This window comes from Scomber scombrus, chromosome 1, assembly GCF_963691925.1.
Source record: "Scomber scombrus chromosome 1, fScoSco1.1, whole genome shotgun sequence".
In the NCBI taxonomy this organism is placed as follows: domain Eukaryota; kingdom Metazoa; phylum Chordata; class Actinopteri; order Scombriformes; family Scombridae; genus Scomber; species Scomber scombrus.
In genome coordinates, this window is record NC_084970.1 from 36,250,031 (window position 1) to 36,322,119 (window position 72,089).

The window sequence follows — 72,089 nt, forward strand, 5'->3', positions numbered from 1 at the left end:
CCTCCATCGGAATAAGCCCCACAAGTTCTTCTCTAAAGCGCCCTCCATCATGAAATCTGACATAAATGCATAGCTGAGCCATGTCAGTACAGTCGGTTGATTCATCCACAGCGATGCTCATAACATCAGTTTTTTTTAGGTTATCCAAAAGCTGCCTTGATACATCCTTTGCGAGTAATTCCACTCTGCGAAGAGTTGATGTATCCGAGAGAGGCACTTTTTAAATGGATGAGGTGACGCTTTCCCTCACTTTTTCATCAACAACCACTTCATCAATGACAGCCAGCATACAATCTTTAACCGTCTCCGCCTCGGTAAAAGGCCTGTTCTGTCTGGTTAGTGTCCAGGCTACACGAAGGGATGCTATCATAGCCCTCTCCTGCTCCATGCAAAAGCGACCAAGGGCGGCCTGACCGTGTTGAAATGATGTTAGCAGACGCTGTATTTTGCTTTCGCCGTTCATCCGAGCCCTCCGGGAAACGAGCCGAAAACGAGCCTTGGTTTGACTTGTAGTGCCGCTTCAAGTATTCTTTCATCACAGACATGCATTCGTTGCACAGTAAACAGACCGGTTTCGTACTGGTCACGGCAGGCAAAATAAATAAATATTTGTCCGTCCATTCGCTCTGGAACTGGCGGTTTTCCGAGTCAATTTTCCGTTTCTTCGGTTTAGAGAGCGCCATGCTGGTTGGCTGCGTGATTGGCTACGCATCACACACCTAGTTCACGTGCGTGACATAGATATTTATGAGTTAGATCCGGTTAGATCCAGATCAGAGCCGTTGTTGATGTAATAATTTTCATCACTGTTATTTACTGGCAGTCTCGCGGGCCAGAAAAAATTTCAAACGGGCCGTATCCTGCCCGCTAGTCGAATAGGCCTGCTGTAGGCCTTCATCATCATCATCATCATCATCATCATTATTATTCATCATGTTCATCAGATCAAATGATGTCACACTATTCACTGTCAGCAGCTGGTTTAGTCTGTATTTGAGTTGAAACCACAAAGTCACATTTAAAATAAAACATGAAAACATATTTTAGGTAATGTTAATATTTCAGTGAGTTGATATTTTTTAAACAGCATTGATCTGATCTGCTGAAAGCTCTGAAGTGTTTAGTCATCATGTCCTTTTGTTCAGTTTTGGTTAAAAACATCTTGAATAGTTTCAAACTAAAACACATTTTTACATTGTTCACTTTATGTTGAAGGCAACTTTTAACCCCTTCAGTGCTTCTTCCTTTGTGATTCTCCTCCAGGCCTCTGGAACATCAGCTGGTTTGGCCTTGTATTGTTGAGCAAATCTGTCATTGTATCGTACCAGTACATACTTCCAGTAGTCAGATGACTCTATGCTGGGATCTGGAGGAATGAGCCAGTCCGGATAGTAGTTGGTGTACTCTTTGAAAGGATGAAACTCTCCTTTAGTATCTGAGTTATTGAATCTACCTTCACCTTGCACATCAGTTGTACACAGTGTTGGAGCCAGCTTCTCTGTGCTTTCATACCTATATCCACCGAGACCTTTTGGTCGATGAACAGCTGCATGATGCTGATCGTGTCCTTTGCCTCCAGCCTCACAGGGAACTTTACAAAATGGACATTGCTTTCCACAACCAAACACTCTCTTGAAAAGCTCATCCTGTGGTTTGATTGGAAGTTTGTTCAGAGTCTCAGTGATGTTTTCAGACTTTGAGAATTCCTCCTGAAGCTGTTTGTTCAAGTCTTTTATTGACATTTTGAGGCCGTTGATAAATGGATGACATGTGCTTTTGATTTGAAACAAGGTGGTTTCTTTATCCTCCACTGAGATTGAGATGTCTTTAATCAAATACTTCCGCATGTTGCTGATGAGCTTTGTGATGCTTTCATTGTTGTCTGGCAGTTGAACACCACCTGGTCCTTTTGAGGCCTTCTCTAATGCTGCTGTGATTTTATCAACTATGACTTGAAGGTTCTTCTTCTTCAGTTTGCACAAAGTTATGTTCTTTGACATTTGTTTCTGGATTTGCTGAAATATCCAATCCTTAACATATATTTCATAATTACTAATGTACCTGACAAAACTGTTAAAGTCATCCTTTTGCAGCAACTCTTCCTGAATGTTGTACTGGAAAAAGGAGCGGGAGCTGTACTCTGCTGAATGGGAACCTGTCACTATTTCATCCACAATGTCTATTCCCAAAGCTCTATCGATGAACTCTTCAACAGCAGGTTTGATGCAACATCTGACAAAATCATTTGCTTTGCGTTGACAATCATCTCTATCTTTGTAAAGATCAAGAAAATCTGTCAAGTACTGCCTCTTGTGTTTCTCCAGCTGAATTTTAGGATCATTATCAGACAAGTACTTTCTGTGCATTTTGAGGAATTCCCTTGAAGCAATGCCACAAATGTGAAGTTTCAGGTCAATCTCAAACTTTGCATTGGTTTTGTGATGCTTGTAGCTTTGTTGAAGGGTTTCATCTATTTTTTCAAGAAGATCTCTTGTAAAAGAGTCGTGGTAATCTGTGTTTGACTTTGCTTTATCAAGCACAAACCGTGTGCAAGACTCAATGACTCTGTCAGAGAAGTTCTGCAGATCTCCTAATCCCCAAAACACAGGCACAACCTTCTTCAACAAGGAGTCTACATGGTCATGGGTGGTTTTAAATGGATCCTTCCCAAACTCCTTTAGATCTTTAATCTTTTGGAAGTTTTCATTTACATTCCAGTTTGAGACATTTTTTCTCAACTGCTGCAGGACACATGCTGCGATATCTCGTTCTTTCAGGCCAGACACATTTTTAGTGGCTTCAGTCCACATCTTTTCAAACTCATCTATCAGCTGTTCATCAGACAGTTTGGTTTTGTCTTTACAGACACTCAGGAGCCTCATGACCTCGTCTTCAATCCTGCTTCTGTATTTTCTCTGAATGTCCAGAGCCTGGACACAACTTTTTTTTAGCTCAAGGACATAATCCAGTTTATTATTTGCTGAATGTCTGATTTTCTCAGCAAGACTACTGATACTTCTGAAAAAGTCAGTTTTGTATTTTTCTATCAGATTTACATTCTGGTCTTTCTTTTTGTAGTAGTTTGTAAGTTTTTCCTTCATTTTTCTTTCCTCTTCTATTATTTTTTGGGACACCTCTGTTTTTTTTGGTTCAACCAATGTGCTCCAATCCTGGACATCAGATCCAATGTCGGAATTTAAGATTTCCAACTCTGCTTCTTGTTGCCAGGAGAGGATTTCTTTTCTGAACTGCCATTCCCATTGATTGAACTCTTTGCAAAGGTTGTTGTAGGCCTGAGCCACAAGAGTGTTTCTGAAGCTAAAGATGAAATTCTCATATTTCACAGCTTTCCAGAGACTTCTGATCCATTCTAGAAACTCTGGGATCTGTGAGACTTGATTGTTTCTGTCTTCTGTCTCCAAAAGATGTTTCTTTAAATCTGCTACAGCTTCACTGTAACCAGTGCTCACTGGTGCCATCGGAGGGATTCCATGCCAGAGTCCTGGGATGTTCCAGTTGTTTTTGTCCATGTCATAGTCCAGCACATCTGTGAATGCTTTAATGGAGGGCTGCCTTTCCATTTCAGCAGCAATTTGTGTCATTTGATTGAGCTGATCCAAGAGATGCTTTCTATCTGTTATGTTTTTTGCATGAGCTGAAACTTCAGAAACATTTTGATGCACAAAATGACAAATTGGCTTTTTCCCAATTTCCTTCATTCTCAAGAAAGCGTGAGCTGCAATTTGCAGGATGTCTTTCATTTCTGTTGAGTTCTCCATTGCAACGTTAATAATAGTAACATCACTTAGGCCAATGACAAAAGTTGCCAGCTGGTTGTCATGCGCATAACTCTCCTCTAGTTCTGCCAGATCAGGAGACTTTAGACCCTCTGTGTCAATGAGAACTATAAAATCACAGTTCAACTCACATTTCATATGTTCACCAACTCTGAGGAAGAGCATATAAGCTCCTCTTGTGCATCTGCCGCTGCTGACAGGAAACTGCACACCAAACATGGTGTTGAGGAGTGTTGACTTCCCTGTACTTTGAACACCCAGCACAGTCAGTACTAACAGTCTGCTCTGTTCTCCAACCTTCTTGTGAAGCTCCATCAGCACATCTGTCACCCATCTCTCTGGGATGTTGGAAGCATCTCCATCCAAGAGCTCTAAAGGAAATCCATCCAACAGCATTTCAGCAGCCAAACCAGGGAGACGAGTTATTTCATCAGCAGTGAGTTTTGAACCATTAATTGAGAACTCATAGATGAGTCCCATCTCTCTCATGTAATGCTCTACTCCTAACAAGCTTTCCAGAAAATCTTTATCTAACTTTGCAATGAGTTTTATGTCTTTTTTCTTGCATTGCTCTTTGAACTTGTTGCGCAGATCAGACAGTTTTGTCCGTGAATGTGCGTTAAGTTTGAGTTTCATCCACTTAAGAAAAAAATCTCTTTTCTCTTTGTCACTTGTAGATAAGTTTTGAATAAAACTCTTCATTCCTTTGGAACGATTTTGTTTGCTTTGCTCCTTCCTAATTTTTTCTTTTACTTCCTGTAGCTGGCATTTATATTCTTCAACGTTTGAGTCACCAGATTTCAGTCTACACTCCTCCTTCTCTAACTGTGATAATCTTTTCCAGTTTTCTCCCTGCAGAGGAAGTTGTTGTTTCTTGTAGTCAGGTATACTCTGCCCCTCAATGTCGACCATGATCTCCTCAACTGCTTTCTTCTGTTTGTCACTTGTCATTTCATCCACAGATAGACCAAGCTCAACAGCTTTTCCAACCATATTAACAATGTTCAGTGTGGCTGATACATCTGGCAGTGAGCTCTTGATGGCGGCACAAAGTTTCTCTGTAAGCGCTGAAACATTTACTCTTGAGTCTTTGATTTTCACTCTGCTGTTTGGTAGCTGTAACTCTTCCTGTGTTTTCTTAACAGACATCATGTCCTCTTTAGAGTTGTCCTTGTGATTAAAAACCAAGAAGAGTTTGGATTTCACATCTTGAAGAGAAGTCAGAATCTTGTGTTCATTTTCTTCAATTTTGTCCAGGAACACAAAGGTAGCAGTTGACTCTTGAAAAAGAAAATTGAATTGTTCCAGTGACTCAAAAATGTCTCCTCTTAAATTGGCAAAGGCAACTGGTTCTGGAAATATGTCAAGATTTTCTCTGCCACAGGGAAGGAACCAGCAAACCTCAACCAAACCATTTGCTATTCTTCTTTTAAGTTCTCCTCCTTTCATATCTCTGTGTATGAAGATGTTGTGATTCTGTTGGCCACGACTGAGAACATGATTCAAAACCTGTGACTTGGAGAGACTACAGTTTTTCAGCCTGACAAAGGTGAAGAATGGTATGTTTGCTTGAACAATGCTGTCTTCAACAAATCCTCTTGATTCAGACAAATCCTGTGGACGCCATTCTTTGACGATGTCTCTCAGAGCCCACAGCATCAGAGTAGACTGACTGTTATTGCCATGAGGCAACAGCAGTGGGACAGAAAACTGACACATTGACATCTTGAGGGCCATTTCCTGTTGCAAGAAGCTGTCAGCACAAAGAAAGAGTGCAACTATGAGGTCCAGAGGGTTAACCTTGTTGTCTGCAGAGTCATCTGTGTTTTTGTCAAAGTCATTGTTTCCCTCATCACCATCATCATCATCATCATCATCATCATCAACATCATTATCATCATCATCATCATCATCATCTTTTGATACTTGTGTACAGTTTCTGCATTCTGCGTTGATTTGAAAGAGTTTCCTGAGAAAGCACCATGGTATTTTCTCCAGTGATTCAACAGTTTCATCATAAATGCTGCTTTTGTTGATTTCCAAGAGAGAGCGAAGAGTGAGCTTGTTGGGATAAAATGTCTGCAGTCCAAGTTTGGAGAGAAAGTTGAAAAGGGCTGGGGAAGAGAAACGAAACATAACTTTAAAAACCATCAACTGTTTATGATGTCATATGTTTCAATCTGTGTGTACTACTGTGTTTTTGTGTGTGTGTGAGAGAGAAAGAGAGAGAGAGAGAGAGAGAGAGAGAAAGAGAGAGAGAGAGAGAGAGAGAGAGAGAGAGAGAGAGAGAGGTGCATACCAGGCCACATTTAATTTGGCTTTTCACCTGTTTGTCAAATGCAGAGGTGAAGCATTTTGGCTGAAACATATTTATAAAACAGTGAAATAATAGGAGACGCTGACAGATATTGATTATGTTCTCTGCTGGATTTAAGGTCATGGAATATGTGACTGTCAGTTTTGTGGGGAAATTTCTCACCTCTGAATATCCAGCATAAACACAACACAAATATTTAATTAAATATAGACTTGTATATCTAAAAAGAGATTAAATTGCTTAAAATAAGCACGTAGGCTTTTATTGATAAACAGTCTTGTTTGTTCAACAGGCTACACTACACTACGGTTTGCAGCTAAACCTGAGACACTAAGACTCAAGTGGATGTTTGGCTTCATTTAGCTCAGTATTAACATCCATATCAACACCATCTTCACCTCCACCTTCTCCATTCTAAACTGATGCTCCATCTCTGGCACTCTTTCCACATGTTGCATTGTTTATTTTTTTAAGAATGTCAAGACAAACTTTGATTTGTCACTTCTTCTCCTTTTTGTTTCCTGTGAACATGTTTATTTGGTCTGAATGTAATAATTAGAATATACTAAAGATAATGATATAATCATTTTAAAGAGTTCATATTTTGAGTTGACCTCTTCATTGTACCTGTCATTGGACCAGATGCAACAATATGTTCGTATTTTTCTTCTTAAATCTGTTGTACTTTTTTCGTGAGGTGGAATTTACGAGTGAGCTATGTCGGATTCACCAAACACTCATATCACCAGGAAACAGTCGTAAATGACCTTCGTAAACATGATGAATCCCACCTGTTCTAAATGGACGCGCGTTCCCGAGAATAGTAAATGAACATGAATGACGCCCCCAAAATACCATATAAGGTCAGACGACCGGCAGGTTGTGGAGAAGCTCCATTCATGAAAATGGCACTAAAGACTAAGAATAAGAACTTTACAAGCTCTCAGACTGAGGCCCCGCTCTCAGAAATAGATCAACAGAAACACATATTATTATTTAGTGTTAGTGGAATTAAAGGTCCTGAGAAAGACAAAGAATGAGGAAAAATGACCCGTGCTGTGAACGCTGTCTCAGCTGTTGCACCGTCACAGAAATAAAAACAAAAATGACTGAGCATGAATTATGCCAGAGGATGTCATCAGCCAGGGAGTTAAACTATTACTTCAATAAGCAATATTTCAATTACATGAATAAAAGTTATTAATAAATAGTCAGTTTATATTGTGGAAAAGTAACTGTTGACAAGTCGCTTTGTAGTTTCGGCCGCTAATATTTATATTGTAAGCTTGCATTATATCATAGTTTCAATTGTCAATTTAAATGACTGATATATCTACCTAAATTGTTAAATAGCCTGCTTCTTTATACTAAATAGCCTAATAATTTTACAAACAGAGTAATGTCATCATGATTATGGATTCAGAAGTGCAATTTAATGAACGGGACACTTGCCTTCATCCCCTGTAGTTCACACCCATTACACAGGAGTCTCTAAAATACTGACAATATAATATACACTCAGCCTGCGGATCGACATTATTCATTTCTCTGTTAAGTGGTAGTCAGCATACAGTGATGTTAAAAAGAAAATCCAAGTCAGTTGATTCTGAAGCTCAACTGCTGATGTTACACCTGCTGCCGGACTGCTGTCAGCACAGACCTGCTAACACCCTGGATACTTGTGTACAGTTTCTGCATTCTGAGTTGATTTGAAAGAGTTTCCTGAGAAAGCGCCATGGTATTTTCTCCAATGATTCAACAGTTTCATCATAAATACTGTTTTTGTTGATTTACAAGAGAGAGCAAAGAGTGAGCTTGTTGGGATAAAATTCCTGCAGTCCAAGTTTGGAAAGAAAGTTGAAAAGGGCTGGGGAAGAGAAATAGACAAGCCGGCAGAAGAAGTTGGAGATGAGGGTAACAGTTCATTGTCTTTTGTGCTGATAAACTACAGCAGGTTACAGCACTCGTATCGTGCTTGGCTGTTTTGTATCATATAGTGATGTCTTAATACCCATGTGGAGGTGTTATGTGTTCATACCTATCTTGCTTATATAGTATATGATGTCACCCCCCCCCCCCCCCCGGAAAAATGTTAGTTCCCCCAAAAGACATGATATCGTTGGCACACTGCCATCAGACAATTAGACAGATAGATTGCTTTGGAGGACTGCAGGTTGGTTGTGCGTGACAGATACGACAGATCTGCACCACTCGTAAATTCCGTTCGTACCTAAGAGAAAATCCAAAAATACGAGGAAATTGGTGAATGCGGCAAATCCTCGTATATTACTCTTACGAATGGTTTAAGAACGAATCTGTGCGTACTTGCATCTGGCCCATTAACTGACTGTCATTGTTTACAGTTGGATTGTGAACTGGAACCAATTTGTTTCCTTTTTTTTTTTACACAAATTAAACATTTCTCCAAAAAACGCACAAACATCCATATTTTCTGTAGGTGTTTTAGGTCCAGACAACAGTCCAATTAGCATTTTGCTAAAGCAAATTGAAAGCAATTTGTTTCTTTTATAACAGCAGTTTAAGATCCAGGCAACATTTCAGCCAATGCATTCCAACTCTTTCACTTCCTACAAGCACTATTTACAGTAAACCAGAAACATGAAAAGAAATCAGAATGATTCTGATATCAAGATCTTGTCCCTTGCCAACAGATTCTGTATTCATATGCAGACGTCTGTTTATAGAGATGAATAGTTTGCTTACCTGCTGACCCCAGTATCACTCCCACTTCAGGGCCAAATTCCTGAGCAATGATCTAGAATAAGTAGAGGACAAATATTTTGTAACTGAACACAGTCTGTTTTATGTGAATTCAGAGTTTATCAGAGACAACTAGTTGTGTTCTCCACCTGTGATGTGAGGAACTTCTGTATCCTGCAGGAGAGGAAAGGTCTGTTCAGTATGCTGCTGACTGAGGGTCTCTCTTCAGGGTCATGTTTCAACAGCTGAGCCAAGAGAGAGCGCAGTTCTTGGGAGTAGTGATCAGACACAGGAGGGTATGAGCCACGGATAATCTTCAGAACTAGTTCCCTCATATTATCAGCCTCAAACTGAAAGGAAACACATTAAGTACACAGTTATAACCACTGCAGGGAACATGAGGAAAGGAAAAATGAGCCATTGTTGTGTGTTAGCCAAATATAAAGAGAAGAGATCTAAATCATTATTTGGGAGAACATTGCAGTGCTGTATAAAATACATTAAATCTACATAAAGTAATAAACAGCTCACACATAGAATACTTACTGCAGGCTTAAGAGTGCACATTTCATTCAGGACACAACCTAGGGCCCAAATATCACTGCAGAGGGAGAGAAAGTCAGAGGAGAGAGCAGACAAACAGCCTGGGATCAGTTATGAAGGCAGCTTCATTGCTGACAAAACCATAAAGTGGACATTAAGATTGAGAGGTTACGTTTATTGACAAAACTCCAACATATTTCATTGTCCTCTACACTCATCTTGTCAATGTCAGTCTTGTTACCTCTCTCTGTGTTGTGTGTCTTGTTTTTTTATTATAATGCTTCTGCTTGCCTTGTCTGTCAAAGCAATTTGTAAACTCTGTTTTTAAAAGGTGCTATATAAATAAAAAGTCATTATTAAAAAAAAGTTATGTGGACTTCCGGTTGCAGCAACATGGAGTAGACGTGAGTTAGGGAGCTCCGCCAAACATTGAATTTTACAATTACTTTAAAACTTCTTTTACGGAGGTGGCTGTCCTCTGCTTAGATGCAGAGAAAGCTTTTGATCAGATTGAGTGGGCATATATGTTGAGGGTGTTGGAGGACTTTGGATTTGGTAGCCGTTTTGTCTCATGGATTAAAATTCTATATGCCCATCCTTCGTCTTCCATTCTAACAAATCAAGAAAGGTCAGCGCCATTTCCATTACATCGTGGGACACGCCAGGGCTGCCCCCTCAGCCCTCTCCTGTTTGCGATTGGTATTGAACCTCTTGCTATTAGTATCAGGCAACAAAGCTCTCTCAAACCTATTCGTCTAGGTGATGTGGACCACCATTTATCTTTATATGCAGATGATGTTGCAATCTTTATGTCACAGCCTGAACAGTCTATCCCCATTCTGTTAGACCTCATAAAGTCATTTGGTGAGGTTTCTGGGTACACAATTAACTGGCAAAAAAGTGAATTTTTGCCTCTTGGAGAAAACCATAAAGCGGAATTTCTGCATAAACTTCCATTTAAAGTTACAGACAAATTGAAGTATCTTGGTGTAACTTTACCAAAAGATCCTAAACTAATTTTCAAACTGAATTTTAATGAAAAGGTGGAAAGATTAAAAGGAGATATTGGCAAGTGGCGCATGCTCCCACTTTCTATGGTGGGTCGTATAAATGCTATCAAGATGGTCTCACTGGCAAGATTCTTATACCTCTTTCAAAATCTTCCTATTTTCCTGACAAAATCATTTTTTAAACTACTAGACTCAATAGTCATGCCTTTTGTCTGGGGTTTTAAAGCTCATAGAATATCAAAATCTCATTTACAAAAACCAAGAGAGAAGGGGGGGGTTTGGGTTACCATGCTTTCAGCATTACTATTGGGCAGCAAATCTTAGAGCTCTTGCCTATTGGCGTGAAGGCTATAGCCTGGAAATTTCAACAACAACCCCTGCGTGGGTAGCCATTGAAAAGAAAGATGTCAAAGACAGTTCACTTCCAGCTCTACTTTTCTCAACACCTGTACTGTCTGTAAAGACTAAAGTAAATAACCGAATAGTTCTTAATTGTTTGAAAATTTGGCAGCAAATTAACAGGTGCTGCAAGTTGCCTAGCACATCTGTCTATGCTCCAGTGTGTCATAACCATGCATTTCCCCCTTCACTCTCAGATGCAACTTTTTGTAGTTGGAGGCTAAAAGGCATAGTAGTTTTGAAAGATCTGTACATTGACAAACATTTTGCCTCATTTACTCAGTTAAAAGACAAGTTTTCCTTTCCATCAACACACTTCTTTAGATATCTTCAAGTTAGGAACTATGTCCGCCAAAACCTGCCTAACTTTGAATCCCTCCCTGAGGAAAGTAGGGTTTATAGTCTTTTGCTTGGTCCACCAGATTCAAAACACTTGATCTCAGACTTTGTCAAGGTATTTTCTGAACAGGTGAACTATGCCACCCACTCTTTGAAGAAAGCTTGGGAAGAGGAACTGGGTTTCCAGATTGATGATATTGTTTGGGAGGAGAGTCTTGGTAGAATCCAATACTGTTCTATTAATGCCAGACATCACTTAATCCAGTTTAAGGTCATGCACAGACTTCATTATTCAAAAACTAAATTACATAGAATATACCCTACTGTTTCCCCTTTGTGTGATCGATGTAAGTCAGCAGATGGTTCCTTAACCCACCTCTTCTGGACATGTCCAAAATTGTATGACTTCTGGTGTGGAGTATTTCATTGGTTTTCTGAAATGTACGGCTGTGTGCTCAAGCCCGAGCCAGAGGTGGCACTGTTTGGCTACTCCCTGTCTCTATTGACTCACAGCCCCCCTGTACAGCACACCATTATGTATGGAATTTTAATTGCAAAGAGATTGATTTTAAGACTTTGGAAGTCAGAAGCAGTGCCACTCTTCAAGACGTGGCTAACAGATCTTGCCTCTGTATTACACATGGAGAAAATCCGATATGGCATGACGGACAATCTTAAAAAATTCTACAAGATTTGGCAGCCATTCTTGGACCATCTTGCTCAATTTGATGGAGACCTTGAACAATTCTGAGACTCACAATACGCCATTCACCTCTTCTTTGATAAACTCTGTTTTTAATTTACAGTACCAGTGATGCAACAGTATATGTCTTTATCTTGAGTTATACGCCCTGTACTTCTTTGTTTTTGTTTTGTCTTGTTTTGTTTTGGGTCTGTTTGTTTATTTTATTTATTTATTTTTTCATATAGACATGTTTTACTCCTAATTTCTGTTCCATTGTACTAAACTACTTGGAAAACACTTAATAAACATTATTGTTAAAAAAAAAAAAACTTCTTTTACAAAACCTTCACGAACAGAGGTAAATGCATCTGTGAGCCAGATGACGAAGCCAGGCAGAGGTAAAAGGCCTGAAAAAGACTCGGCGAACGACGAACACACCGGCGAACCCTAGCCAAGAGTCTACTTGAGGAAAAAGCTAGCACTAGCGGTGCCTCTGCTACAAATGAAGACGTTTAAGTAGCTATCACCATGCTGAGCTCCACAGTAGACAAACGATTTGCTGAAATCAGCGTGACCCTCTCAGGTCTGAAATCTGCTTTCTCGTAGATCACCGTCCGTTTAATTTCAACTGAGGAGGCCATACAGTCGCATGAGAAATGGATCGACGGGATGGAAAGACGGTATGCTAACCTAGCCTCCAAAGCTGCACAGCAGCAGGGGAAAATTGACGACCTGGAGGCGTGTAGCCGACGACAAAACATCCGTATCGTGGGCATAAAGGAGAAAGCCGAGGAAGGTAATCCATCTGACTTCGTGGCTAAACTTTTACCCGAGTTACTGGGAAAGGAGCATTTCAATAAAACGATAAAGGTGGACAGAGCCCACAGAAGCCTTAAGCCTGCCCAGGAGAAAAAGTCAAGACCTATTATAGCAAGGCTGCATGACTACAAGGTAAAAGAGTTTGTTATGCATCTGGCAAGGCAAAACTCCCATTTCACATACAACGGTACAAGTGTGTTCATCTTTCCGGACCTGACTTCGGCAACTCTCCAAAAGCGACGCCAGTTTGACGAGCTTTAAGTGAAGTGCTAGTAGAGGAAGATCAGATATGGATTTCGACACCCCGCCAGGTTCATCGTCACCGTCGGCAATACATCCGACACCTTTGACACGCCAGCCGAAGCGGAGCCGTTCCTGAAGCAGAAGGCGCCCAACTGGTAGCTAATTTCAAGCTTTTGACATTGCAGTAAACATGCAGAGTCAGTCGGTTGCTGGCTGTTCACATAAACTGTGGACTTTCTAGTCACCTTTTGCAAACTTTCATCAAACTCCTGTTAAAAACTCCTAGAAAAAGGGACGTTTTCATTTGTTATAAATGGTTCTTAGGGCCCGAGCACTGACCAGTGCGAGGCCCTATTGTATTTGTCCTGATTCTTATTAGGGCCCGAGCACTGACCAGTGCGAGGCCCTATTGTATCTGTAAGGATTTTTCTCTTCTGTCACAATGATGGCCTTTTTGACAGCCTAAAACTGTCTGAAGAAGCTGCTAAAGCAATGGATGAAAACATTACCCCAAAAGAGATAAGTAGTGCTATCTCCTCCTTTCCATCCAATAAGGCCCCAGGCCCTGATGGTTTTGGCATTGAATTCTTTAAGAAATATAATTCTACAGTTACACCTTTGCTTCTCCGTATGTTCAACCACTCAAAAGACACTTCTGTACTCCCTTCATCTTTGTATAAAGCAAGTGTTTCTCAAATCTTAAAGCTGGGCCGGGATGCGATGGAAGTTTCATCGTATCGTCCTATTTCACTGCTGCCAACATAAACTAAGATCATCGGTAAGATACTAGCCACAGACTCAAAGCATTTATATGCGCAATTCGATTTTATACTTATTTATCATAGGTAACACACTGATGGCTCCTAACACAGCAGCTACTGGGTTAGGTTCCCAGTTTTTCGATCGATCTAATAAGCACGCGCTGCATTTATAGTTACACAAACACACACGCGCTGTCACTTTAGTGCGCGCTCTTGCTCGTTCATTCAGATTCCGGGAGAATACGTCTAATTTGCGGGCCTCATAGAAACGCTATCAATATGCGGGAGACTGCCGCGCACGGGGGGGCGGGGCGGCACAGCACATCAGCGATCTAATAAGCGGCAACACAGAGCTTTGCTCTCGCACGCGCTGCATTTATAGTCACACAAACACACACGCACTGTCACTCTAGTGCGCGCTCTTGCTCGTTCATTCAGATTCCGGGAGAATACGTCTAATTTGCGGGCGTCATGGAGACGCTATCAATATGCGGGAGACTGCTGCGCACGCGGGGGGGAGGGGGGGGCGGCGGCACATCGCCGGCACAACGCTGATGTGGTGTCCATCGGACCAACCCTAATCAATTAGACAAAATCCAGAAATAACCCCAATAGTCTTACAAGGAACGCCAAAACAACGTTCTCTTTATGCTGACAACAGCCTCGTATACCTATCAAACCCAGAGACATCAACACCTCCGCTCCTCTCGCTAATTAACCATTTCAGCTCGTTTTCAGGATTTACAATCAATTGGGAGAAAAGTGAGTTAATGCCCATTTCCACACATGTCAGCAAGTATTCTGTCCTGGATAACACGTATATTGTAGACAGATAGCTAACAACAAAGACCCCATAGACTTGATTCCAGGTTGAGAGCTGTTTACTGAAATCTTCTGAGGCCTTTCTTTATTGTAAAACTGCAACACAATGAAATATACAGAATGTTACAATTGAAATTAAATATATGCAACAATTCTGGTCACACTTTCTTTTTCCTTTTTCAGGTTACAAATCAGGTAAGTAACACAATATTAACTAAGGTAAACACATCTTTTTTTTTTTTTTTTTTACAGTATCCTCTCACAGGTAAATAACAGCATAAACACAGTAAACCGGCAATGATTCACATATAAACATAAAATACAACATGAATGAGGCTTGACAATGAAACAAATTTGCTATGCTACTAGCTACGATCCTGTTAGCTTTAGCATTGTAAGCATTGTTTATCAACTAAAGGATAAAGGGGTTTTCAACCTCAATGCACTTAAACTTAACTTAACTGAGCTAAAATCAGCCATACTTACTGATGGATCTACTCCAAGATTCAGACAACAACCACTGAGGTGTAGCACAGTCTGCGTCTGTTATGCTGGTCACTTCTCAAGTCAGACCTTTTTTGGTGTAAAACCCTGATGTGCCACTAGGGGGCCACTAACATTATTCAGACACTGACAGGAGTCAGAACAGCAAGCAATTTTTACAAGCTTCCCCCTTCAAAAAAGCTTACAACAGTTTTACATATCTTGGAATCACGATAACTAAAAAGGCAGAAGATCTTCTTCAAGTCAACTGGAAGAAGAGAATCAATCAACTGAAGCAAAATATAGAATTTTGGAAAACGCTCTGTATCTCCATGGCTGGGAGAATCAATGCCATCAAAATGGTTATTCTCCCTCGCTTTCTTTTCCCTTTTCAGGCCATTCCCTCTTTCATTCCACCCTCATACTTTGAACAGCTTGACTCAATTATTGTGCCCTTCCTATGGTGCTATAAAGCTGTCCGAATCACCAAAAAACATTTGATCAAGCCATAAACGACTGGCGGCTTCGGTCTTCCTCACTTTAAAACTGGGCAGCTCACTTAAACATCATAGCGTGGTGGAAACATGGCCTAGCCAATGACTCAGATGACTGTCCGGCCTGGACTCAGATGACTGTCCGGCCTGGCTGTCTTTAGAGAGGACACTTTGTAATAAGACTTCTCTGCTTGCCCTTCTTAACAGTCCAACCAATACAGGTAAACCTCACTACAACAATAGTTTTGTTATCAGAAATACACTTAAAATTTGGAAGCAAATTAAAACATACACAAAAGCACCAAATACATATATTGATAGTCCCATATGTGAAAACCATGCATTTATTCCTGGCTTGAGTGACAATGTCTTCACAGAATGGAAATTTAAGGGGATCAAAGATATTAGGGCCTTGTATCTGGACGGGCACATTATGTCATTTGAGCAGCTGCATAGATCGTATAATATCCCAACTTCTAACTTCTTCAGCTACTTGCAAATTCGTGACTATGTAAGGAAGAATATAACTAACTATGAAAGGGTCAGCTCCCATAACTTTCTTGACAAGATTAGTAAATTTGATGCATACAGCAAAGGGGCAGTATCTTACTTTTATCAAACCATACAAGAATACACAGATGTTCCTACAGGTGTTTTTAAGCACAATTGGGAGGCTGAACTAGGTGAGGTGATGGATGAGGAGACCTGGGAGGAATGTCTTGAAAGCGTACATAAATGTTCAATTAACTCCAAACACAATCTGATACAGTTCAAAACAATACATTGATTGTACTATTCCAAAGACAGATACACAGGATTTTCCCTGAGGTGTTTCTTTAGCGAAGCGTCTGATGTCAGCTGGCAGTGATGATGATGCTACTCGAAGCTGGTTTTCCAAATTTGAGTCAGTCAGTCTTGAGCGGAAGCGAGTCTTTGCAAGAGTCAGTTTTGAAAAAAACTGCTCACAGCGATACGTTGTCCCAAACAGAGATGCAAACTTCAGGGCATGTCTCCTCAGGATGGGAAAATCCTCAGCACGAACATACAGTTTGTAAAAGTCTAGCAGAGAGAGGTTGTTGTACTTGGCTTTGAGCTCGTTGTTGTTTTGCAGCTCAATTATTTCCATTTTGAGGTTGTCTCGCACATCAGATGGTTGCACATTAAATGGCGTCGCAAACATGTCAAGTTCCTTTTGTATATTTTTCACATCATGAAACCGCTCATCAAATGCCTGGATGAGTTTTGCACACTCACCAGCATATTCAGTCATAACATCAGGCGTTTGTTCTTGTAGGGTGGGAAAGTGCACAGTGTTTCCCCTTTCCAGTTGTCCTTGCCACAACCTTAACTTCACTTCAAATGATTTCACATTTGAAAGCAGAGAGCTGATGAGCTGGTTGGGACCTTGCAGCTTGATGTTTACCTCTGACAGGTGCTTGCTGATGTCCACCATGAAGGCTAGATCACGGAGGAACTTGCCATCACTGAGCTCCATGATGAGGTTTCCCCTTCATCTCCATGAAGCATCTGACTTCTTCCCGCAGCGTATAAAACCGCGCCAACCATTGCATCATCCTTCAGCATGAGGTTTCAGCTTCATAGCTATTAATTCACTCACCACAAAACTTGCACGCGTAATATTCTCTCTGTCAGTATGTGGTCGTGTGAAAGCTGCTTTTTGAGCACCCAAACTCCGACGAAGAGCGTTAATTTTATCCAATCGCATTTTTCCTCTCAACTCCTCGAGTTTAGCATGTTTTGTGCTTTAGTGCCGCTCGAAATTTGCCCTTTTCATCACGTCAACAAAGAAAAATAAATTTGTCCATTTTTCCTGGAATACGCGGCACTCTGCATCCACCTTCCTTTTCTTGGCAGTAGCCATGATTCATCACTTGTCTTTTTTAATTTTTTTTAAATGATGCATCGCTTGTCATCCGTGTCAATCACTCCGGCCCAATGCAATGACACGTACATCACATGCTGTATTAACTGACCCTGACAGTGACTCGGACATAAGACATAGCCGTCTGTTTTTTCCAGATTTTTTATTTATTCACATATATGCATGTATGAAGATATAAAATATAAAAATTGTATTGCATTGCGGGCCAGATGAAATGGTCTCACGGGCCGTATACGGCTTGGAGGCCGGACGTTCCCCGCCCCTGCTCTAAACCCTTTAATAAAAACTGGGGAACCTAACCCAGTAGCTGCTGTGTTAGGAGCCATCAGTGTGTTACCTATGATAAATAAGTATAAAAGTCAGGCTATTGCATATGGCAGGGATCCTAAAACGGTGGACTCCGGTCCGCATCCGGACCGCGGGACCGCTATCTGCGGACCCTGGTCTAATCTTAAAAAAAGAAAAATCTTTTGAATAGCTTACAATATTATTATTATTAAATGCGAGTGTTGGTGCGAGTCGGAATGATCCGTTTTGTTGCTGGTATGGATGTGTGACTCCAGTCTTTCACCGTGTGTATTTTGGTCTCCATGCCAACAATGCGCTGATAGGCTGTGACTTGTTGGGCATGTGCATTTGCAGCGCGATGGATGGTGGTGGTGGATACATTGATTTGTTCTGGCTTGACCGACTAATAAACAGACCTTTGACTCATTGAAAAAAAATGTTGTGGACCTTTAAGATTTGTATGTGAGGAACACTGGCATATGGTACGGTTGTAGCGAGAAAACTTATTCTACTTATGTGGAAGTCAGATAACGCACCAACATATGTTATGTGGAAAAGAGAGCTGATTAATGTGCTGCACTTAGAAAGGATGAGGTTCTCTAGCAAGTCCTGTACTTAAATACCTTGAGAAGGATGAACTGAAGGCATAACTGTGTATTCCCTGTACTGTATGTTTGTTTATACTGAAAATCAATAATAAATGTAAAAAAAAAAAAAAGTTATGTTAACAGTAGGTCTACTAATTTACCCTCAAATGAGAAACAAAAGCATAATGTTTGTACCTTTTGTTGTTGTATTGTTTGTTCTCCCAGATCTCTGGTGACAGGTAAAGAAATGTTCCTGTAATTGTTGTTGCCAGTTCTTCAGTGCTGGAAATGAGAAGAGAATAGAAAGCAGACTGTATTATTATTCATAATTTCCATTTTAATCTTGGCTCTATAGGGATCTGCAGTCAGATGACATTTTACAAACCTGTTCAGCACTCTTGCAACTCCAAAGTCCCCAAGCTGTACAGTCCCATCTTTAGTCAAAAATATGTTCTATGTAGAAATCATAAAAGACATAATATCATTATCATGAGGCTATACAATACAAATCAAAACCAGCATCACTGAGGAAAGATCATGTGATGTATGAAATAATACCTGTGGTTTTATGTCCCTGTGGAAGATTTTTTTACCATGGATGTGTTTTAGTGCCAAACAAATCTGCACAAACCAGTCCAGGATCTAAGAAAGACAAAGGAATGTAAAGTTTAAAAGTATCAACTTGAACTATAAACATCATTTGTAATTCTAATGACCAAAAAAGCCAGGAATATAAAAACAAGTCCAAATACATTTGAAAAACAAAACAGCAAAATGAAATAGAAAGTGTTACATGATGAATTGTATCCACATGTTGTAAAGTTTCATCCTAAAGATTAACAGACAGATCCTAAACATTCATCATTATCTCAAAGACACAATAGCTTACTTGCTGTTCTGAGAAATGTTCTTCTTTCTGAGATTTGATCTTCTTGGAGAGGTCTCCACCTTCACAGTAGTCCATCACAATATACAGACAGCCCCCCTCTAAAAGATTTTATACAGCATAAGGAACATCAATCAATCAATCAATCAATCTTTATTTGTATAGCGCCAAATCACAACAAAGTTATCTCAAGGCACTTTACACATAGAGCAGGTTCTAAACTGTACTCTTCAAGTTTTAATTTTAAAGAGACCCAACATTCCCACATGAGCAAGCATTTAGCGACAATGGCAAGAAAAAACTCCCTTTTAACAGGAAGAAACCTCAGGCAGAACCAGGCTCAAAGTGGGCGGCCATCTGACAACATGCATGCAGACATGTGTGCATCAGGATATTTTTGCAGTTAATGACCTCTGTGATACCTTGAGGTTACAGCTAAGAACATGGATCATTTTTACCTTCAAAAGATTCCTTATAATGGACAATGAAGGGATGACTCATGTTGGAAAGAACTTCAACTTCTTGTTGAGCTTTCTGCCTCTCTTCAGTCGACATCTGTCAAAGTGAGAGGAACAGATAATGATGTGAAAGAGCAAAGTAGTAAAGGAGAGCTCATATGAACATTGAAATAGTGGAATATTATACATATGGTGCTTACTTCTGATATGCCATGAATCTTCTTGATTACATATTGTTGTCCATCCTCTTTGGATTTGACAAGGATGGTTGTTCCAAATGTACCTTTCCCAATTTTCTCCACAGTTTCATACTTATCCATGTTAGTGGAATGACTGTCACCACGTGTTTGTTCTACAGAGGCACAGATAGCTGATTACAGACAAATACAGAAAAAGGAGCAGAAGCAATGTAGTTGTTGAGGTATTTTTATACATTTCTTGAGAATCACTTAAAAGTTTATAGAAGCACAAGATACTAAATTCTGGTGCTTTTTTGGCGCTACAGTAACACTGCCACGATTTTGGTCTAAACACACCATCACTTTCATTCAAATCCATCTCATGTTGCACACCCACAATCAGCAAATCAACAGAAAATGTCTCAAAATAAGTCGTCAGTACATTGTATGACACTTACGGTATACTAGTTACCATAGTAGAAATACCACTACTACATTTACATTACTCTCAATACCTGATTTAATATCATGGCAGAAATCCAATTCAGGACACACTCCTCTATTTAAAGACTTTTTATAAACGGGTCAATGACGTATAAGGATTTTCAACAACTCAATTTTAGAATAATAAAAACAAGCATATCTAATGCAGTAGTTCAAACATTCAGAATGTTGTGTACCTGAAAATTCATATTACAATTTGAAAGTGATTTTAGTGGGTTTTTCAAGATTAATTGGCACTGGCCTGAAAAAAAGTCATTTGGTGCGACCATGATTCATCTTGAAATATCTTATCTAAATAAAAGATCATTTACAAAAAATGTTTAAAAAAAAGCAAATACTTTGTTTCCAAACACTTTATATTACTGAAAACTTGTAAAAAAAAAAAAAGATGTGAAGCGTGTTAAGTAAATTAATTTATTTCAAGATGAATCATGGTCGCACCACATGACTTTTTTAAGGCCAGTGCCAATTAATCTTGACAAACCCACTAAAATCACTTCATTTCAAATGTATAATATGGATCTTCAGGTACACAACATTCTGAATGTTTGAACTACTGCATTAGATATGCTTGTTTTTTATTATTCTACAATTGAGTTGTTCTAAATCCTTATACGTCATTGACCCAAACATCAACAACTGAACATCAACTTTGGGTGTTTCATTGTTTAAACATACAGGTTACATTAGAATAATAGTTATGAATTAAATATTAAACGGTATATACGTAATAGGCATTACGGTATAACGGAAATAGGCATTTCAAATTAGAGGAACTATCATGCACAATAATAATGTGCTCTAGGGATGCAACGACTAGTCAATTGCGGGTAATTAGTCAATTATGGGATCGAGCGTGTTTCTTGTGTTATAAAGCAGAACTAACATAGTTTTTCCTGAGCTGAGTACCTGAGGAGAGAACCATCTCACTTCCTTCATATTTCTGAGGAGAGTTGCACATGCACAATATCGACCGGGAAGCAAGAGGTCAACAAAAAAAGTAAAGTAGTTGCCTGCTGGCTTTGTATAGACGGAGCTGTCTTGGCTGATTAATAGTTTTTTGTTCATTAAACTTGTATTTGACCATCCAGGAGCTAAAATCACTACAAACTACTTCTTTTTCTCTTTCTTTTAGTTAAAAAATGTACACTAAAGTGGGTTTGTCTGAATTTAGCTCATATTTAACATCCATATCACACCATCTTCACTCTGAACTGATACTGAAGAAAAGTTTAACTCACCAGCAGATTGTCCATCTTTAAATAATATACCAAGTTCCATAGAATCATCCTTCATGGACTCACAGCTGGGTAAAGGATAAGTTGGTCTCTGCTTCTGCTGCTCTGAGCTTCAACACAACACAAACAGAGATTTGAGTATAAATAATGATGAAGGGATGATTTGTGTCATGGACAGTTAAAGATCTTCATCTCACCTTTGAGCTTTTGTCTTACTGTCATGTTTCCCACACAGATCGGTTTTGGAGGAAGTGTTTCCTTCCTTTGTGTCCAAACATGGATTCATAGCACAGCTGACACCTTCACACAAACACAACAACATGCTGTCAGAGCTGCACTCACTCATTTCAACTAATGATGCTTAGTGAAAGACAGGAAGACCATGTTTTTGTATGCTCATGTCTATAGTTTTATTTTTCATCTTTCTCAAAGCTCATAACTTCCCTGATGTCATTTCTGGGGCATCAATTAACACATCACCTGTTCACATCTAACCAATAGCACGGTGACACACCTTCATTGTCAGCCTATCATATTGCAGCTGCTTTTTAAAATGTTCTCCTTCTCTGCTCAGGTGCTTTCTTGGTGTTGTTTTGAGCGACCCACCACCTCCCCATCACTGCCCATACATCAGCTGATCAGTCCTTCAATTCAAAAATGTTAGTACATTCACTATATTATATTATATTATATTATATTAACTATTATATTATATATTATATATTATGTATTATATTAAAGCATATAGTCCATTCACTATTATATATTATATAATATTATATATATACACTGCCTGACCAAAAAAAAAGTCGCCACCAAAGAAAAGGTCACACACTCTAATATTTTGTTGGACCGCCTTTAGCTTTGATTACAGCAGCATTCACTGTGGCTTTGTTTCAATAAGCTTCTGCAATGTCACAAGATTTATTTCCGTCCAGTGTTGCATTAATTTTTCATCAAGATCTTGTATTGATGATGGGAGAGTCTGACCACTGCGCAAAGCCTTCTTCAGCACATCCCAAAGATTCTCAATGGGGTTCAGGTCTGGACTCAGACGTCTCATGCTCCCTGAACCACTCTTTCACTATTCGAGCCCGATGAATCCTGGCATTGTCATCTTAGAATATGCCCGTGCCATCAGGGAAGAAAAAATCCATTGATGGAATAACCTGGTTATTCAGTATATTCAGGTAGTCAGCTGTCATAATGTTGCTGAACCTAGACCTGACCAACTGCAGCAGATCATAGCACTGCTCCCACGGGTTTGTACAGTAGGCACTAGGCATGATGGGTGCATCACTTCATCTGCCTCTCTTCTTACCCTGATGCTTCCATCACTCTGGAACAGGGTCAATCTGGACTCATCAGACCACATGACCTTCTTCCATTGCTCCAGAGTCCAATCTTTATGCTCCCTTGCAAATTGAAGCCATTTTTTTCTGATTAGCCTCACTAATTAGTGGTTTTCTTAAGGCTACACAGCTGTTCAGTCCCAATCCCTTGAGCTCCCTTCGCATTGTGCGTGTGGAAATGCTCTTACTTTCACTATTAAACATATCCCTGAGTTCTTACTGTTGTTTTATGTGAGACCTGAGCCTGCTTTGCCTTGCAAAGATTTTTTTGTGCAAAACGTAGCCTCAAATCATCCTCGATTTGTGCACGATTGCGGCATTTCGTTTTGAGTGCTTGAGTCTGGAGGTGGAGTGGTGTAGGTCTCCTCTCTGCTCTGACTGTAGCTGGGACTGCTGCGTGAGGCTACTGTGAACCTGACCGCCTGTGTGTGCCTTGGGACGGGGGAGGGGCTCACGCCAGCACCCGCTGCTCGTTGAGGACAGTAACTGCAACTCAGAAACTAATGTTAGCGGAGCGATGAACTCCAGCAGTAACAAACGAGACCTGCTGACCAACACACACTGCAGTATTAAACAACTTAAACCAACTCTGAGAGGAAGAAAATAACTCAGTGTTCAGTCTGTCTCATCTCAACAACCCTGCGACCGCTCAGCATGTTGAACAATGATGTCTTTAAAGGAGCTAAAGAAGCTAACAGTGCAGCAGAGAGGCTGCTCTCCACTGCTGGAGAGAAGACTGGACACAAACATTTACTAAATTAAGCAATAACTCTTTTATTAATGAACACAGTCTGATTAATAGTTTTTTGTTCATTAAACTTGTATTTGACCATCCAGGAGCTAAAATCACTACAGACTACTTCTTTTTCTCTTTCTTTTAGTTAAAAAATGTACACTAAAGTGGGTTTGTCTGAATTTAGCTCATATTTAACATCCATATCACACCATCTTCACTCTGAACTGATACTGAAGAAAAGTTTAACTCACCAGCAGATTGTCCATCTTTAAAGAATAAACCGTGTTCCATAGAATTATCCTTCATGGACTCACAGCTGGGTAAAGGATACGTTGGTCTCTGCTTCTGCTGCTCTGAGCTTCAACACAAACAGAGAGTTGAGTATAAATAATGATGAAGGGATGATTTGTGTCATGAACAGTTAAAGATCTTCATCTCACCTTTGAGCTTTTGTCTCGTTGTCATGTTTCCCACACAGATCGGTTCTGGAGGAAGTGTTTCCTTCCTTTGTGTCCAAACATGGATTCATAGCACAGCTGACACCTTCACACAAACACAACAACATGCTGTCAGAGCTGCACTCACTCATTTCAACTAATGATGCTTAGTGAAAGACAGGAAGACCATGTTTTTTATATGCTCATGGCTATAGTTTTATTTTTCATCTTTCTCAAAGCTCATAACTTCCTTGATGTCATTTCTGGGGCATCAATTAAGACGTCAGCGGTTCACATCTAACCAATAGTACGATGATACTCCTTCACTGTCAGCCTATCATATTGCAGCTGCTTTTTAAAATGTTCTCCTTCTCTGCTCAGGTGCTTTCTTGGTGCTGTTTTGAGCGACCCACCGACTCCCCATCACTGCCCAGACATCAGCTGATCAGTCCTTCAATTCAAAAATGTTAGTACTGTACATTCACTATATTATATTATATTATATAATATATTATATATTATATTATATAGTCCATTCACTATTATCTATTATATTATATTGTATTATATATTATATTAACTATTATATTATATATTATATATTATGTATTATATTAAAGCATATAGTCCATTCACTATTATATATTATATAATATTATATATATACACTGCCTGACCAAAAAAAAAGTCGCCACCAAAGAAAAGGTCACACACTCTAATATTTTGTTGGACCGCCTTTAGCTTTGATTACAGCAGCATTCGCTGTGGCATTGTTTCAATAAGCTTCTGCAATGTCACAAGATTTATTTCCGTCCAGTGTTGCATTAATTTTTCATCAAGATCTTGTATTGATGATGGGAGAGTCTGACCACTGCGCAAAGCCTTCTTCAGCACATCCCAAAGATTCTCAATGGGGTTCAGGTCTGGACTCAGACGTCTCATGCTCCCTGAACCACTCTTTCACTATTTGAGCCCGATGAATCCTGGCATTGTCATCTTAGAATATGCCCGTGCCATCAGGGAAGAAACAATCCATTGATGGAATGACCTGGTTATTCAGTATATTCAGGTAGTCAGCTGACCTCATTCTTTCATAATGTTGCTGAACCTAGACCTGACCAACTGCAGCAACCCCCGATCATTGCACTGCCTCCACAGGCTTGTACAGTAGGCACTACGCATGATGGGTGCATCACTTCATCTGCCTCTCTTCTTACCCTGATGCGCCCATCACTCTGGAACAGGGTCAATCTGGACTCATCAGACCACATGACCTTCTTCCATTGCTCCAGAGTCCAATCTTCATGCTCCCTTGCAAATTGAAGCCATTTTTTTCTGATTAGCCTCACCGATTAGTGGTTTTCTTAAGGCTACACAGCTGTTCAGTCCCAATCCCTTGAGCTCCCTTCGCATTGTGCGTGTGGAAATGCTCTTACTTTCACTATTAAACATATCCCTGAGTTCTTACTGTTGTTTTATGTGAGACCTGAGCCTGCTTTGCCTTGCAAAGATTTTTGGTGCAAAACGTAGCCTCAAATCATCCTCGATTTGTGCACGATTGCGGCATTTCGTTTTGAGTGCTTGAGTCTGGAGGTGGAGTGGTGTAGGTCTCCTCTCTGCTCTGACTGTAGCTGGGACTGCTGTGTGAGGCTACTGTGAACCTGACCGCCTGTGTGTGCCTTGGGACGGGGGAGGGACTGACGCCAGCACCCGCTGCTCGTTGAGGACAGTAACTGCAACTCAGAAACTAATGTTAGCGGAGCGATGAACTCCAGCAGTAACAAACGAGACCTGCTGACCAACACACACTGCAGTATTAAACAACTTAAACCAACTCTGAGAGGAAGAAAATAACTCAGTGTTCAGTCTGTCTCATCTCAACAACCCTGCGACCGCTCAGCATGTTGAACAATGATGTCTTTAAAGCAGCTAACAGTGCAGCAGAGAGGCTGCTCTCCACTGCTGGAGAGAAGACTGGACACAAACATTTACTAAATTAAGCAATAACTCTTTTATTAATGAACAGTCTGATTAATAGTTTTTTGTTCATTAAACTTGTATTTGACCATCCAGGAGCTAAAATCACTACAGACTACTTCTTTTTCTCTTTCTTTTAGTTAAAAAATGTACACTAAAGTGGGTTTGTCTGAATTTAGCTCATATTTAACATCCATATCACACCATCTTCACTCTGAACTGATACTGAAGAAAAGTTTAACTCACCAGCAGATTGTCCATCTTTAAAAAATACACCGTGTTCCATAGAATCATCCTTCCCGGACTCACAGCTGGGTAAAGGAGAAGTTGGTCTCTGCTTCTGCTGCTCTGAGCTTCAACACAAACAGAGAGTTGAGTTTAAAACAATGATGAAGGGATGATTTGTGTCATGAACAGTTAAAGATCTTCATCTCACCTTTGAGCTTTTGTCTCGTTGTCATGTTTCCCACACAGATCGGTTCTGGAGGAAGTGTTTTTCTCCTTTTTCTCCATACATGGATTCATAGCACAGCTGACACCTTCACACAAACACAACAACATGCTGTCAGAACTGCACTCACTCATTTCAACTAATGATGCTTAGTGAAAGACAGGAAGACCATGTTTTTTATATGCTCATGGCTATAGTTTTATTTTTCATCTTTCTCAAAGCTCATAACTTCCTTGATGTCATTTCTGGGGCATCAATTAAGACGTCAGCGGTTCACATCTAACCAATAGTACGATGACACTCCTTCATTGTCAGCCTATCATATTGCAGCTGCTTTTTAAAATGTTCTCCTTCTCTGCTCAGGTGCTTTCTTGGTGTTGTTTTGAGCGACCCACCGACTCCCCATCACTGCCCAGACATCAGCTGATCAGTCCTTCAATTCAAAAATGTTAGTACATTCACTATATTATATTATATTATATTATATAATATATTATATTATATAATATATATTATATTATATTATATTATATAGTCCATTCACTATTATCTATTATATTATATATTATATAGTCCATTCACTATTATCTATTATATATGATATAGTCCATTCACTATTATATATTATATAATATATTATACGGAGTGTCTATTTGCACCTCTGGTACAAATAGCCTCGGCCACACAGCTGAGCTATTTGCACCCTACACGTATAACAACGTGAAAACATGGTGGACATTCATCTTCCACGCCAGCAGAAAATAGCGAATTTAGAAAGGTTTCATCTCTAACGTTTGTTCTAAAGACATTTCTGGCGGGAAAGTTGTATTATATTTACATAATCTTTCCTCAGTGCATTCATTCAAGCGTCGGTTTATCAGTCAGAAATTATTTGACACCAATATCTATCTTCTGTATTAGCGAACATATTGGGCTGTCACATTACTTTGTAGGAATGAAGCGGTGGCGTAACGGGCAGCGTGTCCGTCATTAGTTCAGGAGACTCTGGTTCGAGTCTTTGCAGCAGCAGTTATATATTGATGTTTTCAGCGGAAAAACTGTGGTACATTTTCACTTGTTAAGTAAATGCATACAACCCGAAAATCTCTGAATTTACAACCTTCAGTTTGTTATATGATGGGAATCAAATTTTGACAGATCTATGGTTGCCATGGTTACAAATACATTTCAGACCTCTGAAGTCTCAGGCCGTGAGACTCATGCATTTCAAGCTGCTCTCACGCTCACACGCCACACCTGACATTTCTCACGCCAAGAAGTGATAGATCTCACCGGATAGAAATGATTATATGATATACAGAAGAGAACAGCGACGTATATTTCTCCTGCTGTCCCGGTGGGATACGGGAATCTTCCGCATATCTCCAGACTCTCCTCCGACAGCATGCACTCCTGTACTGGGGTGCAAATAGAATACTTTGCTATATATACCAGGGTACAAATAGCATCCACTTCTAATTGTACTGGGTGCAAATAGCATTCATTGATATTTGCACCAGGGGTGCAAATAGCCTTTGCCTATTTATATTAACTATTATATTATATTATATATTATATATTATGTATTATATTAAAGCATATAGTCCATTCACTATTATATATTATATAATATTATAGATATACACTGCCTGACCAAAAAAAAAGTCGCCACCAAAGAAAAGGTCACACACTCTAATATTTTGTTGGACCGCCTTTAGCTTTGATTACAGCAGCATTCGCTGCGGCATTGTTTCAATAAGCTTCTGCAATGTCACAAGATTTATTTCCGTCCAGTGTTGCATTAATTTTTCATCAAGATCTTGTATTGATGATGGGAGAGTCTGACCACTGCGCAAAGCCTTCTTCAGCACATTCCAAAGATTCTCAATGGGGTTCAGGTCTGGACTCAGACGTCTCATGCTCCCTGAACCACTCTTTCACTATTTGAGCCCGATGAATCCTGGCATTGTCATCTTAGAATATGCCCGTGCCATCAGGGAAGAAACAATCCATTGATGGAATAACCTGGTCATTCAGTATATTCAGGTAGTCAGCTGACCTCATTCTTTCATAATGTTGCTGAACCTAGACCTGACCAACTGCAGCAGATCATAGCACTGCTCCCACGGGTTTGTACAGTAGGCACTAGGCATGATGGGTGCATCACTTCATCTGCCTCTCTTCTTACCCTGATGCTTCCATCACTCTGGAACAGGGTCAATACGGACTCATCAGACCACATGACCTTCTTCCATTGCTCCAGAGTCCAATCTTCATGCTCCCTTGCAAATTGAAGCCATTTTTTTCTGATTAGCCTCACTAATTAGTGGTTTTCTTAAGGCTACACAGCTGTTCAGTCCCAATCCCTTGAGCTCCCTTCGCATTGTGCGTGTGGAAATGCTCTTACTTTCACTATTAAACATATCTCTGAGTTCTTACTGTTGTTTTATGTGAGACCTGAGCCTGCTTTGCCTTGCAAAGATTTTTGGTGCAAAACGTAGCCTCAAATCATCCTCGATTTGTGCACGATTGCGGCATTTCGTTTTGAGTGCTTGAGTCTGGAGGTGGAGTGGTGTAGGTCTCCTCTCTGCTCTGACTGTAGCTGGGACTGCTGTGTGAGGCTACTGTGAACCTGACCGCCTGTGTGTGCCTTGGGACGGGGGAGGGGCTCACGCCAGCACCCGCTGCTCGTTGAGGACAGTAACTGCAGTGTGATACATGCTTTCATGTCAGAGTCTCCAAAACATCAGAAAACTCTCCAATAACACCAGAAAATGTCGCTAAATTTGCCGCTAGTCGCTTTTCAGGAAAAAAGTCGCTAAGAGTTGGCAACACTACGTCTGTGTGCGGACGCTTAAGCCTGATTTAGGCTTCTGCGTATTACTTTCGAAGTTCTGCGTCGAGGGAACGCGTTGCTCAGCAATTCACCGCCATGCCGCTAGAGGGTGTGACTGTTAGTGTGGTTTCAGAGGAGTCATATCCGTATCCTTGTTTACTTCCGGTCACAGTAGCATGTAGCATTGCGCTATGTTTTTTTTTTTTATTATTGCAAAATGCAAAATAAGCATTGCGCTATGCGCGCTAATAACAGAAAACACATACCTTTTGTTCATTATTAATAATAATGGCGGTGTTGCAGGAAGAAAGACCGGAAAAAGCAACTGCCGGAGGAGCTGACGTTTTGAGCAGACCAATCAAAGTCCTTGCAGTCCGCGTTGACGTGACGCGTAGTTAGGATTGTTTGGAGGTGCACGTCAGGCTACGGCGTAGGGGTCTGCCTCTACGCAGAGAGCTTTGCGTAGGTAGCTACTCCGTCGTTCTGATGCAGAAGCATAAATCAGGCTTTATAGTAGCACTGACGTCGTGTCACAGGTTCAAAATACTACCCTCTGTTGTAATTGGTAGACATTTCGACATGGGGGGAATCTTCTGCATCTCTCTCTGTCAGTGAGTCCGTGATCTTTTGTGATTTTTTCCTCCTATCGTCCTGTGCTCACGCCCGCCCGGGAGAGTGTCCCCCCCGGTTGAGAACCACTGGTTTAAGTGATCGCTGATCACGATCAATCAGGATTTTTGTTGTACCACAAGCGTGCATGAAAAGCTCCTTTGACAATTTTTTTATCTGCCCAATTTATACATAATAATGAAGAACTAATGTAACGCAATGTAATGCCACATTTCTTTGTTTAGTAACTGTAATGTGATTACTGACTGTAGACACTGTAACGCGTTACAGGTAAATGTAATGTGATTACAAAATGTCCTTCTCCAGCCTCCGATGTCACAAACTCACAAAAAAACCTAATTCACAGGAGAGATCATTCGAACTGATGGCCTGAACATTAATGAATTAATTACAACAATCTTATTGCTGAGTTATCACAGTTAACACTCTTGTGTTTTAGTTAAAGAAAACATTAACATGGTAACAGAGGAAAATACTTCTGAGCAGGTTCTCCGGTCAGCCAATCACAAAGATTTTGTTGGCATAGCCGCCTTTATTTAGCAGTAGACCGACAGGAAACAGAGAGAGAGGGGGGGGGGGGGGGGGGGGGGGGGGGGGGGTGACATCCAGCAAAGGACCTCCGATCGGGATTCGAACCAGGGTCGGCTGCGTATATGACATGCGCTCTAACCAGTCGACCACCTGCGCACCATCTTATTCTTTTTTAAGGCCCAAGCACTGACAAGTCAGTGAGGGACCTATTGCTTTTGCCAGGATTCCTATTATTATTATTTTTCACGTTCTTATGCCGCCACTTCAAGCGCATTTTTGGCAGCCTGAACTTGCATGAAAACTCATGAAATTCTGCACACACGTCGCAGCTGGTAAAAATTTATTTAATTTAACGTGATTGGACGCAAGCGTGGTAAGGGGACTCGCTAGCGCCCCCACACGTCGGGTCATGTGACCACAAATCCTCTCGGATCGGCTTGAAATTTCTATATGTCATAGGTCTCATCGGATCATTGGGAAATTAATTTTGTGGAATTTTTTTACCAAACAGGAAGTTGACCACGCGGCGTGGCGTGCACCGATTTTAATTTTTCGAGGACTGTTTTGAGGACTTTATGATGTTCACAGAATCATGAAACCTGCCACATAGGTTTCAAATCATGAGCTCTTTCATCTGATACCACAAAAGCCCAACATTTTGCCCCAACAGCTCAGTAGCGCCCCCTAATGCCTTTTCCCACTTAGTATGTACTGACAAACTCTAAAACTCACCAAATTGGACACACTCGTCAAGACTCACGAATATTATTTTTTGGTATAAGCCCAACCTTTTCAGTGCCACGATGACTCTACAGCGCCCCCTAGAACATTAAAAGTTGAAGCCCCGTCTTCTAAATGCACGTACATGAACGAAATTTAGGATTCTTATATATCATGACCAGGCGCACAATAAAGCCTCTTGGACCCATACCCTAAGTCCAACAGGAAGTCGGCCATGTTGGATCACAGGTGCATTTTTTCCGCCGTTTTCCCCATTTTCAGGCCTCGTACTTTTACGCACTCCTCCTACAGTTTTGACTCCAGAGACTTCAGATTGGAACTGTATCATCCTCATACCTTGATCATTTAAACTTGATGACAGATTTTACCTACGTTATACCATGTGGGCGTGGCAGTCGTTTGTTTGTATAAACAAACAACTCCTTATAACTCCTCCATACATTGTCGGATGTTTATACAGGCAGTGCGTGAAATGTCACTCTTGGTGAAGACGTTTCAATTTCAACATCATTGGGGGTGGGGATGGCAAGGGGTCTCCATAGCGCCCCCTAACAGCAGGTCATGTGACCAAAAACTTTGCCTGATCTTCGTGAAACTCACAGTACTCATAGCACTCATGGGTAAACCCCCAAATTAATTTTTTCAAAATTTTCGCTCTAACAGGAAGTGAGTTATTGTGCATTTCCTGCGTCAATTTTCCGTTTTTCCCTCTGCGTTTAGAGGACTTTCCAGTCTTCACAGAATCACCAAACTGCCCACATAGGTTCACACTCAGGAGCACTTTAATTTGAGACCATAACCGCCCCTGGGCGTGGCACAACAGCTCAATAGCGCCCCCCTAGTGCCTTTATCCATTTTGTACATTTTCACAAACTCCTACACTCACCAAATTGTACACATACGTCAACAGTCACACATATTGACTACTGACAAAGTTTGGGATTTTTAAGTGAGAAGATGACTCCACAGCGCCCCCTGGAAGATTTCAAAGTTTAAGCCCCGCCTTCCACATTGACATAAAAAAATGAAATCGATAATGCCTATGTATCATGTCCAGACGCACAAAAAAGCCTCTTGGACCCATACCTTAACTCCAACAGAAAGTCGACCATTATATGAATAACTTATCCAGTTTCATTTCTGCTCTTGGTTTGCCATCTAGTGGAGACATTAACCCCATCACACAATGTTCCATTGAAGCAGCAGGAGCAAAGATCTTTACATGGCTGCTGTCAATGCCCTGCGACTGCGACAAGCACTGACGTTCCTGCGTATGAAGACCTCTACCTGCGCGCCCTCCGACTGCGCCACAGCCCGACGTGCATGGGATGTGCGAGGGCCCTTCGACACTGCTTGCAGTTTTAATTTATTCTTATTTTTTTTAATTTTATTATTTATTTGAATCCCACCAGTTGAGTGTAAATACTAATAAATGAATTCTACTGTATTTATTTGACTGTCTACAATCTGCCCACTAGACATAGATACTAATGGAACTACAATGAAAATTAACACAGACATGATGATGTTCTGGACCTTCATTTGAGATACATTTTCACAAATTGCATCTCAGTGACTTTTAATTGAATACCCCTGTTAAACATTCATTTTAATGCTGAGAAATACTTTAAAATATTGAAATCTCCACTGTGAATAAAAGGATATATATATATATATTAGGGCCGGGACTCGATAAAAAAAACAACTAATTAATTAGAGGCTTTGTAATTAATTAATCGAAATTAATCGCATTTTAATAGCATATAAATATTTGACCTGAGAACAGTGAGAAGTAATTTCTTTTACATGGATTTTTAGTATGCGATTGAATAATGACTGAATACATAAGCTTCAGCAACAAAAATATTGTTTATTTTTGTTCAAGTCCAACAGACCAGTGCAATTTTTGCCATTAAGTGTAGCAATAGCATATTTAGAAATATAGTACATTTCAGAAATTAGCTAGCTACCACACTAGCGTCCATGCTAGCTGCTATATGTTTTGCATTGAGGTGATACTTGAGGCTCGATGTGCTGTGGTGATATGCGAATTCCTTGTTGCATAGCTTGCACACAACCATGCTCTTATCCACACTCCCATCCACGGGGCCAACCAAAGCGGTCTCATCAGCTACTTTGTTCATGTTCACTGTGGTTTGTTGTTGTCTGAACTACGCTAGTTGGTGCTCCAGTTTAATCGGTCCGCCTGAAACTCATCCAGTGAGAAACGTTCCGCGGTGCAAAAATAAGTGTGATTAAAATGCGTACATTTTTTTAACGTGTCAATTATTGTGTAATTAATTAATCTTAATTAACGCGTTAAAGTCCCGGCCCTAATATATATATATATATATATATATATATATATATATATATATATATATATATATATATATATATATCATATATTTAACGCTGTGGACAAATTTAGCGGATTTCGTCATTAGACTGCGTTGGCTGCACACTTACACTGGAATGTGAAGGGAAAAAACAGCATTTTAGAGTCGGACGTGTTTTATGACAAACAGGTTTTTCTAGTTTTATGTTTGTTTCTCAAATGTGTGGTGAGTTGCATAAGGAATCTGTACAACAAAGCAAGCTGAGTGAACTACTGTATGAAAACAGGGGAAGGACACTTGGCAATTTTTTTATTTAATCAATGGGCCAGATGCAAGAACCACTCGTACGCACAGATTCGTTCTTCAACCATTTGCCACATTCACCAATTTCCTCGTATTTTGGATTTTCTCTTAGGTACGAACAAAATGTACGAATGGTGCAGACCTGTCGTACCTCTCACGCACAACCAACCTGCAGTCCTCCAAAGCTTATATATACTATATAAGCAAGATATGATAACGGAGTGTCTATTTGCACCCCTGGTACAAATAGCCTTTGCCGGGGGAACTAACATTTTTTGGGGGGGGTGACATCATATACTAGATAAGCAAGATATGATGATGACAACACTGTATGATACAATACAGCGAAGCACGATACGGTAGCTATACTCTACAGAGTGATGTAACCTGCTGTAGTTTATCAGCACAAAACTCACAGAGAGGTCGAGCTGTTGAACTGTTACCCTCATCTCCAACTTCTTCTACCGGCTTGTCCTGCGTTGTCATCCCGGGTGTTAGCAGGTCTGTGCTGACAGCAATCCGGCAGCAGGTGTAACATCAGCAGTTGAGCTTCGGAGTCAACTGACTTGGATTTTCTTTTTAACATCACTGTATGCTGACTACCACTTAACAGAGGAATGAATAATGTCGATCCGCAGGCTGAGTGTATATTATATTGTCAGTATTTTAGAGACCCCTGAGTAATGGGTGTGAACTACAGGGGATGAAGAGAAGGGGGGGAAAGTGTATACTATGTCCCATTAATTAAATTGAACTTCTGAATCCATAATCATGATGACATTACTCTGTTTGTAAAATTATTAGGCTATTTAGTATAAAGAAGCAGGCTATTTAACAATTTAGGTAGATATATCAGTCATTTGAATTGACAATTGAAACTATGATATAATGCAAGCTTACAATATAAATATTAGCGGCCGAAACTACAAAGCGACTTGTCAACAGTTACTTTCCCACAATATAAACTGACTATTTATTAATAACTTTTATTCATGTAATTGAAATAGTGCTTATTGAAGTAATAGTTTAACTCCCTGGCTGATGACATCCTCTGGCATAATTCATGCTCAGTCATTTTTGTTTTTATTTCTGTGACGGTGCAACAGCTGAGACAGCGTTCACAGCACGGGTCATTTTTCCTCATTCTTTGTCTTTCTCAGGACCTTTAATTCCACTAACACTAAATAATAATCTGTGTTTCTGTTGATCTATTTCTGAGAGCGGGGCCTCAGTCTGAGAGCTTGTAAAGTTCTTATTCTTAGTCTTTAGTGCCATTTTCATGAATGGAGCTTCTCCACAACCTGCCGGTCGTCTGACCTTATATGGTATTTTGGGGGCGTCATTCATGTTCATTTACTATTCTCGGGAACGCGCGTTCATTTAGAACAGCTGGGATTCATCATGTTTATGAAGGTCATTTACGACTGTTTCCTGGTGATACGAGTGTTTGGTGAATCCGACGTGGCACACTCGTAAATTCCACCTCATGAAAAAAGTACGACAGATTTAAGAAGAAAAATACGAACATATTGTTGCATCTGGCCCAATGTTTGGATATCAGTTTGTTTACATTTCCAAAGAAAGTGTTTGAGGTTTAATGTAGTCCAATCAAATCTATTTTCAACAAATCCTTTTTTGGAACTAGACTCCATCTATACATCCTGTCTCACTCTACATCACGTTATGAAAGCTAACTGTGATTTCACTGTGACATTTAAGCCCCTGAATTTTATTATTTTAAATTCTGGCCTGGTGACTCCTGGTCAGAGCCGATCTTAAAGCTTTGGGGGCCCTAATCAAAATCTGCTGTGGGGCCCCTCAAACTGTCGTGTGCTCTGAGTGATTTATGAGCACTGAAAGTAGGAAATGTAGCTATCTTCTCTTTAGGTTTAACTAAAACACATAACTTACTTTCTTGGGTGCCATAACCAGATTCTGCACCAGAAGTAGAGGTGGTTGATGGACCTGCAATGTAATAAAGATATTAATTAAACATTTACTTACATTTTAAAACACATCATTTCACCCCCCCTTTATACTCATTAACAATAGGAACTGTGTTTTCTGCCACCTGTGACTCTTTTCCAACTATGTACTTAAATAGTTCTCCTGGAGAGGAGAATGAAAGAGTAAGTTATTAATGTTAGGCCTTTACAGGGATTAAAGTTCTCCATTGATACAACTTTTTGTCAATTGGACCACCGAAAGGCCATATATGAGATCAATGCAGATCCGATGAAAATAACAAAGGCATACAGTAATAATAATATATAACGTGATACTCTACATTATTATCACAACAAACACACAGAGCAGACATGGGCAGCCCGCAAGTCAATTTCCAAATATCAATAAATTGTTAAAATGGGGTTGGAAGCAAGCAGATCATTACTGCATCTAAATGACTGAGTTAAGTTATGACAACTCTCCACAGCTGTTTCTGCTGCATGGAGGTTCAGCTCTGCCCTGCTGAGACAGAGGAGAGGAGCAGCTAACGTTAGCCTATGCTGCTATTTGTCATTGCCCTGCTCTCCTCTGAGAGTCTGTTCAATGCAGGAATACTGCTATTTTATTCCTCCTCTCTGTTCTGTATGAAGGTCTGGACACTGAATGGAGGACAGAGTTAATCTGTCAGTAAGCGGCTACAGGACGCTGTTGTGTTAGTTGTGCTTGAGCGAGCTAGAGAGTGAATGAATAAAGGGAGCGCTGACAGTAAGAAAGCTGGTGAATCAGATCAATACAACGTTATTTTCTGATAGTTTCACAGCAGTTATGTTCAACAGCACAAATAAACTTCCCCACACACCTCCACTCAACCCTGCAGCTAAGCCTCAAACCTCTGAATGTGAAACGCCTGCGTGTATAGCCGTACCCAGCATTGAGGTCACCTCTGTATTTTTCCTAAGGTACACAGAGCTGTCAACTCTGACGCAATCAGTGAGTTCACGCAATTGGCCGTTTTCACATGCACTCTCGCCACACTGCTATTTCTCACGCTGAAATAATAATGTAAAGGTTTTTTGTTTTTTATTATTAGTTTTAGTTATCACTTCTATTATGACAAAAATCAGTACATCAGTCTATCCGCTGTTTTCAGAGCGCTGTGTCAGTGCTTCATTATTAAATCCATTCCGCTTGTTTATTGAAAGAAAACCCAAATCAGTGAAACTCCATGATCCATGACACACTTGCTACGTCAGTGAAAAGATGAGGAGAGTGGTTAGTTTTTATTATTTGATAGTTACTGTAGAGGACTGGTCTGTTTTTAGCTGACAGGCTCTTGGTTTGATGTTTGGACATAAAGAAGAGTAAATTAAGTCATCACTGTTAGTAATCAGTTAACTTCAGCTAACTACACCTGAGTCTCTTATTGACAGGAGCTGCTTAATTTATAAACTGGCTCATAAAACTGACAAATATTCTAGTTTTTGAGGAGCAATCTTTGGCCTGCTGCTGAGGGCTTTGGGTAAATTTCTAGTTTCACAGACTGGTACTTTACAGTCAGTTATACAGGGTGTCCAAAAGTCTCTTTACAATTTAAAAAAATCATTACAAAAGCAATTGATGAGATTTGTTCTATGTAGGTTATCAAAGTTTTAAATCACATTGCATTTGTGTATTTCAGGTACTCTGTTGATAAAATAGGTTTTGTTAAATAAACCCCTAAAAAATGGCTTCTCCTCAAGAAAAGGCACAATGTGTATCATGGTTTATTGAAAAAAAATACGCAGACTATGGGGTTATGTTAAAGATATCGTGTATTGAACAAAGATACGGGACATCAACAACCTGAAGTTAAACATCACTAATGCCATTAATGAGTCTGCTACAGCCAACATGGCAAGAAATCGAGTACCGTTTTGATGCTTCGTGCAACTAATGTGCAACTCATTTTCTAATGATTTCTACAGATGTATCTATTCATTTGCTTTTGTAATAAATGTGTTAAATTTTAAAGAGACTTTATGGACACCCTGTATTTATATTCAGTATAATTTGTTCTGATTATAAACATGAAAGAATAGCTACTGCTCACTAAATAATTATTACTCCACCACCTCTGCTGACATCTAGGTGTATGAGAGTGAGTCAGAGACAGTTGCAGGATGCAGGGACAGAGCATAGATCCTTTGCTGTGGTGAGTGATGAAAGAGATTTAACAGTTTAGAATAATTTGTCAAAGGGATTATTGAATGTTAAACATTTCAGTCAAGGTGTCCTGTATGACCAATAAAGTCAGGAGAGCAACATTTATTTGAAAATGTGATATCTTAATATCATACTGTTCCCAGGTGAACCATCTTATGCTATGCTCATTTTCAAACTGTAAATCAATAATGGACCACCCAAAAAAAATCTGAATTTGCAAATGACTATATCACCTGTATATTACTCTAATTATTAAATTAATCTCTATGTCACAGCTGTGACATATATTCACACATATATATATCCTGATAGTCAACCAACCCAAAACCAATGTGCTCATTTTTCAGAAAAGATCTAGACTACAGAAAAATGAAAACAGTTTCATAATTTGAAACAACCCTGTTAAACAAATCAATATATATATTAAGGACTAAACATTTTCAAAAACAGGAACCTTTTTTTTGGCTGTGAATGAACTAAAAGACAAAGCAAAAATGGCTTAATAACTACCAATTACAACCTGAGTGAGCAAAACCTGCAGTGGAAGTACACCAGTCCAGAGAAACCCTAACCCTAACCCTTCCTCTCTACTTTCTACCCCAACCGAGGCAGATGTTCTCCCACTCTGAGCCTGGTTCTGGTTCTGAGGTTTCTTCCTGTTAAAAGGGAGTTTTTTCTCTCCATTGTCACTAAGTGCTGCTCATGTGTGAATGTTGGGTCTCTTTAAAATTAAACCTGAAGAGTTCGGTTTAGAACCTGCTCTATGTGTAAAGTGCCTTGAGATAACTTTGTTGTGATTTGGCGCTATACAAATAAAGATTGATTGATTGATTGATTGATTGATTGATTGATTGAGAAACCTGGCTGACAAAATAGGAGAGGATGTTCTGAAACCATATACAGTATCAGTCTCCAACAGCCACTGTCATTACTAATGGACGATGATCTGAACACTTTCACACACACACACACACACACACACACTTTCGCCAGGGGTGTCCACTTACCCCACTCCTTTTTGCTTTGGTCTTAGAACAGTTCACTGAAAATATTCGACTACACACTGGTGTTAAATGTATAGTGATATCCTCTACCGGCTTTTATATAACACTTGCGGATGCTTACTCTGCACCTACCTAGGAAAATAAGCCAGGATTTAGTAAAGGCATTGTCAAAATGTATTTGGCATGGCAAAAAACCTAGACAGAGACTCTAAGCATAGCAGTTACCTACAGATATGGGTTGTCATTTCTGGCTATGGTTACATGAGTATTACATATCTTAGGAGAGAGACTCCTGGGCTTGTGCCCCACATTCTCTATGGAGTCTGCTTATAATATACCTGCAGATAAGGTATTTTATATCTTCTCAGGTTGCCTTTTCTTCTGATGACCTCCGTTGTAGTGACATAGAGAGATTTATTTTGGAACATATATCATCCTTTTACTTGACTCTCAGCTCCTGTGACACATACAATTTGCCAAATATTTCTCGTAAATAAGAAAGATTTAGGTAGTAAATATATTGGAAATGACTGGCAGATGGCTTTATACCCGATCAGAGCTACATTTACATGTAAGAGAGTGAGGGAGACCCAATACCCAAAGGTTCTCCATAGGCTATGTATCACTCCTGTTACCTTGCATAAAATTATCTCGCTTTCTCCTTTATGCATCAAATGCCATTCTGATAGGGAGACATATTTCCATTGCTTCTGGGAGTGCAAACTAATTTCCAGATTCTGGACATTTATTTTTCAGATGATTAGTGGGATATTTAAGAGAAAAATTAAAAAGAACCCCAGTATTTTTGTCTTAGGCCTGCTTTCTGGGAAATTACATCACCCTGCATCACAATACAAATTGCTTTATAAGCTCCTTTTAATTACTTGTAAGTGCTTCTTGCACAAATGGATCAAAACCACCCTGCCAAGTGTTACCCTGTGCTACAGGGAGATTTTTAACACCCTCCTCCATGAGAGGTTGCAGGCTGTTTTAAGGAGAAAAGATGAGTTGTTCATGAATTTATAGTCACCTTCCCTTGATTATCTACCAGCAGACTTGAAAGACTTAAGGGGAGGCTCCTGTCTGAGTGGAAGACACCTCTCATCCCCAATCATGGGACACACATGATAAGGTTACTGATGACTGGTTGCTCCAAACTGTCATGAATAGAGAGGACCGGAGACAGTGTTCTGTTTAACCTCATTCGATTAGTCACTATATCTAATATGGTAATTTTTTTTATTTTTTTCCCCTTTATTTTTGTTATTTAATCTTATTCGATGATTGTCATTATTCTTATGATGACGACGTCGACGATGATTATTATTTATTTTTATTTTATTCTATTTTCTTTATTTCTTTACTTGTTTCTTTTTTTCTCCCTCTCTCTTCTGGTGGGTGTGCTGTACAGCTGTCTGGATTTGGGGTATTGCATGTTGTTCTGTTTGTTTAAACTCAATAAAAGTCTTTAAAAAAATCTAAAAAAAAATATTAGAAGAAGAGAAGAAGTACTTTATTAATCCCTTGGAGGGGAAATTAAATGTCACCTCACAAAAACAGCCAACATACAGGAAGGAAACATACAGACTCAGGCAGTACAAGTTAAGTGCAAAGCACCACATCAACATCCATCAAACAATGCAACAATCCACAACACTCAGCAGTCAACAGCAATGTTCATTAAAAAACTTCACTGCACCAGGTATAAAGGAGCCTCTAAAACTCTCCGTAGAGCACCTTGGCATCACTAGTCTGGCACTAAAGCAGCTCTTCAGTTCACTGAAAACACCAAACAATGGGTGGTCTTTATTGTGCAGGATGCTACTGAGTTTCCTGCCTGCTCTCTTCTCCATGACTTCCTCTAGGAAATCAGGAGACAAACCATTGATGGATCCTGACTTTTTTATTAACTTGTTGATCCTATTTCTGTCCTCTGACTTCAACCCCCGACCCCCAGCAGACAACAGCATAAAAAAGCACACTAGCAAAAATACTTTGATAAAACACATTTAAAAGTGACTGGACTGGGCTTTTGTAAAAATGGCTCGGGTTTTCTCTTTCCAGTCCAGCCTGTTATCCACAAGGACGCCAAGATACTTGTAGTAGGGGACCACCTCAACAGCCACATCACTGATGAGTACAGGAGTCACTGGTGTCTTTTTCTTTGTAAAATCAATAATAAGTTATTTTGTCTTATTTAGGTTTAAAATTAGGTGTTTTTTATTACACCACTTGACAAAGCTGTTGATTTCCTTTAAGTAGGATAAATGGTTGTCACCCGTGATGCAACCAACAAGTGCCGAAAATTTCTGTAAGTGGCAGTTAGAGACCAAACTTGACCTCCAGTCCGAGGTATACAGGGTGAATAAAAACACTGTACCCTGTGGTGCTCCAGTATTGGTTAAAATAGTTTTGGATACCACGTCACCAATTATCACCAACTGAGGTCTGGATGTGAGGTATTCCATTACCCATGCAATTGTGTTATTATTTATTTTCCAATCCTGCAGTTTCTTTACTAAAATATGTGGCTGAGTTGTATTAAAAGCATTTGAGAAATTGAAAAAAAAGATTCTCGCAGATGCACCGGCTGACTCCAAGGGGCTATAGACTCTGTGTAGCATATAAAGTAGAGCATCATCCACACCAACACCCCTCCTATATGCAAACTGGAGTGGATCCTGGTATGCAGAAACCTGCCTTCTAAAATGCCCAAGGACCACTCTATCAAAAGATTTCATGATCTGGGAAGTCAGGGCTATGGGCCTAAAATCTTTAAGATCACGAGCATTTGCTTGTTTAGGCACTGGCACAATACATGAGGTTTTCAAACTCTTAGAGACCAATATTTTGGAAAAATAATAAAAAATAATCCCAAAGTTCTTAGTTCTTAGTGACTTGGAGAGACTTCCAGTCCTACTGGGAGAGAGTAAGAACAGGTGTAGACTGTAGCAGCCCACCATGAGCTCTACAGCTCTGTGAGCCTCCTGTGCCATATAGGTAATAATTAATGTTTACTAATTAAAAGCTCATGTCTTATATGTTTATATCTTATGTTACTCTTAACTACCTTCCAAAGCCTCTCCTGTTCTCTAAGTTGTCTTGTATTGTTATTGTTTATTTTATTCATGTTTATTATGATTGCATTAATATGCTTTTACAACATTGCATAGTATGCAGTCATGTCAATAATTTGAATTAAAATAGGTTCTCTTTAAAACCAATTATCCAAATATATTGTTCTTACAACTGCATTTATAACCCTGTTATTATTTACTCATAGCTTAACCATGTCATGTTACTAAACTACCTTTAAGAAAAAATATCACTGATAGCACTACACAACATTTCAGATACGCCTTTAATATCCAGGAATTCCCATTATAGACAAAACCACTGACTTGGGATCTTCAACAAACTGGCCATTCACACTTAGACAGTTCAGTCATATACTAGCTTTTGACCTGCCTAGTCTTGTTAGTCTTGTTAGCTGCAGGATAACAGCATGACAGGATATTAACTTTTACAAACTTGTGTCAAAGTTACCTAACTACAACACTAATGGTAATGGAAATAGAGATTGTTGTTAGGTGTTTACATCACAGATGATCAAAAGGTTGGAAAATTTGAGTCTTTCCAGTTAAACATAATACTTGACATGTAGGCTGTTTATGGGAGGTGAGTGTAGATCAACTGCTCTGTAGGTACACTGGATTGTACTGTAATCTGGTTTGAGTGTAGCTCTACTCAACAAAGTAGTGAGTCATAAATAGGGTCTGTTCCACAAAGCATCACGCTTTTTTATTTTATTTTTTTAAAATGTTTTTATTTTTTTAGTTTATATCAGTTTGCAAACAATTTGTCTACATTTCCAAAGAATGTTTTTGGGGTGTAACGTATTCATCCACCTGCTGATCTGAACACACAGGTGAGGAATGTGTTTAAGTTTCTTTTTTAAATGTATTTATAATTTTTTTAAATGGTCCCATTGTTTTGAATCTCTGCACAGTTAGATATACATGGTTGCCTATAAAGTTGCAATAAAATATTTTTTACCTCTTTATATGAAATTATTGTGACAATGTGATTTATTCTTGATAGATAAAGTGTATATATTCTCAAAATTGTATTGATCAATCTCATTATACCTGGTCAAAGGTGATTACTGATGTGTATAAATACAAAATAAAAAAAGGTATGTGTCTGAAAACTAAATTATTCCAACTTTATGGGCGACCGTGTATATATATACACATACATACTTATATATGTGGCCAGCAGCTACACTGTATATCCAGGCCAAAACCTGGCCACCTGTAATTGTTTACGGTACGTTTTTCTACTTGGTAGATGGTAAGGACAAGTTACAAGGGTCGAACGTCCACACAATACATTTTGCTGATTTAGGTCCGGATGACACTTGGTCCAATGAGTTCTGCCCCTTTTACTCCCATCAAACATTATTTACAGTAAACCCAACACGTACATGGAAACCTAAATGCTTTCAATATTGAAATATTGTTCCTTGCCAACAGATTCTCCATTTCTATGCAGATATGTGATTATAGAGATTAAGAGTTTCCTTACCTGCCCTGTGAAGAAAATCAGGGCCAAAATCCTGAACAATGATCTGGAATGAGTAGAGAATAAATGATTTGTGACTGAATACGATTTCCTTTATGTAAATTCAGACTGCATCAAACCGACCGTGCTCTTCACCTGTGGTGTGAGGAACTTCTGTATCCTACAGCAGAGGAAAGGTCTGTCCAGTATGCTGCTGACTGAGGGTCTCTCTTCAGGGTCACAATTCAACAGCTGAGCCCAGAGAGAACGCAGTTCTTGAGAGTAGTGATCAGACACAGGAGAGTATGAGCCACTGATGATTTTCTGATACAGTTCCTCCCTACTGCAAGCCTTAAACTGGAAAAAGGAAGAAAGAAAAGATGACCCATTTTTGTTTGTCAACCATTAGACATACAGGGAACAGATCTAAATCAGTATGTGAGAGAGCATTTCAATGCTGTTTATGAGTCGATGGTATCTAGGGGGTGAACCTGGGACGCTGGGATTCACTGCTGAACCCTCTGGAGGTGTCGTGGGTCTATCAGCGAAACACCCAAGAAGGAGGGCGCCCACTTAATAACCCAGGGATGCCATCACTCACTTGACCTTCCCACAGAGTCTCAGTGGTGCCTCAAGTATGTATGTAATAAGGGATATCAACATCTAGTCCTATACAACAGATCTGATCATCTGGTGAACCAATGACTGCTGTGAAAGGGCAGCTGACAACAAGGGAAAGACCTTGCGACAGCTTGGAAAGACAGCTGGCAGGAGGGAATAGACCCCAACGGGGCCGCCATGGGCTAGCTACCCATGGTGGCGGGATCCAACACGATTGGTGTATGGGTCCCACCCACACATGGCTAAGAAAAATTCTAAAGAGAAAATACCCCCTGAGCCGGCGAGAGCGGGGGCGGAAGATGGCTCATCGTCAGACAACCCGGTACAGACATAGGAACGGAACAGACTATGAGATTGATGATCAGCATACCTGAGGCTACAACTACAGCAGGACACAAGCTCCAGAGCTGCTTATGTGGTTGGACAAAGGTTACTTCCATCAAAGGCCTGAAAATACACCAAGGCAAAAAAGGGTGCCTTAAGAAGGGTCAACAGGGAAATTGCATCGACAGTTACTTTCTGAGAAGCAGGTCGAGTCAGTCGACTGAAGTTCAGCAGCAGGACACAATCCACAGCCTGCAGGACATCAACACCCCTGTCCCAGAGGAGGAAGAACTAGGCACGGGAGAGCAACCTGAACCCAACCCATTACGCCCGGCAGCGGAAAAGAAGATCCAGGGCCAAAAGCCATTAATCAAGTGGCCAAAATCCTGCAATAAGACACTGTGGAAGGAGGTCAACACTGATCTCTGCAACATCCTAGAAGGGATCAGAGGCACCACCATGAAGAAGTTGGAGAGATTGGGCGATCTAATCTATGCTTATGGAGTGGAACGGTTCGGAGTGGTCGAAGGCAAACAATCTACTCCGTCTATCCCCAGTAAGTCCAGAAGGCAGACAGAAATAGATCGCCTGGTCAAGGAGAGGAGGCAGCTGAAGAAGCAGTGGAGGAAGGCCACAGAGGAGGAGGAGGGCATAAACCTGTTGAAGGGAGAGATCCAGAGCAGGCTTGCTACACTGAGGAGAGCTGAAAACCTACTGAGGAAGCGCAAAAGGAAGGAGCAAACAAGATCGTGTTTCTACAAAGATCCCTTCAAATTTGTGAAGAGCATCTTCACAAATGTGGCTCATTCTCAAATGAGTCCATGGCATCTAGGGGGTGAACCTGGGACGCTGGGATTCACTGCTGAACCCTCTGGAGGTGTCGTGGGTCTATCAGTGAAACACCCAAGAAGGAGGGCGCCCACTTGATAACCCAAGGATGCCATCACTTACTTGACCTTCCCACATAGTCTCAGTGGTGCCTCATGTATGTATGTAACAAGGGATATCAACATCTAGTCCTACACAACAGATCATTAAATCTACATGAATTAGTAAACATCTCACACACAGAATACTTACTGCAGGCTGAAGAGAGCACATTTCATACAGGAGACAGCCAAGGGCCCAAATATCACTGAAAGTCAGAGGAGAGAGCAGACAAACAGACAGGATGGGATCAGTTCTCTGCGTATCTCAGTTTCATTGCTGAAAAAAAAATAACTTAGACATTGAGATTGAGTGGTTTAAGTTTATTGACAACACTCCAATATATTACGTAGATGATACCCAATAATAAATCCCTGCTGAGCCAACAAACCCAGACAGCCTTCACCAGGGGTGTAGCACCAAATTCTGGGCCCCCATACATAAGCCTCCTGAAGGGCCCCCCACCCCACCCTAGACCCACCCCCGCCGCCCCCCAAACACACACTATACTCTACCCTTAAGATGTTTTACTGTGGTTTGTGAATTGTGTTGTTTTCAGTTTGAGCTCACAGTATTGGAGATCACAAGGCCTAATTAATGACCCCCAAAGTAGACTATAACACAACTGTTATAATTTACTTCCTAGGTTACTTCAAAAAAGTAACCTAGGAACCCCCTTCAGCTGATTGGGATGCGATCTCACGCCAATCTTGGGAGGTCTGATTAAAACCTTGGTATTTCATCTATCATAATGGGCTTTAACATTTGGGATAAACTAACCTGTCCCTGAAAAAAAAGTTGTAAGCATCTGGTTGCCTAGTCTTTGCTTCTTTCCTTCTCCTCTCTCTCCTTTCTCTTCTGGCAGCCTGATTTACTCTTTGAGAGAGAAACATTACTGCATAGAGCACTGTGTAGGAATGAGTCGCTTAACAACCATAGACTGTTTATAAAAAGTTAGCAACCGTTAGCGAGTCCTACCAGGCGGAATGAACCATTCTGCATTTTTGCAAGGGGGTGCAGGTAGTCTCAGACAGTCTTAATTTGATTAAAGCAACCTTATTATTGAACTTTCATAGCAACTTTGATTTTATTTTAATATTTATGATGTTGTTTTTTATAACTGATATATTTAAACAAAAGCCCAGGGCCCCCCTGTGCTTGGGGCCCTGGTGCACCATTCCAATTTCTCCCCCCACTTCGACGCCCGTGGCCTTCATGACTGCCTGTCTGGCCTCCATAAGTAAGTAGATGAGTGGAAACTCTTTAAAACTGAATGAGGACAAAATTGAAATACTTTGATTGGGACAAAATCAAAGAGAAATACAATTTTTAGTAAGTTCAGGAGCCTGGATCACCAGAAAGTGAAAAATAGTTTTAGATATTTAGATTTAAACCCCATGTTAATAAAGTGATCCAGACAGCTTTCTTCAACCTGAAAAATGTTGCCAAAGTACGACCATTTTTAACCCAACATTATGTGAACTAAGAGATCACATCACTCTCATTTTAACTGACTCCAGTGACTTCCTGTTTCTTTTAGAAATGATTTTAAAGTCTTTTTAATTACCTACAAAGCTCTTAATGGTATAGCACCTTCATACATCTAAGACTTTTTAAAATATCCAATCACAGAAAGGCCTGAGATCCTCCACAGCTGATCATTTGATCACGTTCAAAGCTCCACAAAGAAAGAGAGAAGCTGCTCTCATGATATATGCCTCAGCACAGGCCCTTCTCATCCTCTATTCGTATGATATTATTACACCGTTCGATAAAATGTTGTGGAAAGAGTTCACCTTTATTGCTCACTGGCAGGACTGGCAAAACATATAAAACAAACTGTCGATACAGCACCAGGCGCACGTGTCAGTACCTGAGCTCTGTCTCACAACCCAGACAAACTTCTTCTGCTGTTAATTAGCTGGCAGTACTTTTAGACAGTTTCACTCTGCCCCCTGCTGTCGGGTATAATTACACATGCTGAACCAAAGTAACTGCATATTACTGCAAACACTATACAAAATGTAAATAGATGTTACTGTAACATAAAATATATTTTCAGGTGTTACAATATCGTACGAAAAGTTGTGCACTACTTTTCGTACGATATCATATGAATTTAAATACATGCAGTAACATGAGGGATCTTTGCCTCTGCGGAACCAAGTCTTAAAATAGCCCCAAAGTTTAATCTATTGATTAAAATCCAATAATCTACGAATATTATATATTACTTTAAAAATATAAACGCTATATTATTAAACATTTAACCAGGAAATTTTACCCCTGTTGTGTCTTTATAAGTCCCAGAAAGATAATTCACTGATTTTATTTATATCCTCAACATTTCTTAACACAACAACAAGAAAGCGTCCTGGATAAATCAACAAAATGTTGGGTGAATGATATGACCATTGGTTTGAATTATTTCACCTTCGAGTGAGAAATACGTTTTGTTTCTGCTGTTTTGGACATTAGCAGGAGTGGCTACTTTAGCCTACCCATGAGCCTCAGGGAATGTTACTTGTTGTGAGGAATAAAAAGAGAAAGAAACGTTCATGTCTCAAATCTTCTGCTGATAGTTGTCTACAGCCTCTGCAGCTCAGATACACACTATGAGGATAATAACAGGGCTGTGAAACAAGAGTTTACATCAGTAGGCATTCCCAGTGATGTCATGCGCTCCCAGAAGGGAACCCCCCCCCCCTCCCTCCGGCCCCTCCCACGTTTTTATATTTCATTGAGACAATCTGGGACAGGAAGTACTACACTTCGTCTACTTCATCGCTCCACCAGCCAGACACACCAGCGATCCCACGAGTGTCTACATTGAAACTACATCTAACTACATGTAAACCTGGATTATAAAGTTTAGACCAACCCAGTCTCACAGGAGGTAGTGAGATAGTCACAAAATGTGTTATTCTTTTTAACTATAACCACTTTATTACTCAACATTTTATGAGATTTTATTCTTGTTTTTATTCATGTATTTTAATTTTATAATTCCGGTGAGTAGACCAGAAAACTCACCGCCCAAATGTTGTTACATTTTTCAGTTTGAGGTTTTCTTTGAATGATATATTTATCATTTAGCAACACAGAAACGTGAACATGTCCTTGATAGATCAAAAATATGATTGGTTAATATTAAAGCCATTCTATTAAATTATTTCTCCCAGGTAAATAAAAGTTTTTGTCAGGTTTTGATGGCGGAAGTCGAGGGAAGAGCAGTGTTGGGGGTGTGTTCGACTACTGTTTAGTGGGCTTCATTCCATTTCAAATTACCGTCTTTAGTCAGAACCTGACTCCAAACGCCTCTATCTCTGTGTGAAGTTGTTCATTTAATTTCATATTTCATATGACGATGTGGCTGACGATATTTAATATGAAATCATCTTTCTTTAAAAGTCTTCCTCAATAATATGAGACACGCACTCTAGGGTGTGTGTTCACATGTGTGTGCTCTAAATCTTTACACTTGTCACTTTCATATATTTAATCAAACTGGATTTTACATTTGGCAATACATCCAACCCTTACTGTTGCATAATCATAAAAATACAACAAATATCCAGGGTTGTGTAAATACCTTATGTATCACTGAGAATGGGTCTAACCCTAACCCTAAATCAAGCACTTTAGGCCTTCTTTAAAGCCTGAAGTGCTGCCCTAGATTGTCATCAGTATTATAATCTCTTAAGGTGACTCATTTTGGTCCCTAGTTCCACTAAAAAATAAAAAACAAACAAACAAACAAACAAACAAAAAGATAAATTTTATCAATTGGTAATCCAAAGTGCTGTTGGACACTAAGCCTGGGTGTAAATGTCTGATAAATTGCATTAATATTCTCCTACACAGTATTGTTTTCATGTGTTAACAAGACATTGTAAGCCTACAGTGCCACCTTGTGGTCTGTTCCGCTTTTATTTTGAAGAGCGCAGTTTTCTTCTTCTGAGGTTTTTGGTGATGTTACATTTCCTGCTACACTCTCAATGATGTGCTCAGGCATCGTCGGAGGAACGGTAAAAACTTGTAAACACACTAGTTATTTATCATGTTCATCTGTTTGAATCTTGTTAGGAAAGAGTTTACATTGTGATTTACCTTATTATTTTTGTATTGTTCGTACCTGTTATTTCTAAGAGCTCCGAACTGTGAGGTGTGTGTGTCGAGCTAGAGAGCATGCTAGCTGAAGGCGGAAACTCTTTAATTAGCGCCTTTGGAGAGCGGAATGAGGTATGAAAAATGTGGAGTGTGTATTATTATTAGATAAGATATTGATTAAGAAATGAGAATGTCATTACTTGTTTATTAGTTAATTGCACATGTCAGGATAAAAGCAATATATTCTTTCTGGAACAATTATAATATAGTGTATTTCATTTATAAGAAGCATGTGATACACTTGTCATAATAGCTTACAAACATTTCATTTCACATTTCATTGGTATTAGTTGGTTAAAATGATTTGTATTGGGTGTAAACATGATTAATATGTGAACATGATTTATGTGTGAATTCTTTGTGAAACTACAGAGAAGCATTTTGTATTTTTTCTGTTTTATTCTGTAGTTTTCATGGTGCTCGTTGAGAGAAATAAATAAATGGACAACCGTTTGAAACTCTCTGCGTCTTGATCTATAAATCCAATGGGCCGCTACACTGGGTATACCCATGCTCTCATTCAAGCGAGATTCTACTTCGCTCAGAAAGTTAGCATGGCCACCAAGATCATATTTTTTAAATTCATATCCATATTATACGAATAGAGGATGAGAATACGTTGACCAAAACTGTGGAACACCCTGATCTCGTAAACTATATGGGGAACCACTGTGGACATATTTAAATAACTTAAAACATACCTTTACAGCAAAGCTTTTAATTAGTCTGTATTTTTAATCTTGTGTTAACTTATTTTTATATAGTTTCATTGTTTAATCTTTTTAACTTTTACCTCTTATTTAAGTTTTTTTTTTCCTCTATGCTTTTGAATTTTACTTGTTGTACTTGTTTTTTTCTTATTTTATTGTTTAAAATGTAAAGCACTCTGAGCTGCATTTTATGTATGGAAGGTGCTATATAAATAAAGTTATTGTTATTATTATATTTTTTAAAAACACAACATATTAGACTATCAGTTATTGAATGGTTGAGTCCTGGACTTATGGCCATTGTTGTCCTTGACATGTTGCTTAATTTACATGCATACTTTAAATGTATACTTTATTGTCCTGAAGGACATTTGTCTTTGGCTAAAAGTGCTGAATACAGCTGCACATAAACAACATACATGACAGACACAGTGACAGGACCAAAAAATGCAAACAGTGAACACAATAACATAAGTATCCAATGAGGTAGGTGAGTTTCATACTGCACATAGTTGAATATTGCACGTCTTCTTAAATAAACATGTTAAGATAACATATTATACAACATATTAAGGCACAAGGTAAAGAAGAAAATAATTACAATAAAACTACAATAAATACGCTACATAAAACCATTCAAGTAAAACCTATAAATGAAAACCTAAGACATGAACAATAATAAATATTAATAAATAGTAAGTCTGTCTATCCATCTATATCCATTTACATTCATGTACTATAATTGCATTTACTAACTTAAACTTCTTTCCCGGAGTTCTCTGTGCTTTCTCGTCTAACAGGTAACCCGGAATTATTGACGTCAGGATGACAGATTCATGCCGTGGACCCGCTATTCTCCCGTCCAGTACCTACTAACTTCAATGTTGATATTCTTTTTCAATGTACTTCTCTCTGCTATCCTTTCTCTCTCTTTACACCATAAATGAGACAAACACAACATAGTGCATCAAGTTAGTACCTTTTGTTGTTGTATGGTTTGTTCTCACAGATCTCTGGTGGTAGGTAAAGTGGTGTTCCTATGCATGTTGTTGCCAGTTCTCCAGTGCTGGAAATGATGAGAGAATAGAAAGCGGATTGTATTATGATTTACTATTTCCATTTTAATCTTGGCTCTACAGAGATCTGCAGTCAGATGACATTTTACAAACCTGTTCAGCACTTTTGCAACTCCAAAGTCCCCAAGCTGTACAGTCCCATCTTTTGTCAAAAATATGTTCTATGTAGACATCATAAAAGACATAATATCATTATCATGAGGCTATACAATACAGATAAAAATACAGCATCACTGAGGGAAGATCATGTGATGTATGAAGTAATACCTGTGGTTTTAGGTCCCTGTGGAGAATGTTGCTATCATGGATGTGTTTTAGTGCCAAACAAATCTGCACAAACCAGTCCAAGATCTAAGAAAGACAGAGGAATGTAAAGACACACTTAGAGTATCAACTTCAACATTACACATTGTTTGTAATTCCAATGACCAAAAAAGCCAGGAAATAATGTAAGGACATTAAAAAGATTTTAAAGACATATACAGTTAAAGACCGTTGTTATGATTGGATGTTATTACATGTTTGCCCACTAGGTGGCAATAGCGGTTAGTAGTTAATGAACAATACTTAAGTGAGTAATTGGTAGAGTAAGAGTATACTGCAATAAGCCACATGTTATGGCGCTTTTCCACTACACAGTTCCAGCACGACTCGCCTCGCCTCGGTACGGTTCCAGGAACCTTTTCCATTACAAAAAAGTACCTACTCAACGTGGACGGGGTCGTCATAGCAGGGCTCCGCGAAACTGCCGTGACTTCGTTTTATACGCGACACAAACACATAAACAATGGAGGACATGGAGGCGATGGTGTTCTTGCTGCTGTATGAGGCTTTCTGTCACACACAAAGCAAGAAAATTGAGCCGTATGGCTGTAACGCTGTTGTTGGTATTTAAAAATAGCGGGTTTGATTCTTGTGTGGGACGGCTCATGACTCTTCCAGCGACAACTCTTCTGACCAATCAGCGGCCAGCAGTCTGTGTCACATTTAGTCCCGGCTTGGCTCGCTTGGAACCTCACCAGAGCAGGTACTAAAAAAGTACCAGGTACCAGGTACTTTCCCTAGTGGAAACGCAAAGAGAACCGAGGCAAGTTGAGGCGAGTCGTGCTAGAACTGTGTAGTGGAAAAGCGCCATATGTTGTTGACTGGACAAATAAAGAAGCTAACTGGAATCACTTGGCCTCATACTTTAAAACACAAACATAACATGGCACCAGGGGGGTATTCCAGAAAGCGGGTTATGTGAAAACTCAGAGTAAGTTAACCCTGAGATGAGGGAAACTGTGTTATCCGTTCCAGAAAGAGAGGTAACTGAAACTCTTTCTTTAAGAAACCCTGAGTTTCTACCTGTCTCCTCCCCCCTGAAGCAAGCTGCCACACATAGATTGTCCGTTTCTTCGCAATCCGATAGATATCAAGGCAGAATTAATTCGCAATGCCTTATGTCGGGAGATGTATTCAGGGCTCAATTGGATGTGCTTTCATTCCGAGATGAATATCTGTTAGAACAGTATCACTGTTCATTATACATTCAATCATTTCTTAACATTGTCCGGCCATATCTGCCTTCTTGTTATTCTTATTTTTAAGAAGTATTTTATTTAATATTCATGTACACATCGTCACATGTTAGTCTTATAATCAATGACTCCAATTTGTATAATAAGTAAAATTATGTTAAATAAAAGTGTTAAAATAGTTTAAAATGTTAATCTACTAAGCAGGATATTAAATGAGAGGACATGTGTTAAACAGCTTTCTGTTTGAGGTTTAAATTACTACATGTTGAAGTAGCCACTGAATGAATATTTACTTTGTTTAATACCCTACGTCAAATATGAATAAAATCAAAGCGAGGTACAATCATAGCCCAGCAAAATGTGCCTTACTTTTCTGAATTATTTTTTTTATTTCATTTTTAGCTGCTTCCAAATACATTACACCACTTTTTCACCTGTATGCTACAATTTTAAGTGAGGTAAGTTAAGTCAGTGGAGTGGTGCATTAAAACTTAAGCATTGACTCGGGCAGCAGTTTTCTCCCATGCCGCTTCTCTCTCCTTAGCGTCTGAAGCGGTGTTACTTTTTGTGAAATATATGATCATATTCGCCACAGGCATGCAGGGGGAGCTCCAGTTAGTTTTCTTTCTCAGTAGTTGCCATGGTGAATCAAGATATCGGGGCTCCATTGATGATGGCTTTGTATAGTGGTCACGCACGCGCTAAACTCAAGGTTAACATACTCAGAGTTGATTTACCTAATTCAGATCAGCTGTTCTGGAACCGGATACTCAGAGTTTCCCATGTCAGAGTAAGTCAACTCAGAGTTCAGGGTTAGACTCAGAGTTTGTTGCACCTCGTACCTGGAATACCCCCCAGGAGTAAACTGAGAAGGACGACGATTTGAAACCACCGTAAAGTTTGAAACTAACGGGGAATGTGGACGGAAATTGGTGCACCTTTAAACAGCAGTTCCACCTGTATGTTGCAGCCTGGAGACAAAGCCGGATACAAGAAAGGTAGCGCTGCTGCTAACGATAGCTGGGCCACAGGCCTTAGAAGTATATAACCCGTTGGTGTTTGACATTCAAGATGATGGTGAAAAGTTGGATGCAGTGCTCAGTAAATTTGATGCTCACTGTTCTCCGAAGACGAACGAGACATACGCAAGGTACGTCTTTCGGTCTCGTACACAGCGGCAGCATGAGCCTTTTGATAGCTTCCTGATGGACTTGCGGCTGAAAACCCGATCATGCAACTTCGCAACGCTGACAGACTCCATGATCCGGGACCAGATCGTTTTCGGCGTGGAGGATAAAAAGGTCAGAGAAAGGCTACTGCGGGAAACGGAGCTGATGCTGGAAGCAGCCATTAAGATCTGCAAGGCCAGTGAGCTGTCCCAAAAACACGTGAAGACATTCAGCGAGATAGTTACTACAACACAGGTGAGCGACGGCTCAGTAGCAGTTGGTGCTGTGTCATATCAGTGGACACGGCGCATACAGACCCCATCTGCACAACGGTCAGAGGACAAGATGATCAACTGCAAGCGCTGCGGCTTGCAGTTGAGCCAAGACAGTGTCCAACCTTTGGTAAGCAATGATCAAATTGCCAAGGCAAGAATCATTTTGCTAAACAATGCTTCTCCAGAAGGAAAGAGGGGAAGAAAGGGAAAACTATCAATTTAGTAGAGGATCCCGATCTCAGTGACACGTTCTTTGTTGGCATGGTGAATTGCGAAAATGAACCAGAAAATAATCCAGAAAAAGAAACTAATGTCACTACAGAAGATAAGTGGATAGCCCCACTGCTGATAAATGGGACTATAGTCACTATGAGATTGGACACTGGTGCTATAGCAAATCTCATGAGCATGTCTGATATAAAGGAAATGAAACATAAGCCACAAATAAGGAGGAAAGCTTCTGGACTGAAAGACTACAATGGTCAGCCAATTGACTGTTTAGGCTCATGCAGGCTGAGTGTCACAGTGAAAGGAAGAGTGCATCACCTATCCTTCTGTGTTGTTAATGAAGGACGTGAATCACTTCTGGGTGATGGATCCTGTGAAGAACTGGGTCTTGTGAAAAGAGTGTATCGCATCATCACAAACTCTCCAAATGACTCTATTGACACAATAGTCCAGAACTTTTCAGATGTTTTCAAGGGTTTTGGTGTTCTGCACTTCACATATAAAATACAGCTCAAAGAAGGTGCTCAGCCAGTTGTGCATGCCGCACGCAGAGTTCCAACACCCCTGAGAGACTGTCTAAAGAAAGAACTGGACAGAATGATTAGGCTTGGGGTAATTGAAAAGGTTGATGAACCTACTCAATGGTAATCACAAAGGAAAAAAATGGAGTACTAAGAATGTGTATGGACCCAAAAGACCTAAATGAGAGTATAAAGCGTGAACACTATCAAATACCCACACGTGAAGAGATCATCAGTGAAATGGCAGGTGCCAGTTACTTCACAAAGCTTGACACCTCACAGGGCTTCTGGCAGCTGAAATTGGACGAAAGCAGTACTAGGTACTGTACTTTTAACATGCCCTTCGGCAGGTTTTGCTTTCTCAGACTGCCTTTTGGAATAAAGTCAGCACCTGAAATATTTTACCGAGCGATGAAGCAGATCATCGAGGGCTTGGATGGAGGTCGAGTCTACATTGATGACATCATCATATGGGGGTTCACAGCTCAAGAGCACAATGAGAGACTGAAAAGAGTGATGGAGCGCATACAGAAGTATGGACTGAAGCTCAACAAGAGTAAATGTGAGTTTGGGGTTCAAGAAATCCTCTTCCTCGGAGACAAGCTGTCTGCACGTGCAGATGTACAGCCAGATCAAGACAAAATAAATGCAATACAGAACATGCAAAGGCCCACAGACAAGACCGGTGTGCTACGCATTATGGGGATGGTCAATTTCATTGGTAAATTCATTCCCAATCTGACAGCAAAAACATCATGCATACGGGAGCTTCTACACAGGGACTGTGAGTTTAAATGGACAGCCAAACATGAGCATGAGTGGCAAAAACTCAAGAACACACTGACCACAGCACTGTCTACTGATGCCTCAAAAGATGGTATCGGTGCAGTTCTCCTACAGGCTGAGGGCGGGCACTGGAAACCAGTAGCATATGCATCTAGGGCCATGACAAAATCGGAATGCAGATATGCCCAGATCGAAAAGGAGTGCTTGTGGCTGGCGTATGGTTTGGAGAGGTTTCACAGCTATGTGTATGGCCTGCCATCTTTCACAGTAGAGACTGATCATCGACCACTGGTCGCCATCATCAAATATAATCTAAATGAGATGTCTCCACGGATTCAACGGTTGATGATGAAGTTGCAACGGTATGATTTTGAACTGATATACACTCCAGGTAAGCACCTGGTCCTTGCTAATGCCCTATCCAGAGCACCTACAGGCAATTCTGTGAGTACATCAGATGAGGACATACAGTGCCACGTGAACATGGTGTCTGCTGCACTGCCTGTATCAGATACGAAGTCAAAACAAATTGCTGAGGCTACAGCAAAGGACACAGAGCTGCAACGTGTTATTCAGAACATGGATGAGGGATGGCCAGTAGGTTCATGTCCACGGTTTTACCATGTCAGAGGTGAGCTTAGGGTAGTGGATGGGATGTTGCTGAAAAAGGGCAGGATTGTCATTCCACAAGCTTTGAGAATGGACATGCTACTCAGGATTCATGAAGGCCATCTCTGTATTGAAAAGTGCAAGGAGGGCGAGAGAGTCAGTTTTCTGGCCTGGGATTAACAAAGATATTGAGACACTAATAAACAAATGTGACACATGCCAGAAACACAGAAACAAGCAGAGCAAAGAGCCCATGGTGGTAGCTCTATATATATTTGAAACTATTATATATATATACATATACATGCACCCGCCACTTTATTAGGTACACCTTGCTAGTACCGAGTTGGACCCCCTTTTGCCTTCAGAACTGCCTCAATCCTTCATGGCATAGATTCAACAAGGTACTGGAAACATTCCTCAGAGAGTTTGGTCCATATTGACATGATAGCATCACGCAGTTGCTGCAGATTTGTCGGCTGCACATCCATGATGCGAATCTCCCATTCCACCACATCCCAAAGGTGCTCTATTGGATTGAGATCTGGTGACTGTGGAGGCCATTGGAGTACAGTGAACTCATTGTCATGTTCAAGAAACCAGTCTGAGATGATTCGCGCTTTATGACATGGCGCGTTATCCTGCTGGAAGTAGCCATCAGAAGATGGGTACACTGTGGTCATAAAGGGATGAACATGGTCAGCAACAATACTCAGGTAGGCTGTGGCGTTGACACAATGCTCAATTGGTACTAAGGGGCCCAAAGTGTGCCAAGAAAATATCCCCCACACCATTGCACCACCACCACCAGCCTGAACCGTTGATACAAGGCAGGATGGATCCATGCTTTCATGTTGTTTACGCCAAATTCTGACCCTACCATCTGAATGTCGCAGCAGAAATCGAGACTCATCAGGCAACCTTTTTCCAATCTTCTATTGTCCAATTTTGGTGAGCCTGTGCGACTTGTAGCCTAAGTTTCCTGTTCTTAGCTGACAGGAGTGGCACCCTGTGTGGTCTTCTGCTGCTGTAGCCCATCCGCCTCAAAGTTCGACGTGTTGTGCGTTCAGAGATGCTCTTCTGCATACCTCGGTTGTAACGAGTGGTTATTTGAGTTACTGTTGCCTTTCTATCAGCTCGAACCAGTCTGGCCATTCTCCTCTGACCTCTGGCATCAACAAGGCATTTGCGCCCACAGAACTGCCGCTCACTGGATATTTTCTCTTTTTTGGACCATTCTCTGTAAACCCTAGAGATGGTTGTGCCCAGTAGATCAGCAGTTTCTGAAATACTCAGACCAGCCCGTCTGGCACCAACAACCATGCCATGTTCAAAGTCACTTAAATCACCTTTCTTCCCCATTCTGATGCTCGGTTTGAACTGCAGCAGATCGTCTTGACCAAGTCTACATGCCTAAATGCATTGAGTTGCTGCCATGTGATTGGCTGATTAGAAATTTGCGTTAACGAGCAGTTGGACAGGTGTACCTAATAAAGTGGCCGGTGAGTGTATGTATATACATATATGTATACATATATATACATATATATGTATACATATATGATATATACATATATATGTAATGTAGTGTTAAAAACGTATATATATGGTATATATGTATATATTTAATATAAAATAATATGTAATATTATATGTAATGTAAAATAATATAAATATATAAATAAAAAAGACAGATAGATAGATATAATTATTATTACTATTATTTAGTATTATGATATGTATACTTACTCTTAACCTCTGAAAACTATTTATATTTATATATTTATACGATTGATTTATTTTATTTATATATTATTTATTTCGCGGATCGCGTTTTGAGTCTGGCAACGTTTTTTGCAAGCGGAGTTGCCGTACATAACTGTCCAAGATGGCGGACGATGGAAGACGTTACTGCGCATGTGTGACTCTCCCACAGCGTTTGGGAGCAGAGAAAGAGGCTGATTTTTACATAACTTTGAAGCCTAATTTCATATATTTGGCGATGTTTTTAATCATTCAAATTTGGCAGTGTGGTTAACAACACACTTTTCTGTGGTATGTCAAACTCAGAACACATATTTATTCGTACTTTACACGGACTTTAAGTGAAATAGAAAGTGATGAATTGTATCCACATGTTTTAAAGTGTCATCTTAAAGATTAACAGACAGATCCTAAACATTCAGGATTATCTTGAAGAGTTAGTATCTTACTTGCTCTTCTGAGAAAAGTTTTCCTTCCTGAGATTTGATCTTCTTGTAGAGGTCTCCACCTTCACAGTAGTTCATCACAATATACAGACAGTCCCCCTCTAAAAGATTTTATACAGCATAAGGAACATGCATGCAGACGTGTGGGCATCAGAATATTTTTGCAGTTAATGATCTCTGTGATTCTTTGAGGTTACAGCTAAGAACATGGATCATTTTTACCTTCAAAAGATTCCTTATAATGGACAATGAAGGGATGACTCATGTTGGAAAGAACTTCAACTTCTTGTTGAGCTTTCTGTTTCTCTTCAGTCGACATCTGCCAAAGTGAAAGAGATAATAATGTGAAAGAGCAAAGTAGTAAAGGAGAGATTAAATAAACACTGAAATAGTGGAACATTATGCATTTGGTGCTTACATCAGATATGTTAATCTCCTTAATGACATATTGGTGTCCATCCTCTTTGGATTTGACAAGGATGACTCTTCCAAATCCACCTTTCCCAATTTCCTTCACCTGTTCATACTTGTCCATGTTAGTAGAATGACTGTCACTGCATGTTTGTTCTGCAGAGAGATGAACATATTGTAAAGCTGGAGCCTATCAGGGTTTCATATCAAGAACTGCAGAGACTGTAAAAACATAATATAATACACTTTAGCTCAGTTAAATAATTTGGACTGTCATCTTGTAACCTTTCTATCTTTGGGTTAGGGTTACCAGTGTCAAAAAGATGGCTCACTTTTAACTCTATGGTTGTTCCACTCATGTGAATTTAACAGTCCTTAAACCTCTTTCTTGTACAATGATAACTCTTTCTCTCACACATTTGTTTCCTCTCACTATTTTTTGCTCAGCTTTTGTCTATTTTGGTGTCTCATAAGCAGATATTAGTGTTACCAATGAACAAACAGATGAGAGCATTTTAAGTGTACATTTTATTGGTATGTGATGAAGCTTTTAAATAGTTTATGTAGAATGTTTTCATAATTCTACATGAGAGCATTTTCAATTGTGTTCAGTACACTTTACTAGTACATGTAAAGACTTTACAATATTAAATAATAAATAAAGTGTTCCAGTTGTGTATGTAACATACAGCTGTATGTGTGTGAATGAGCCTTGTTTTACATGTGTATGTGAGGAAAAGTACATGTATATGCATGGTAATTATGAATAATGTCCCTAATGTTGCCTCGTAGTGAGACGCGCCTCAAAGATATTGCTTGAGCTGAAAGCAACAGCAGCATGATGGTGTTTTAAAACTAAGTTAGTCACTGTCAGTGATCAGGTGCAGAATAGTGATGAATAGTAACTCGAGATGGGTTTACTCGCAGGAGCAAACAAGAGGACAGCGAGCGAGGGTGTAAATGATTCTGAAAATGGTCTGTTGATGTTAATTTGATGCATAGCCTTGTTTTCCCTTTAGTTCCGTTATCCACTTCCTGTTTCCTAAAGCTTTTGTTTTGACAGTGTATTTTTTTGTTTTGGATCTTTTATTTTGAAACAGGAAGTGGACGCAACTGTCATCTTAGAGACGGTGCCATGACAACAAAAGGGGCCCGTCAATTATCGGTGAATGAAAGTGATTGATGAGTTATTTGGGAATAAATTAGTGATAATCAAGCAATCTTGTTTTATTTTATTGTATTTTATTAAAATATTATATATAATATATTTATGTGAAGTAGCCTAATATTTGATGATAACGGATATATGTAAATGTTAGATTATAATAATACATATTTGTGTTCAAATCAAAGGATACCGATGAACATAAATAATAAAAAGCTTCTTTAAACATCAGTACGCTTAACCACTCTCTGTCTGGGGTTGATACACAGATAGCTAGAGAGTAGGGGTGTGACGAGATCTCGCGAGACGAAACGCAGTGATATTTCTCGTCGACGTGAATTTTGTCTTGCGAAGCTATAATTAAGGGCCGCACCAAAAAAAAAAAGACGATCGGTTTTCTATCGATCATTCGCACGTCATGTCTGCTTTTTATAATGTCACATGTTGATCATTAACCTTGTTACAGCTTCTACCTGCTGAAAAGATCTCAGTCAGCAGTATGAGAAGAGGAGAGAAGCAATGGTAAGTTGACCTCAGGTCTCTACACTGAGAGCCTGAACCGCTATGGAAGCCTAATGATGCAAAAAGTAAAATGAGTCACACTACCAAATTATAACACAATTTATATGTTGTTCTACTTGTGTATTAATGTGATACAGGATTTGTGCAATTTACTTTTATTTCTGTGTTTTTTTATTAGCAATATGTTATAATTTGTGATAATTGGATTCTTTATTTAATTTATATTTATATATTAGAATTGTTTCTACTCTTTATAATTTACTTTTTAGTATTTGTGATTGTATCTAACTTTTGTATTTATGGTTGTTATTTCCATAAATACCAAAATGATCCATCTATAAAATATCTATATGGGGAAACCTTTGACAGTGCTGCATACTGCATATGATAATTATATATTTAGAAAGTAGAACTGAAGTGATTCATTACAAGATTAGTTCAAACATTTCAATTCAATTTCCATTTTGTGAATTTTAAATAAAAGAACAGTCATGTATTTCCTCATTGAAGTTTTCTTAAAAATAGAGTTAAAATCTCGTCTCGATCTCGTGAGCTGAGTGTATCGTCACACCCTTACTAGAGAGTGAATGAGAGAGAGTGATTACAAACTAATTGAATAAAATACATTAAACTTAATTTGCTAGTAGTGATAAGTGACAGGTTCACTATATCACATGACCTAATAGATATTCAGCTAAAATGCTAATATTTTCATATAAAAATTAATAAGAATTATGAATGGTTTGAAAATGTGAAAAAATCTCATGCAGCGTGTGACGTACTGGGTGGAGAAAAAAAGCACAAAAATGATTAATTTCTGTGATCAATTTTGAGTCAATTGATCACATGACCTGGAAGCTATTGAGCTAAAATGCTAATATTTACATATACAAATTAATAAAAATATTTAGAGATTTAAAATGTAAAAACAATCTCATGCAGCCAGTGGAGTACAATGATCCCACACTCTTGTTTTTACATTTTAAATCTGTTCATTATTTTTATTAATTTGTATATGTAAATATTAGCATATTAGCTCAATAGCTTCCAGGTCATGTGATCAATTGACTCAAAATTAGTGTGGGATCATGTTACTACACAGGGTGCATGAGATACACCTGTTTTTCTACATTATCATGTACATAATTTACATCATTCATAATTTTTATATGAAACAGCTCCTCATACCTCACAGGTTGAAAACATTGTGTACATTTTGATTTACTTTTTTGTGTATTTTGTGAGTGCATTCCTTATTAAGACTGTCCTGTTTTACTTGAAATTAAATCAATCAGTAAATTAAATTCAAAATTGATAATATTTATAAGTGCAGCAGAGCGTTTGAAGTAGTTTGCCTTGTGATTTACCATCAGTTTGACCCATCAGCAGGGTTAGGAGAGAAATGTATTCCATACAGTTACTAGTTACCTATTAAAAATGTAGTAAGTAACGTAATCCAAGTACCACAATATTAAAGTAATGCAATTTAATTGCTTTCTGGGTTACTGCAATACCAAATATGCAATAATAAAGACCTAGGGCATATTCAGTGCAAAATTGGCCACTTTCTATGCAAATAAAAACCATTTAAATGCCACAAGCAGTTATGGTGGAGATGTTATTGTGTTATGAGAGTTGGTGTTAACTGCTCTCTGTAGGCTTGAATGATATCGAATTGAATTGCTCTGATGGGACTCCGGGTTAATCTATAAATTCTGCTTTATTATAAACAATCCCACGTATAAACCCGAGTTTCTGTGTAACAGCTGATCTGATGTGCAGCAGAACACAAAACATTAATCACCGTCCGATCCTGATCGATCCGGTGTATCGCGTGCGTGCGTAAATGCGCACCTCCTCTCTTTCTCAGTTTGGAGATGGACTTATTGTTCAGCTGCTGTATGAAGTTGCATCTGACTGTCACATACAGCCATATGCGTGTCACTCTCAGCTGCAGATTAGCTCAAAATCTTTTGTGGGTAGATCCATAAAACAGAGCAGACTGCAGGTGAAAATACTTCACGGTGCTTTAATATTCTCAGAGAAAGCCTCTGATGAAACACCACCACACTCTGAACAATATTACACACACAGCATAGGCGAAGTTTGAACTTTAAAAATAACTAAAAATGTAATGTACAGCTATAGGCTGCAACACAAGGATTCATACATGAAAATTGATCAGGATAGCCCACAGGCTACTGCAGGTGTGTTTTCATAACTAATATGCCCAATGGATGAAATTACTGAGGTCTTACGCATTGCGCATGCACAATCATTTACTTTGGTCGTGCTGACTGTGGGCAGTTTGTTTTTTGCTGGACCAGTGTGGGATGAATAGGGTAATATTTTATTGATTCATTTCTTGTTGAGTCTATGGGAGAGTCTGAGACTGAAACGAGACGGCTGAAGAGACAGATTTTCCACATTAAAAGCCGCAGGCGCAGCTGTCGGCTTCAACCACTTTCAATAACTTTGTCTCGTCATTTCAAAATTTGAATTCATTTATATTAAGTTCTAATAACAACTTTAAACATATTTTCTAAATTAACTTAAATAACAAAACGAAAAATCAACTCAGTTCATAATAAAGTTGTCAAAAAGTGATCGAAACATTATATCTCCATCAATACGTTACAGGATCCATTCAGTAAAAAAGGCAAATAATAATAATAGAATTCAGAAAGCCCGAAATTATATGTCATAGCATTCACACAAAATAAATAAATAGTAATTCAAGTGTGCTGTAATTTAGTAAACAAGCCAATAATCTATATGTGCAAATAATATTAAAATTTAGAAGACCCGAAATTATTAAATAAAAATACAATGCAATAAAATTCACACAAAACAATATACAGCGTAATTAATTAAAAGCTGCAATGTAATTTAGTCAACAAGCAAATAACTGCATCAGCCTATTATTAAACCTTTCTGTAGCCAAAACCACACACCCAACCACTGAAACACAAGGTTAGGCAATGTATCTGAACACCAAAAGGGTTAATTTCTCCGAGTCAGTCTTTGCAAAGCATTTAACATCAGATAGACTCCAAGGCGTGTTTGTAAAGATGATACAGCCCCACAAGTTTATCCAGTCCTTTACTTCTGTTTTACAACCTCAGTCCGCACAATCTACAAGACACAAATGACATGCTGTATGTATCAATATAGGCAAAAGTGAGGGCGAGAGGCGGGAGATGCCCATACAGCAGCACAGATCATACTGTGTAGAATATTTATGAGTACTATGTGTGTGGATTTAAATTTCTTATGTTTATTGAGTTAGTTTGTATTTATTGATATTGTGTTACAGAGTTATATTTATCTAGGCCACCTACTATCTGTAAATCATAACTTTAAAAAAAAAAGGAAGAAGACTCCGGCCACCAGGGGGTGCTGTGCACCCTGGGATATGACACAAAGTCATATCAGTGGAGAGCAGTAATGTGCGCTACATGCTGTCATAAACTCAGACTCTCTTTAACTCATTTATAAGAGTTTTTGGGATTGCCACAGTGCATAACAAACGTCCCCGCCAACTTTTAAGTTCAATGTGAGTCATGCACCCGCTGTGCACACCTGAATGTGACATGCAGTCCACCACACATCAGAAGCAGGGCTGTACGCTGGGTTTAAGAAATACTGAGGGCCAAACCTAATTTTTCCAATTTCTTTTAAAACGCTTAATTGAAACTCAGCCTAACTGAACCCAGTCTGAGTTAATATACCGGTCCAGTTCAGTTAAATCATTACAGGACCATTAACCATTAACCTGACACACTGGTTCAGGTGTAATATGTTTGATTGTGCTTCTAATAAAAGTGAATTGAGAAAGTTTTGGAGTATAAACATATGTGTTTATAAAAGAAATGCTGCTGGTGCATTCATATAAACCAGTCTTTACTATAAACATTGTCCCCGCATGACACCACCCAAAGTAGACTGCGACTTATACACCGGTTTTTACAGTATGTGCCTTGATGGTACGGCCATGATCAGAAGAAGAAGTCAATAAATAACTTCTGGGCTACGGAAATGGGAACAATTAAATATCAAAAACAAATATGTTTTGTTCATTTTCTTTTTGTTAAATTCCTTTTTTGTTTTTACATTCATAAACAAATAATGAAATAACAAACCATTGTTTTATTTTTTTTTAAATTTTGGACTCTCAAATGAATATTAAATGATAATTTTATTTTGTTATTTGTTTGTTTCATTTCAGCTAAAATATCAACTATTATTTGTGTCTTTCAAAAAGGATTTTATAAAAATAGTAATTAGCCCTGAAATATGAAGGATTTGAAAATGTAGCAATTAGAAAACATCTTACTTTTTAAAAAGTGTGCTTTATTAAATATGCACAAAAATCAAATTTATGCAAGTACAGATTTGTTTTGTGCAGACTTTGTTGTCAATGTGCTTTGGTAAAAAAAAGTTGCATCAAATTATCACTCAGCCCAGCGGTCTTCTAAACCTATAAAAATAGGATTGCATAATATTTGTACTGATAGCTATTCCTTATTCAATTGATTTTATCTCACCAGGCACATAACAGTAAAAATAACTGACTAAAGTATAACTCACCTTACATTAATCAGTCTCTGAGTTGTTTTCACCCATGCAGCACTCAGCTGGTAAAATGTCTATTCGTCCTGGCTGTTGATGGAGTGAGACACTAACCTTCATATGTCAAAGAGGTTCTGCTTTACCTTTTAAACTGTTGGTGAAGCCACTTTCACTTTTAGTTTGCACATAATGATCATCTGGTTTCTCTGAAACAAAGCCTCCATTTACAGTAAATCACATGATGAAACCTAAACCTGTCTCAGTGCAGAGTTCATTTTAAAAAATGATTCAGGGTTAAATTTCTCACATAAACATTTCAGTTATAATGGAAAACAGATGTTCATTGAAATACAGTACACAAACATAAGAACACAAACAAGAAACATGAGTACAACTGCCAGGCAAGGTAAGTTTATTTGTTTAACACATTTCATCAACAAGGCAATTCAAAGAGCTTTATAAAACATAAAAATAAAAACCGGTGTATAAGGCTCAGTCTGTTTTGGGCAGTGTCATCCTGAGAAAAACACTTTTCAATTAAAGACTGGTTTATTTGAATGCATCAGTAGTTATTCATTTATAAACACATATGTTTATACTCCAAAACTTTCCCAATTGACTTTTATTAGAAACACACATATTACACCTGAAACAGTGTGTTGGGTTAATGGTCCAGTAATGATTTGTTTAACTGAACTGGACCAGTATATTAACTCAGACTGGGTTCAGTTAGGCTAAGTCTAAATTAAAACTTTTAAAAGAACACAGTAACTTTACATATTTAATACAGTGTGTAGCTGTTTGCTTACTAAGGGCCAAAAGCTCTTCATCAGAGCTGTTGCTGTGTCTCACTAAGCTCACTGTCCTCAGACTATGTGTCAGCCAGAGTCAAACAAAGCATCATCTTCTGTTCCATCCAGTGGAAAACAACAAAGTTAGTGAATCTTTTATTCTTCAGATCTGTGCTCATACTGTGTGTCTCTGCCACAGCTCAATAAAAGCTGATCATCTCTGCGCTTTTATGCATCACGCTTCAACATCTGCTGCTGTCAGTCGGGTCAGTTTGGTCTGTAAATACTGAAACATCACAACAACTAGTGTGTGAAATACTTCTGATCAACACATTGAATCAGCACCTGCAGCATTAATGGGTCATCAACAGTCTATTTTCAATAGCTGCCGAAACAGCTGGATCGCGCAGCGTGTGAATGACACTGCTGTTTATTTTTTATTTGTTTTAATTGTCGAGTTTGGGAATTATACCAAGGAGCTGTTTTCTGTTGTTTAATTACCTTCTTTTTTAAAGGAGCGATGGAGTCCAGAGTTGTTCTCAGTAAGTCTGCAGCGCTATCAACAATACAGTCAATCTGGGGGGAACTGAAATCAGAATAAGTCATCTCTGTTGTATTGATACATGGCATTGAGCTCAACATTGATGGAATTTTTTCTTTAAATTTAGTGACAGCACCATCAGACAGACATCTAGTAAGAACATGTCTGTCCAATGGTGTATAGTCCAGTAATAAAAATTCAAATGTTATTAAGTAGTGGTCTGATAAAGAAGGATTATGAGGGAAAACTATTAAATGTTCAACTTCAATACCATATGTCAGAACAAGGTCGAGGGTGTGGTTGTAACAGTGAGTTGGCTCATTCACATTTTGAGAGAAGCCAATTGAATCTAATAATGCAATAAATGCAGTGTTAAGGCTATCATTCTCAACATCCACATGAATGTTAAAGTCACCTACTATAATTATTTTATCAGTGCTAAGGACTAAATTTGATAAAAGCTCTGAGAAGTCAGATAAAAATTGGGCGTACGGGCCAGGAGGACGGTAGATTACAACAAATAAGACTGGCTGTAAAGTTTTCCAGGCTGGGTGAACAAGACTTTCAAATGATTTATAATTAAGTTTAGTTCTAGGGTTGATTGTTAAGTCTGAAAAACCACAAACGTTCTCAGTAGTCAGTATTCGTGACTGTTGACGTATGTGTAGAATTTGGTGAGTTTAGGAGTTTGTTAAAACGTACAAAATGGATAAAGGCATTAGGGAGCGCTACTTAGGTGTGGTGCCACGCCCAGGGGCAGTTGTGGTATCAAATTAAAGTTCTCCTTAGTGTGAACCTACGAGGCTAATTTGGTGATTCTATAAAGATCGGAAAGTCCTCTAAGCGATGTCGTAAAAACGGCAAATTGACGCAGGAAATACACAATAACCGACTTCCTGTTGGAGCGAAAAAATATTTTTAAATAATTTGGGGGTTTACCAATGGGAGCCATGGTTCCTTTAAATTTCACGAAGATCAGACAAAGGTCACATGGTCACATGACCTAAAATTAGGGGGCGCTATGGAGACCCCTTGCCACACCCACGCCCAATGATGTTAAAATTGAAACGGCTTCACCAGGTGTGACAGTTCACGCACTGCATGTATAAACATCCAACAAAGTATGGAGGAGTTATAAGGAGTTGCTTGTTTATGGCAACAAACGACTGCCACGCCCACCAAGTATAACATAGGCAAAATCGTTATTGAAGTTTTAATCATCAAGGTCTGAAGATGATACAGTTCGAATATGAAGTCTCTGGAGTCAAAGCTGTAGGAGGAGTTCGTTAATGTACGAGGCATGGAAATGGGGAAAATGGCCGAAAAAATGCACCTGTGATTCAACATGGCCGACTTCCTGTTGGACTTAGGGTATGGGTCCAAGAGGCTTTGTTGTGCATCCGGTCATGATATATATGAATCCTAAATTTCGTACACATAAGTGCATGTAGGAGGCCGCTAGAACATTAAAAGTTGAAGCCCGGCCTCCTAGCCGGGCTTCAACTTTTAATGTTCGCAGACTATGTACTATGTACATAATAATGAAACAGATTTGTTTTCATGTTCAATACCAGAAAACTGTTTTATAATCTGTATTTTTGTTTTGCATTTTACTTTTTAACGAGTCAAACTATGTACATAATGACATGCTTAATAATAATAATGATGCTGAAGTACAAAGACCATGTGAAACAGATGTTTTCATGTCGTCTCTATTCTTTAATATTTTCAGTTTCATTTCTAGGGATGTAACGATGCATCGTGAATCGATTAAAAAATCGATACAAATGCATGATGATTTGCATCGGTTGACATAAAAAATGAACCGTGATTGCGTAGGAAGTAGGTTACGTTATCTCAAAAAGTCACTGGTTGATTCACTTGTTCGACGTCAGACGTCACGTCACTACGTAGCCTACGGGGCATTCAGGTGTGGTTGGTCCAGAACGAGGGAATACATGGCGACGGTAAGCAGCAACTTTGAGATAGAAGATGCTCCGAGCAGTTTCAAATCAGCCGTGTGGCGGCATTTTTGATTCCCAGTGTACACAAATGAAAATGGTGAGAAACAGACAGACAAAACTAAAACAGCATGTAATTATTGCAAGAGACTGCTAACATATACAAGCAACACAGGCAACATGTTGCAGCATATCAACTGCTACCACAATGAGCACAGTTCGCCACCGGCTGAGCGAAAATTGCAAAAGGGGCAAACCACCCTGACGAGCGGCTTTGCATCTCCTCTCACCCATAACAACGCAAGGGCGCAAGAAATCACCAGGGCGATTGGTTATTTTATTGCAAAACAGTCATGGTAGATTTTTCAATAATCTTTCCTAAAGTATGAAGTTGTGACAAACTGTTCACAATTAGTAATTTTCATCTTTTGTCTGTTGTGTTTTTGTTTTCTTTGTCTTGTCTTTTTAAAAAAAAAAAAAAATGTTGTTTTGTTTGTTTGACATTTATTCAAAACAGAATAAACACAATTGGGAATGATTAATACTCTTAACATTCGCCTATAGTTAGTTTATCACTATAAGACTTTGGTTTTCTGTTAAAGAGAAATGAAAACAAATACACAACAACTTCAGTGTTTGAACATATAAATCAAAGAACTAACACAAACTAAATAAAATAACAGTAACACCAATGCCAGTAAAAATGTGGCATTGGTGAGATATTGTTCATTGTACATCATTCAGCATTGCAGGGCACCAATACTGGTTTGTATGGGTTAGGGTTAGTAAAACTAACCACACAAGTTTTATTTGCAAAGTTTCAGAGGTTATGAAACAATGCTTTTGTTACTCAACAGCTGAAAGCAACTACTTATAAATTCATTTTAAGTTCAGGGCTGACAGCAGAAATAGAAATATCTTGTTCAGATGTCAGACACACCATGTTTCTGTTGTCAGTTTCTGTTTATCTGACTCTAGCGAGCACACATTTTGACTCCAATTGAAAGAAATACTTTTACAGTTTTATGAGGGACTGTTATTGCTACTATGTTAGAGGGACTGTAAAGTATTTAATAATTTAAAAAGTTAATGCTTTGAACATAGTGAAATAGGTTATAGAATCCTGTATAGAACTTAACATGAAAATAATGAGATGGTAAAATAATCCATTGATTCCTATAAAATTCATACCTTAAATATTTTACATTATTTTCTGCACCAGATCTCAGTGATCATGAACTGTTATGTGGTACAATACTTTCATGTTCATTCTGTAGCTTCAGTTCACACAGGAGCTGAAACTTTCCCAGCTGCTTGCTCAGATATGTGCTGTTCTGGTGGGTTGCTGTAGATATACAACTGCACGTACACAGGCTGAGGTCAAGTGGAAGGTTGCACCTTCCTCATTTCTCAGGCTGCAACAGTCTGCTCTGAGACCACATCCGTTTCTTGGTTGTTCCCCTCAACTCCTCTACAGGGTGTCAGGCCCTAGTTTGTCACGTCACCAACCAGTTTAGACTTCCCTTTATACACAGATGAGAACGTTGATTTCCTGTTACGTGGTCGACTCACACTTACATTTACTTTTCTACTAAGTCTTTAATCTAAAGGATAATGATCATAATTCATAATTTCATATCATGAACTGCAGGATTCAGATACAGCTCCAATGAACCCACATTAATCAATAATTTAAAAAAAGAATATTATAATTCAGATTAGTTGATGTAATTTAATTCATCAAATACATTTCAATACAAAAAATATTACAGACAAGTATTTATAAAAAAGTATTTGCATATCAGTTACAACTTTTAGATTGTAACTAAAATATATATAAATATCTTCATCTATTGTGTAGAGAATGAGTTATTCTTATTGAGTAATGAATGCAAATGCTTTGCAACCTACAGCATAGAGGTAATAGAAGTTAAATTATATTTTCTATCTTCATTATCAGAAATTGATTGATCTCTGTAAGTTAATTTCTATTGTGATTTTGTGAGCTACCCACTACCCGCAGACCTATATCAGGAGAAGAGCTGCCTGGTTGTGAGGAACTCTGAAACCTGCCATTAGTGGCAGCTAGTAGGACATAACTGCGGAGCATGTCAGTGGCCAACATTATAGCAACTAGACTTTGTGTGGACTATTACACACACAGACTGTGTGGTATCCTGGCTTAGCCCCCAGCCTCTTGTTTATATAAGTTTAATTAGTAAATTTGATTTATTAACATTTTAATTATCTAGAGGCTTGAGCTGTATTGACTATGGACTATATCTGCCCCACCTGCAGTCACATATGAACTGTGTAAATTAGAGAACATCCATATGCTGGATTTTGGAATAAATGTTAATGAATACAGTGCACATACATTTTTAGTATGGCCCTTGGTTCTGGCCACTTGCTTGACAACATACCCCTCTTTGGTCTGAAGAGTGGGGTGGTCAGGTTAGAGCAGTCCATTTATACTTCAGAAAAGGGGCATATAGTATTCCATACAGAGCCACATATGAAAGTAATGAGACAACAATTCAATTAAACACACAGAATCTTTAAATTAACTGTTCATAGTTGTTTTATGTCCACCTGATACAGTTAAAAAAAACAGACCTTGGTGAACATCTCTTATGTGTTAAAACACTCATGTTCATGTTGTATATTCAGATCACACAGGAGCTGAAACTTTCCCAGCTGCTTGTTCAGAGATGTGCTGTTCTGGTGGGTTGCTGTAGATATACAACTGCACGTAAACTGCACAGGCTAAGGTAAAGTGGAAGGTTGTACTACCTCATTTCTCAGGCTGCAACAGTCTACTCTGTGACCACATCCTCTTCTTGGTTGTTCCTTTCAGCTACTCTGCAGGGTTTCAAGCCCCAGTTTGTCACGTTACCAATCCCCCTTGATGAGATCATCTTTATTCAATGCTGTTGTAGGGGGATAGTCCATATCCTGGTTTATATTTCCTGTTGAGAGCTCAGGACAATGTTTAGTGCCCCCCACCCCTACCCCAATTGAATACACTTCTACACTGAATTAATAATAAAAAATTAATACAATAATATGGTATAATTTTTGCCACAGTACACTTCCCATCCTCCACAGCTCACTCGGCTTACTTTGTGGTACAGACTCCTTACTACATTGTGCTTTTCCACAGCATGTGCAAATATTTTGTATGAATGTATCTGGCTGTACAGATACATGTCATTTCAATCAGGAGAGACCAGAGATAAAGTAAAATATGTTTATTATGCACATGATAGTAATGATTAGGTATTGTTAAAGTCTTTGGCGCTTGGACTCTGCAGGGAGAGCTTTTGAATCGAAGGATGTGAGTCCTGAGCATCAGTATGATAGATCCCCCCATGGAGTCCAGACACTGGTGGTGGTGGCTGATGACTTCCATCAATCTTCTCGGGCCAGATCACAAGTCATCTTAAGGCTGAAAC

At 39.2% G+C, this 72,089-nt stretch overlaps 1 protein-coding gene across 5 annotated transcripts; it reads right to left on the minus strand.

Annotated features, from left to right (window-relative positions):
• Positions 1–1,199: 1,199 nt before the first annotated feature.
• Positions 1,200–51,488, minus strand: LOC133977911 (up-regulator of cell proliferation-like). 5 transcript variants are annotated; one of them, XM_062416247.1, is made up of 6 exons: positions 51,447–51,488; positions 51,257–51,343; positions 45,551–45,605; positions 43,682–43,876; positions 8,839–8,890; positions 1,200–5,911 (listed from the first exon to the last, which is right to left on the minus strand). In XM_062416247.1, the coding sequence occupies exons 3-6, from the start codon at positions 45,569–45,571 to the stop codon at positions 1,200–1,202; spliced, it is 4,980 nt and encodes a 1,659-aa protein (XP_062272231.1). In that variant the 5' UTR covers positions 45,572–45,605; positions 51,257–51,343; positions 51,447–51,488. The 5 variants fall into 5 exon arrangements, with proteins under 5 accessions (XP_062272231.1, XP_062272309.1, XP_062272388.1 ...); XM_062416325.1 differs by lacking the exons at positions 43,682–43,876; positions 45,551–45,605; positions 51,447–51,488 and adding exons at positions 8,985–9,179; positions 9,382–9,436 and having other exon boundaries at positions 51,257–51,305; XM_062416404.1 differs by lacking the exons at positions 43,682–43,876; positions 45,551–45,605; positions 51,257–51,343; positions 51,447–51,488 and adding exons at positions 8,985–9,179; positions 9,382–9,436; positions 18,407–18,480.
• Positions 51,489–72,089: the final 20,601 nt, after the last annotated feature.

Excerpts from the sequence above, each read along its gene's own strand:
- LOC133977911 (XM_062416247.1), bottom strand. The coding sequence starts at position 45,571 with ATGTGCTCTCTTCAGCCTGCA. Across the intron at positions 8,891-43,681 it reads AGAAGTTCCTCACACCACAG|ATCATTGCTCAGGAATTTGG; the intron begins GTGAAGAGCACG and ends TACTTATTCTAG. Across the intron at positions 5,912-8,838 it reads AGTGATACTGGGGTCAGCAG|CCCTTTTCAACTTTCTCTCC; the intron begins GTAAGCAAACTA and ends TCTCTTCCCCAG.